At 44.1% G+C, this 72,089-nt stretch overlaps 3 protein-coding genes across 5 annotated transcripts; 2 read left to right on the top strand and 1 right to left on the bottom strand.

Annotated features, from left to right (window-relative positions):
- Positions 1-2,160: 2,160 nt before the first annotated feature.
- On the top strand, positions 2,161-20,838 carry LOC142153157 (aldo-keto reductase family 1 member C1-like). 2 transcript variants are annotated; one of them, XM_075210481.1, is made up of 10 exons: positions 2,161-2,353; positions 2,591-2,792; positions 10,295-10,462; positions 11,401-11,517; positions 12,828-12,905; positions 13,122-13,244; positions 16,599-16,711; positions 17,770-17,935; positions 18,676-18,758; positions 19,807-20,838. In XM_075210481.1, the coding sequence occupies exons 2-10, from the start codon at positions 2,712-2,714 to the stop codon at positions 19,847-19,849; spliced, it is 972 nt and encodes a 323-aa protein (XP_075066582.1). In that variant the 5' UTR covers positions 2,161-2,353; positions 2,591-2,711; the 3' UTR covers positions 19,850-20,838. The 2 variants fall into 2 exon arrangements, with proteins under 2 accessions (XP_075066582.1, XP_075066583.1); XM_075210482.1 differs by lacking the exons at positions 2,161-2,353; positions 10,295-10,462 and having other exon boundaries at positions 2,531-2,792.
- Positions 20,839-36,292: 15,454 nt separating this feature from the next.
- On the top strand, positions 36,293-45,621 carry LOC142153150 (aldo-keto reductase family 1 member C1-like). 2 transcript variants are annotated; one of them, XM_075210470.1, is made up of 9 exons: positions 36,293-36,400; positions 37,776-37,943; positions 39,339-39,455; positions 40,983-41,060; positions 41,908-42,030; positions 42,211-42,320; positions 44,240-44,405; positions 44,824-44,906; positions 44,996-45,621. In XM_075210470.1, exons 1-9 carry the CDS (start codon positions 36,308-36,310, stop codon positions 45,036-45,038), a joined length of 981 nt encoding a protein of 326 aa, XP_075066571.1. In that variant the 5' UTR covers positions 36,293-36,307; the 3' UTR covers positions 45,039-45,621. The 2 variants fall into 2 exon arrangements, with proteins under 2 accessions (XP_075066571.1, XP_075066572.1); XM_075210471.1 differs by lacking the exon at positions 36,293-36,400 and adding an exon at positions 36,407-36,566.
- Positions 45,622-46,323: 702 nt separating this feature from the next.
- On the bottom strand, positions 46,324-58,487 carry LOC142153148 (aldo-keto reductase family 1 member C1-like). Its single transcript, XM_075210468.1, has 9 exons — positions 58,271-58,487; positions 55,867-56,034; positions 55,414-55,530; positions 54,753-54,830; positions 53,249-53,371; positions 52,471-52,580; positions 50,774-50,939; positions 47,435-47,517; positions 46,324-46,611 (listed from the first exon to the last, which is right to left on the bottom strand). Exons 1-9 carry the CDS (start codon positions 58,376-58,378, stop codon positions 46,569-46,571), a joined length of 996 nt encoding a protein of 331 aa, XP_075066569.1. The 5' UTR covers positions 58,379-58,487; the 3' UTR covers positions 46,324-46,568.
- Positions 58,488-72,089: the final 13,602 nt, after the last annotated feature.

Genomic DNA, 72,089 nt, shown 5'->3' on the forward strand with positions numbered 1-72,089 from the left:
AGGATCCTTTTGAGTGTTCAGGTAAACTCGTTGACTTTCTATGTAACAAATTGTTGTTGCCTGAGATTCTAATTGCATGTGAAACACACATGATGGCCAGACCATAGATCCTCCTAATATTCCATATAATCTGGTGTTATTCCCTTGATCTTTAAGAAACACATAAAAAGCTGTTTACTCAGATTTCAGTGACTTCCATTACATGATCCATTACCGGACGTGACATCGCTGATCATGTGACCCGACAAATAGTCAAAATATTGCTATTAGATCATTATCAAAACCCAACAGTAACACAAGAAGGCACCAGGGGGTAAATGTATCAAGCTTGCAATTTCCGGCATGTTTGAAAAGTAGAGATGTTGCTTATAGCATCCAATCAGATTCTAGTTATCCTTTATTTAGTGCATTCTACAAAATGACAGCTAGAATCTGATTGGTTGCTATAGGCAACATCTCTACTTTTCAAACCCGCTGGAAACTCCCAGTTTGATACATTCACCCTCAGGACTTGAAAAGTCGTCCTTTTGTTGACAGGCATAAAAACACAATTATTTTCATTAAATATATCTTTTAGGCACCAATGTTATTGATATCAGTATCTGAGGACCCTTCCTGTCCTCCTAACAGTCAGTCCATGTGATTGATATGGAATAGACCTATCCTGATTTGTATAACACAACAGAAATGGTCACAAAGACTGACGATATTACCTGCTGGTTTTGTTACTGCTGCAGTTTCCTCTTTAAGTTTTGGGATAAAATTTCCACTAATTATGTATTACAGACTTTTATGCATTATAAGCGTTATTTCCTTTGCACAGTTTCCGCGGCATTATAGGTACGTAGTACAGATAAATGTGGGGGTGGCACTCAGCGCAAACCCCCCAAGCGGCAATACCAAGATGTCATCATATGGCAAAGTATTGAGATCTCATGAGCACTTTATTATCCTATAGGTTCTTTCTTAGCTGGGAAAGTGCAACCAGAGTGCCTGTCTGGCCCCACTAATAAGTACTGTGATTAACCACAAGGAAATAAAGGCCATTATCTTACACATATATTTTCTTAGTTATGGCAAATTTGATGGATATGTTCATTCATTCAAGTGTGTCATAGGCAAAACAAGGGGGGGGGAGATTGCTAGTGCATGGAAACCCCCCTCCAAGCCTGGGGCACTGTTTAATTGAGGTGGCTGGACCCTGTTCCCGCTTCACACAGCTCTTCTTGAAAAGGGAGCGCTGCGTGTACCTAACAGTAGTGCAGGCTGCATTGCCCATGTATATTATGGGGATAGGAAGAGTTGGAGAGCAGCCAAGCACTGTCTAATATTATAGCCACGCCACCATGCATGCTGGTCACGCCCACTGGCGGCGCGGTGTGGAAACCCCCCCCCCCCCGCTGCAAATCCTGCGTTTGCCCCTGTGTGTACAATGTAACAACTTAGGTATTAGAGCATGCACATTTGTAAGTTTACTATCCAGAACAGTAATGACATTATCATACAGTGCTGCCTACTAATACATTTACCCCCCTCCATAATGTTTATCTCTAAAAAACAGTTAATTTACTCCTACTACTCTTTTCTATTCCCCCATGAACCACCCATTAGAAGCCACAAGATTTGGCCACATCTCCTATATCTGTAGTAACTTGATGACATCATAATGATATTTGCAGATATGATACAATGTGGCAGGACCAGGATGCATCTGAAATGCGTACTTGCTTTAACATGTAACATTTGCACATGTGTACGTACTTTTTGGACCTCCCTTCCGTGATCTCCGCAGTGGGGGAGGGTTCAAGGGACAAGTACATGGGGCATGATAACATCATAGGAATTTTCACAGTCCTGCCCTCCACCGTGCAATGCTGCATCCTTACCCCACTCACATTGCCAGGAGATCGGGTGGGGTCGGTGCGGGTGGTTTTATTCCCCGAAATTTGTGAGCCTCTCAGACATTCTGTCAGAATAAGCAACTATACTGCATGTATCATACCTCCCAACATGTCTGCCCCCGGCAACGGGGCAGGTGGTGTGACCACGGCACAATGGGGGCATGACCGCATGGCGTGGCCACTCCCCAGTGGGCTGCTTAGGCTGCACATTAGATATGTCCCTTCCCCGAAAATTCCCACCCACAGGACAAACATGTCCCTGGGCAGGGAACAGCAGGACAGAGCCCTAAGAGCGTGACTGTCCCGCAGAAACGGGAAAGTTGAGAGGTCTACATGTATGATCATTAAACATGCATGTAAACACGTGACAGCTAACTTGTACTCATGCACCATAACTGCTTGGTAAACACCTTGTACATTGTATCCCATAGGCTTTGTACTCAGGAATCTGTGTAAGTATACTGTATACTGTATATCCTGTGTACTGTGTATATCCTGTGTACTGTTATTGTGGTCTAACCCTCATCCCACAGAACATCTGTTCCTGATTCTGGAGTTGAAATGTTGTTAAATATATAGACTCTGGGGCTCCACAGAGGAAGAGGGGGGGGGGGGGGGGGGATGACAGTATTGTGTTGTTGTCTGCATGAGCTCAGCCCTCCCAGCACTATCTCCATTGTGTCCTACAGGCTGCGTAATATTGATCTCCTTGTCGTCACTGCTGAAGGGTTAAATCCAAAGTGTGAACAAGTTGCTGAGGCACCGGACACGAGGCCACTTAGCTGCTGGCAGTAACTCAGAAACACACTCATGGCCGTGGAACACTACGCGGTTCTCAACGATGGACACAGAATCCCAGTCATCGGATTCGGGACCTTTGCCCCTGAAAAGGTGAGTGTGACAGTCCCTGGCTCCTCGTTATTCATGTACTGACACCCGGGTACAAGACCCTGCAAGAGTCTACAGCCTAAACAGAGTTGGATTAAGGGGGAGATTTATAAAAGTGCGGTTTTGCAATACCGCAAGTCTTTTGTCAGGTTTATGTGCGGTTTGTAATCCTTGATATTTACTAAAGGCAAAATTTGCGCATCAAGCTGCATGATGGTGCCAGTGCCAGCTCTGAGACCGCCATTTAACACATGTAGGGAATACAAATGTACAATGTATCAAGCTGCTGTTTGCAAAGTTACACGTCAAGCTTTCAGGAAAAAGGCAGGTTCTTCTTAGACATAAGAATTACTTATGGGGGCAATATGAGGGCACCATTTATAGCACGCGTCCTCGGAATTGAAAACGAGGCAAAACGTCATCATGACGTTGTCGGATCTCAGATGACCTGTGATCTGTGAGGTGTTCAAAATTGACTGCAAATGACTTGAAATTAGTGTTACTGAGGTTAATAATAATGTAGGAACAAAAAAAAGAGCAAAATGAAATGATATTAGCATATTTTAGCAATTTTTCTAAAAAATACAAAACCAAAACACGAAGCTAATCCAGATCCATAACCAAAACCAGTTCACGGGGGTCAGTGAACTTCTCTCATTATCCGCTACTTTATACTTACCAACTTTTGGTTGGCGTGTCTCGGGAGATCCTGGGGGGCAGATGGGCGTGTGGGGGCGGGTCTTGCAGAATCGCATCATTTGGCCCCTATGACGCGATATTCACGTCACTAAGCGCCGCCCCCACCATGTTAACTACCGAAGCAGGCAGTATGCGGGGGGTTGCCCTGCGCTCTCCCGGCAGTCCGGGAGAGTAGGCAACTATGCGCTACATACACCTGCTCCTGACCATCCGCAAATAAAACTATTTTCAGCTGTACATGTGACAACGGCCCTATCTGAATCCGTAAGCGTTTGCTCAAACTCGCCCTTACTGTACATTACCTACGTTAGAGCACCCCTCCCCCCTGTCACACTTCATCAGGCGTTAGGAGTCGTAAGTACCAAAAAGTCGCACGTCTGAAAAGTCCAAGTTGCTTATGTTCACTTTCTGAGCAGTTAGTTGGGGGAGGACAGGTACAAGAAAACAAATTATTGTTTTATGACGAAGTTTCCAAGTTTTCCAAAGCCAAATGTTGTGCCTAGAACTTGGTACCTATAAATGATGTCACAAAATACTGATTATAATCTTACTTAGAGCTTAAGTAACTTTCTTCTGTCTGTTTTCTGATTCGTTCATCTGGTGTTGAACAGAGCAGGGATGTTTGTGTGCCGTTCGTAAGATAAACAATGCACAAAGACAATGCATATTCACAGTTACCAACTGCCCTGATTTCCAGAGACAGTCCCACGTTTTTGTCCCTGGAACTGTCCCAATTATATAGTAACTGAACCTTTCCACAATACAATTACAAGTACATTGGATGAGATGCAATTAAACATTTATTGAAGAAGTGTATCCCAAGTCCCTAAAAGTTATATTCTAAAAGTTCAGTGAGTTTGTTTTTCCTTGCGGTCTGCCTGCAAGGGGCACCGAGAGGGGGGGGGAGGGGGGTTGCGGGACTAAGTGGGGGCCCTGGCCTGCCTGTGTGTAGTGGGTGGAGAGACCAACCTGGTGTGGCCCACCCCCTTTAGTGACTATGGAAAGGGCCCCAAGAAGTTGCTGTTCTGGGGCCCAACAATTCTCTTGGCGGTCCTGTCCGCCTGGACTGTTCCACATACTTACCTACTTTTTAAATCTGTAATCCGGGACATCCCGCAGTACAGGTCATGTGACAGAGGGTAGGAGAATGCGTGACGACGTTGTTGCGTCACTATAGCTCCGCCCACACTAAAATTACAGCAATTCAAGGTGTTGAATAGCAGGGGGTGGTGCTTAATGACGCAATTAAGCCCCGCCCCCCGCTATTCAATGTCGTGAATTTCGGCATTTTATAGGATGCAGGAGGTTTGCCTACTCTTCCGGGAGTCCGGGAGGACTCCCCGAAATTTGGGAGCCTCCCGGAAATTCTGGGAGAGTAGACAAGTCTGTTGTTCCATGAGTAACAACATTAAAGGTGTCTTTGAAAATGATATTGGAATGTTGTAATGTTGACAACAATACACATGGATGAGCCTTACACCATTCTGCCGAACTTCTAGATTAATTGGGAGATGAGAAGGGGCACGCCCATGCCATGTTAGGGTGTGCCAGGTCCCCTGGGCATGTTTTTATTATATTGCTCAAAGAGCATCTAGAAACCACTTTCCAGCACACATGCAATTTGAGGATGCGATATGTGTCCTATTAAAATTATAGGGACTAAACCCGATCCCTGCCACATATTGTGGGTGCCCTTCCATATAGCAGACAATAGGGACACCCCTATAAATGCCCTTTGCACCCCTGAATCTCATTTGAAAAATCTTGTCTTGCAAAACTACATCTCATTTATCTGTGCGGTCCAAAGTAGATGCTCTTATACCTCGTCTGTACTCAGCAAAGATTGCCCTATTAGAACAACTGACCATCAGCCAGTGATACTTTTACACCACTGCAGATATGACCTTCTTAAACTGCATATCCTTGTACATCCCTGTATAAAACTGCTGCATTTGTGTAAAAGTTGGTGGCAGATTTCACAAAATAGCATTTACCCTGTGGGATTGCACTTTTCCACAACTGTAAGTGACTCTTAATGAGTGTGCATTGTAAAGCGGTTTGTAGTTTAAGGTGGGTGTCAGAGTTAAAGGTGAATAAAGGCTGTTATCACAGGGTAAATGTTTGCTTGAAGAAGTTTGTTTGCAGAAAGCATTTCAAGGCTGTGAGACTCTGATGGCCTTGTGGTTAGAGGGAAAGGATTCCAAACAATGGGTGCAGCACGAGAGAGAAGAGCTGATGAACGAGGAAGAGAGAATGAAATCACCTGTAGATTATTAAAATTATGATTTGGGATTTGCATTTAAAAGGCAGCCTCTGATCATGCTACCAACCACTGTTCATCATCATCAGTTATTTATACAGCGCCACTAATTCTGTAGCGCTGTGTAGAGAACTCATTCACATCAGTCCCTGTCCCATTGGAGCTTACAGTCTAAATTCCCTAACACACACACACACACACACACACGCAGACTAGGGTCAATTTTGATAGCAGCCAATTAATCTACTAGTATGTTTTTGGAGTGTGGGAGGAAACCGGAGCAGCCAGAGGAAATCCACGCAAACACAGGGAGAACATACAACTTCTCCCAGATAAGGCCACGGTCGGGATTCGAACTCATGACCCCAGTGCTGTGAGGCAGAAGTGCTAACCAGTGCTAGCCTGATTGGAGACTACCCTCTCCAATCAGGCTTCCGCCCCCTCCATTCCACTGAAACTGCCCTGGCTCAAGTTACGAACGATCTCCTCTCGGCTAAAGCCATGGGCCACTACTCCCTCCTGATTCTCCTCGACCCCTCAGCGGCCTTTGACACCGTTGACCACCCCCTCCTGCTTCACACCCTTCAATCCATTGGCCTCTCCGGTACCGTCCTCTCCTGGTTCACCTCTTACCTTGCCGACCGTTCCTTCTCTGTTTCCACCTCTGATTCTCTCTCCCCTTCTTCCTCCCTTCCAGTCGGGGTCCCTCAGGGCTCTGTCCTTGGACCCTTACTATTCTCACTATACACCTCTTCTCTGGGTGCACTCATCAGCTCCTTCGGCCTCAAATACCACCTTTATGCTGATGACACTCAACTCTACCTTTCCTCTCCTGATCTCTCTCCCTCCCTTCTTTCCAGGGTATCCACATGCCTCTCTGCCATCTCCTCCTGGATGTCCTCTAGATTTCTTAAACTCAATCTTGCTAAAACTGAACTCATTGTGTTTCCTCCCTCTCGTACCTCCTTCCCCTCTGACCTCTCCATCGCTGTTGACAACTCATCTATCTCCCCTATTCCCCAACTCCGCTGCCTAGGTGTCATCCTCGACTCCTCTCTCTCCTTTGCCCCTCACATTCTCGCCAAATCCTGCCGTTTCCAGCTTCGCAACATTGCCCGCATTCGGCCCTTCCTCTCCCAGGATGCCACCAAATCTCTCGTTCACTCTCTGATTATCTCCCGCTTGGACTACTGCAACCTTCTCCTTATCGGCCTCCCCCTCTCTCATCTCGCTCCCCTTAGATCTGTACTTAACGCCGCTGCTAGGCTTATTTTCCTCTCTCGCCGTTCCACATCTGTATCCCCACTCTACCAAGCCCTTCACTGGCTCCCATTCTCCTACAGAATCCTTTTCAAGCTCCTCACTCTGACTTACAAGGCCCTCGCCAACTCCACTGCTCCCTACATCTCTAACCTTATCTCTATTCACACTCCCTCCTGCTCACTGCGATCGTCCAACGATCGTCGCCTCTCTTCCCCTCTGTTTACCCCCTCTCACGCACGTATCCAAGACTTCTCACGCGTCGCTCCCCTCCTTTGGAACAAGCTCCCCCGCTCCATCAGAACTTCCCCTAATCTGTCCTCTTTCAAACGAACATTAAAAACCCACCTTTTCCTTAAAGCCTTCCAGTCTCATGCCTAAACTCCCACCAGTCGGCTACCTCTCTTTCTCATCCCTTCTTCCCTTCTCCCCCTTCCTCGACACTGTCTCCGTTTCTCCTGTCTCATCCATGTGCCTGTCTGTCTTCCCCTCCCTTTAGATTGTTCGCTCCTTTGAGCAGGGCTCTCCTACCTTCTGTTTCCATCACTTTTTACTGCGCTCTCCAGCTACTCTGCTCACCTCCTCTCAGTCCCTCTGCCCTTTGTCTCCTCTCGCTTCTCTCCGCTCCCCTCAGTGACTCTCAACCTGTCATCCGTACCCACCCTCTTGGGCCATAGTTACCTGCCTATACTCACTTTTCCCCTCCCTCCCTCTCTTTCATGCTGTGCCTGAGCCCCCAGAGTTATAATGCTTACTGTTACTTGTACTGTGCCGTTTCACCTTGTACTGTGCCATTGTTTGTCCTTGTACGGCGCTACGGATACTTTGTGGCGCCCTATAAATAAAAATTAATAATAATAATAATAACCACTAGGCCACTGTGCTGCCCAACTGTTCTGCAGTGACTACAGGTGGAAGCAGGGCCGTCTCTTCCATTGGACACGATGGGCAGGTGCCCGGGGGCCCTGCAGGCAAGGGGGGCCCGTCCGAAGCCTAAAAAAAAAAAATACTTACCTTGCGGTCACATCAGCAGTGATCCGGCTCCCTCCCTGGTCCCCTCTTCCGTGCTGTGCTCGCAGTGAATGCTGGGCGTTATGTCACGCTCAGCATTCACTGCAACCACAGCACAGAAGAGGGCAGAAGAGACTCAGCGGCACGGAAAAAAGAAGAGGATCAGACTTAAGGTAAGTTAAGGGGGCCCCTATATATATATATATATATATATATTTAGGGGCACGGTACACTGCATTGCCCGGGGGCCCATAAAGTAGTTAAGGTGGCCCTGGGTGGAAGTGCAGGTAATGACAAGTGAGGCTTTTAGGATGAACGCACTTAAAGGGCAACAGGGTGTCACTCACCGGACTGTTAGTGCCTCTAGTTTGGGACATGGGTCTCTCTCGCTCCTGCCGGCGCCTCTCCTGAGCCGCGGCCGTCCGCCATCTTGACTAAGATTGCGCATGTGCGGAAACCCTGAACTGTTAATACCTCGCCTCTAGTACTTAAGGCACCTGTTGCCCTATTACCTTTGCCTGTTCTTGGTTCTCATTCCTTGAGACTCTGAGGTGTTTCCTGTTTCTGCTCGTGTTATCCGTTTGCTCTGGACAAGTCTCCTCTCTACATCGGTAGTAGAACTTACCCGCTGCAGACTACTCTCACTACCTCCGTTACCTGCCTGCTCCTGGAGAAGTCTCCTCTCCACATCGGTAGTAGAACTTACCCGCTGCAGACTACTCTCACTACCTCCGTTACCTGCCTGCTCCTGGACAAGTCTCCTCTCCACATCAGTAGTAGAACTTACCCGCTGCAGACTACTCTCGCTACCTCCGTTACCTGCCTGCTTCTGGACAAGTCTCCTCTCCACATCGGTAGTAGAACTTGCCAATTGCAGACCACTCACGCTATTCCGTTACACACCTGCGCTGGACAAGTCTTCTCTACATATCCGTGGTGAAACTTACCAGCAGTAGACCATTCATGTTTCCTTGTGATATAGCTACTACTCTGTATGATACCTATTAGCTGAACTAAAGTCTACAAGTGCCTCTGTATTGTAGCTGCAAGTCACCGACTCTTCTACTATATTGTTGATTGGTGTTTGCCTAACATTATCCAGTTATCAAGTACTGGCCTGCTACATGCTACCTGCGTGCTAAGGCACTTGGACTTTTTCCTCATTTTATTCTGTTTATTAAACTGCTGTACCATCATAGTTTCACGGTGCCAAGACTAAGCATTTATACTACTGACATTCCTTTCCTCTATTCTATTGTATGGTTCCACTGATTCACCACACTACCCAGAGGTCTGCACCTCTGGTAAGTTTAGCTACACCTGGTGAATTCTGGGTAAAACTCCTAGTGCCCATGACACAGGGTTTGTAGCAAGCTGAACACTTACCTTAAGGGGTTAACATAGGGTGGGGACCGACCAATGGTTGCTTACGTGGGAGGGACCTTGATTGAATATAGCAGGCTGTACTTCCTGCTCTGCCTCACTTTGCAGCACGAGATCCCACCCACCCACTCCTCAATTTAGTATTTTGTGTTAACGTGGGGGTAGGAAGGCACTGCGTTCAGCGACTGATTAGTGTGCGCACAGGTAGTTGGTCATAGGTCACTGTCCCCTTAGAGGCACCAGTAACTCCTTTTGGTCCTTCGGTGAGGAGGATCCCTGTCCGGCTCGGTTAAGGGAGGGCAGCGAGAGTTTGAAAGGGGCAGTCACTCTGACGCCAACTCAGCGCCAGTTGTGATGGGATTTGTTCCCCGTGGTTTGCGGACTTCCGGCGGTTTGCGCCAGTCCCCAAAGTGATCTAGTGTGATCAGCTTGAGAGCTGTTCCGCAGTGCCCTTTCTCCGCCACCATAGGTTTAGTTTAATATAAAATCCTAATAATAAAAGTTCTGCCATTTTTTAATAACTTATTTTATGTCTCCGTGTGTTTATTTGCATGCAAATGTTCATATTTTAAGGTTGATGTGAAGTTATGGGAACATATACGGTGAGCCCTTTATTGGTGTCACAAGAAATTTGAATTGCATTTTGTATGATAGGACTTCAGTGTAGACTCTGGAAGAAGTGGAATATTTGGAGGAGTTGTATAAGTTAGTTAGAGATCGAGCCTTGTTGGGATATAACAGTCTGCACTAGTGGGGTATTTTATTGTCTCTTGTATGAGGAAGAAGATGACAAGATGTTTTGAGGTGAAGATGTCAGACAGTTACAGAAATATAATGAGTGAATAAAAATAAACCCTAAACAGCAAATACCGTGTTATTCTTATATTCCCAGTTTCCTAAGAGCATGGCAGAAGAGAGCACCAGGGTTGCCATCGAAGCTGGGTACCGCCACATCGACAGCGCGTATTTGTACGGTAATGAGGTAGAAGTGGGCCGGGCCATCAAGGAGAAGATTGCAGATAGAACCATAAGGAGAGAAGACTTATTCTATACCGGGAAGGTGAACATACCGTATTAATCATTGTACAATCTGCCCCATGACTAGTTCCTAACACGTTCTTTTACCAAGCTAGCCGTATGATACCAGGCTCATGTCATAGACTTGCTGATCGGTAATTAGATACATGCTCACCGCAAGCTTGCCGAAGTTCCCATTGTGGATTCTGAACTGAATGCAATGCAAACATCGTAAATATCTGATTTTATATGGCTGATCTGGTGAACCTCGTAATGCAGAAATAATTGGAAATATAACTGCATTAATAGAGAGGGCAAAAAAAGAGGGACTAGAGTAACATATAATTATAATAATAAATAAATAATATATACTGTGCCGCTCAATACACACATCCATGTCCTGAACAACCGGTAGAAGAATCAGTATTTGGAAAGCAGATCTAGGTGATGTGGTCTTTTGGGTGGATCCTTGTCGGTGGTGTGTGGTGACTGTCTCAAAGCAATGCATGGGCACATGTTTGTAACTGCAATATTTAATATGTTACATTGCTATTAAATACACATTGATTTACCGAGAGTTCTCCCTACCAGGGGTTTGTGGCTGTGCGCTATAGCTCATTGGTTCATACTGTAGTCACATACGATACATTCACACAAAGAGAGAACACATCCGTTATACGTCTTCCATAAAGGACCATCATGACAGTTCCATCAATACACAATACCAACATTCCAAGCCTAAAATACAAGCCCCACCCATTATCTGCCCAGGACACACCCCTTTTAAAGAGACCTCATCCACTTTAGCCGTAGAAAGCAAGGACAGGTGACCATCCCAAAATTTATGAGAATGCCGGCTATGCAATTATATATCTGCATACCTCTCAATGCTGGGGGTAAACAAGAAAAATTGGGGCAAAACTGAGCTCTGTACTGATCTAACCAACCGTACCTCTAATCCAATCTAATTGTGTCTTTCAGCTCTGGAGCACATTCCACTCCCCGGACTTGGTCCGTCCAGCTCTGGAAAAATCCCTGAAAGACCTTCAGATGTCTTATCTGGACCTTTTCCTTATTCACACTTCTGTAGAGTTTAAGGTAATCCTATTACTGAAAATGTTCTATTTTGATACCAAATATTGATGTATAAGGGGCATCCTAAAGCTTTGAAAGCGCTAGGTACTCGTCCCTGTGCACATGGCATTAAAGGGGTGCTTTTAGTGAAGGGGAAGGAGTACGGAGTTGATCCAGTGCTCCAGGTGGCATTTTAAGACAGATGGGCAGCACGGTGGCACAGTGGTTAGCACTTCTGCCTCACAGCGCTGGGGTCATGAGTTCAATTCCCGACCATGACTTTATCTATGTGGAGTTTGTATGTTCTCCCCGTGTTTGCGTGGGTTTTCTTCCGGGTGCTCCAGTTTCCTCCCACACTCCAAAAACATACTAGTAGGTTAATTGACTGCTATCAAAATTGACCTTAGTCTCTCTTTCTCTTTCTCTGTCTGTGTGTGTGTGTTAGGGAATTTAGATTCTAAGCTCCAATGGGGCAGGGACTGATGTGAATGAGTTCTCTGTACAGCGCTGCAGAATCAGTGGCGCTATATAAATAAATGGTGATGATGATGGCTGAGATTCATATGATGGTTGCATAGCATAGAAGAAAATACAATTTACTTGTACCCTGTAATATATTTTTTTATCACAACATTTAGAATTCCAAGCAGGCCATAATAAGCCTCACCCCTGTTCCGTCCATACTCCATATTCAAATATCTAAAATTTGGTAAAACTCCACCCACTTTCGTGTTAAGCCCCTGTCCCTTTTGTGATCCGTGAATCAGGATGTCCGTCCAAAATCAGAACCATTGGGAGGTGGGCACATGGTGCCACCATTACCCTGCAGCAATGTGTTTGACTATGCCAAGTGCTCTGGCTGAAACCATTTGCTAAGGGTATTTATATGGATAAAATCAGGGATTAGGGTGACTGGTGTGAGATAATTGATGCTCTCTCCCCCTTTTATTCTGCACTCTCAGTGCCCTCAGTTTATCAGTTATTGACTCTGAAACGACAGGACAATCCCAAAAAAAATGCCCATTCCGGCAGCGTATTGTGCCCCAGTGCTGCCCGGTAAGGGGAGGGCTGGCAAATAATAGGCCAGGGAGGGGCGGGGGGCGTGGAAGACTCGACTCAGCAGCCTATTAGGAGCATTTTAAAGGAAATAATACAGATGGCCCAGTGACCCAGCCCAAGGTAGCCCAGTATGGGACCAACCCCGGGGCAGATGCCCCTCTGCCCCCCAGCCCAGCCTGCCCCAGCTCGTAGGGCACTGCTGAACACTGCAGGGAGACGGTTCAGGGCTCTCGGTGCCTCAGACCTACTATGACCTTTACATTTGTATTCTGCAGCCTGGAGAGGATCTGATACCAGTGGACGAGGACGGAAAGTATCTCTATAACAACACAGACCTCCGAGACACCTGGGAAGTGAGTAATTATACTAAACATTTGTCTGGATTTGTAACATTTAGATAATAACAGAGGTGCCCGGTTCCCGCTAGGCCGTAGGCAGGAGACCAATGACTCTCTAGTTGTCCCACAACAGACCGAGCGCCACAGGTTGGCCAGTCAGGGTTCAGGCTACGATATATAATATATATACATAACCTACATACAGATATTTTCATATATATATATTTTCAGGCTATGGAGCAGTGTAAAGATGCCGGTCTGGTGAAATCCATTGGAGTTTCTAACTTTAACCGTCGGCAGCTGGAGCTGATCCTAAATAAGCCGGGTTTGAAATACAAGCCGGTCTGCAATCAGGTAACGTACCCTGAGTCCCCCCACCCCCTCTGGCAGTACGGTTTGGGTGACTGAGACCTTGTGATATAAGCACCGGATCAATGCCAAATCTGAACCCACCTCTGCTAGGTAAACACGTAACCTTATAATGCTCTTATAATGACTGCAGTTTCTCTGCTGATTCATTTCTGCGTTCCCATTGGCTCTTTTGTTTTTGTCATTATTTTACATTGCATTTGCTCTTTATTCTTTAAACCTTTATTTGTGGGGTGTTTATACCTGATAAACTAAACTTATTAGACCAAAAGGATACATTTTGTAAATGCAATCTATATAAAATGCTTTGTTGGTTAGATACACTCTAATGCCGAATGTATCTAATTGTACATTGGTGTGAGGAATCTGAAATTTGTTCTCTCATAGGGGGTCCATGTGTAGACTTCTGCATACGTCAAGCTGTTAGATACAGTCTACTAGAGAGTGTATCTAACAAACAAAACTAAACAATAGTTAGGCATAGACTTCTATATTCAAAATTCGATCTTTATGGTCTATTCGTCATTATCATCATCACCATCTGGTTTATTAAGTAACGCTTAGGGCAAAAAGACCTTCGCTGGTCGATATTGTACAGTTTGCTTTGCTTTGCACGATAAACACCACAGTTCAGGCTGTTCAGACCTGCGTTGTGTATTCTTTGGCCAAAAGATTGTAGCAGTAAGTTAATGACTAATGTTGCTGGTTGTAAAATGCTATAATTTAGATCTTGTAGCAACTCGTTTTTCTGTCTTTATCTCTGCCAAAAGAGTGCTTAGGCTCTTAATAACAAGCCACCATGAACACATTGCCTTTTATTTAGTGTGGTGATTGTACAGTTATGGTCAAAAATTTTGAGAATGACACAAGTATTGGTTTTCATAAAGTTTGCTGCTTCGGTGTTTTTAGACCTTTTTGCCAGATGTTGCTCTGGTATACTGAAGTAAAATTTCAAGCATTTCATAAGTGTTATTAAAGTAATTTTATCGCTTTCCAATACGCATTGTCTAAGCGATTTCTTGTGTTTCCAAAGCACAAACAATTTATTTAACAGATGCAAAAGTTTTAGCAGTTCAATACATAATTATAATACAGTACAGCCGATACCAAAGATACATACATACCGCCGCACCCGCCTGCACTAGCTGCGCTCCGCTGGTACCAGCTACAGTACTTCACTCCAGAAGACTGTGGTCAGGGATGACTGGGCTAGTACCAGCAAAGCTGTATTATATACACTCAGTGTTACAGAGAAAACAATGCAGATGATGTGGCTTGCTTCTATTGGTCCAGGCTTCAGGAAGATCCAGTTTACTGCAGGTCATAGGCCAGTTCAAACCAAAATATCCAAAGATGGGGGTCAACTCTCCAGCCAAGAATCCAGTTTCAACTAGTCTATTTGCATTATGCAGTCAGTATCACTTTAAACATTTATTCCCTAACATAGCTAACTAGAGTATGCAATGTGCGATCTCTTCAGCGAATGAACCGGACAACTGCTGACGAATAGGGGATTAAAATGATTCTAAACATGACATATTTCTTGTAACCTGAACCTTAAATATCAATAGAGTGTACATATAACCTTAATATATATATAACTATAACCTAAATACCATCTGCTCATAAATCACTGTGGAATGGAACCATTATAAATATGAAATATATATATCAATGAATGTGAGAGTGCCAGTGTGTGTGTGCGTATTTTATCGTGCGATTGCGCCGTGCCACGTGTTACGTACATACTGAACGCAATCGCACAGTAAAACTATATTAACCAATATACTTTCGTTCATCCAATTAAACGACTTTGACAGTGTCAAAGGCTTTTATTGACAATTACATTAAGTTTATGGAAAGAGTCAATATTTGCAGTGTTGACCCTTCTTTTTGAAGACCTCTGCAATTGGCCCTGGCATGCTGTCAATCAACTTCTGGGCCACATACTGACTGATGGCCGCCAATTCTTGCCTAATCAATGCTTGGAGTTTGTCAGATTTTGTGGATTTTTGTTTGTCCACCCGACTCTTGAGGATTGACCACAAGTTCTCAATGGTATTAAGGTCTGGGGAGTTTCCTGCCCATGGACCCAAACTTTCAATGTTTCAATCCACAAGATACTTAGTTATCACATTTGCCTTATGGCAAGGTGCTCCATCATGCTGGAAAAGGCATTGTTCATCACCAAACTGTTCTTGGATGGTTGGGAGAAGTTGCTCTTGGAGGATGTTTTGGTACCATTCTTTATTCATGGCTGTGTTCTTAGGCAAAATTGTGAGTGAGCCCACTCCCTTGGCTGGGAAGCAACCCCACACATGAATGGTCTCAGGATGCTTTACTGTTGGCATGACACAGGACTGATGGTAGCACTCACCTTTCCTTCTCCAGCCAAGCAGTTTTCCAGATACCCCGAACAATCTGAAAGTGGATTCATCAGAGAAAAACTTTACCCCGGTCCTCAGCGGTCCAATCCCTGTATCTTTTGCAGAATGTCAGTCTGTCCCTGGTGCTTTTCCTGGAGAGAAGTGGCTTATTTGCTGGCTTTCTTGACACCAGGCCATCCTCCAAAAGTCTTCACCTCACTGTGCATGCAGATGCCCTCACACCTGTCTGCTGCCATTCCTGAACAAGATCTGCACTGATGACAGTGGGATCACTCACAATTTTGCCTAAGAACACAGCCATGAATGAAGAATGGTACTAAAATATCCTCCAAGAGCAACTTCTCCCAACCATCCAAGAACAGTTTGGTGATGAACAATGCCTTTTCCAGCATGATGGAGCACCTTGCCATAAGACAATAGTGATGACTAAGTGGCTCGGAGGTCAAAACATTGAAATTTTAGGTCCATGGCCAGGAAACTCCCCAAACCTTAATCCCATTGAGAGCTTGTGGTCAATCCTCAAGAGGCGGGTGGACAAACAAAAACTCACAAATTCTGATAAACTCCAAGCATTGATTAGGCAAGAATTGGCAGCCATCAGTCAGTATGTGGCCCAGAAGTTGATTGACAGCATGCCAGGGCGAATTGCAGAGGTCTTCAAAAAGAAGGGTCAACTCTGCAAATATTGACTCTTTCCATAAACTTAATGTAATTGTCAATAAAAGCCTTTGACACTTATGAAATGTTTGTAATTTTACTTCAGTATACCATAGCAACATCTGACAAAAAGGTATAAAAACACTGAAGCAGCAAACTTTGCGAAAACCAATATTTGTGTCATTCTCAAAACTTTTGGCCATGACTGTACTTACCAGTGTTCATAATCTACAGTTGCATTGTGTGAGGTATTTCCTGCAGGTAATCTAACCAAAATGACCTTTTCTCTATGCAGGTAGAATGTCATTTGTACCTGAACCAGAATAAGCTGCTGGCCTTCTGCAAGTCACATGACATCGTGCTGGTAGCGTACAGCGTGCTGGGGTCCAGCCGTGACGAGACATTTGGGTAGATTTAAACCCCCTGCATAGATTTAATCAAAGTTTAACCTGTTAAGTCAAATTACTTCAATTCAGTATAATACAAATATACAGCGGCTTGTTACTCTCCTCTTATGTTGCCAAAAGTCTCATGAATGAGAATAGGACAGTAAGCTTGCATCACGTACCCAAACAGGGGTGTAGAATCACCCAAAATGGGTGTAGTTTGTAGAGTTGTCTGGTGGATCAGGAGCATGTCCTAATATGTCCCGATTTCCAGTCGGTCAACTGCTATGCCCCAGGTCGAAGGGTGCAATTGAGTAAAACTTCTAAAAAGGAACAGTGGAGGTGTTACCCACGGCAACCAATCATATTCTAGCTATCATGTTCTAGAATGTACTGGATGAATGACAGCTAGCTTCTGATTGGTTGCTATGGGCAACACCTTCACTTTTCTTTTTTAGAAGTTTTACTAAATCTACCCCTAAGAATATTGGGAATTAAAACTTGTTAAAATATTTGTATGCACAATGTATAGTACCCAAATGTGCACTAAATACAGTTCCAGTTTATATTACTGGAAATCTATTACTCAGACTCTAGGGAATTTAGGATTAGAGGACATTGACCATAATTCCTGCCTTACAGAACTTGGCACCCAATAGTATAGCATCAGGTGAATGTGCCCTGGCATGCTGACTTGTGGATCACGGATGTTGTATGTGGATAATATAATTAACTGTGTATAAAATGATTTACTGTGGTAGATGTTGTTTAATCTTTGGCTGTGTATCTATGAGAGATGAGCAACGTCTTTAATACTGTTGCGCAGAATATTATCGTTCTGCATTTGGCCGTAAAAGTTTCGCGCATTTTGCCGGCAGAATTTGAGTTACCCCAATCCTTTGCAGAGACTATAAGTGGCGTAAAAAAATGCAAAGTTATAAACACAATGTGGAAGGGCGCAGTAAAAGCAGAATTTGAAAATAATGGCGCTAGAAATTCGTACCTCGATAACACGGCCTGTTCCACAAGTTGTGCTAAATTTATCTGTAAAGTCTGCTGGACTCTGCTATCTATTTGCAGTATGAGTAAGGGCGCCCCTGTACTCCTTGAGGATCCCGTTTTGAAGGCGGTTGGGGAGAAACTAGGTCGGACATCTGCTCAAGTAGCCCTGCGCCACTTACTGCAGAAGGGGATCGTCGTTCTCGCCAAGAGCTTCAACCCAACCAGGATCAAACAGAATCTACAGGTAACAAACAGAATGGAAAGGCATTTAATAGGGATGTTCCTTGACCCCTGTGGTTTGGTTTTGGTTTTGGATCTGTATCAACTAAAAAAAAAAAAAATGCTAAAAAATACTAAAATCACATAATTTGGCTCTTTTTTGGTTCCTTCATTATTATTAACCTCGATAACAATTTCATTTCCAGTCACTTCCAGTCAATTTTTGTCAAGTGACAAGAACACTGCTACCCCTCCTGTTTCTGTGTAACCAATGGCACTGAGCAATGTCACTGGAGACTGGAGAGTGACAAGAACACTGCTACCCCTGTTTCTGTGTAACCAATGGCACTGAGCAATGTCACTGGAGACTGGAGAGTGACAAGATCACTGCTACCCCTCCTGTTTCTGTGTGACTAATGGCACTGAGCAATGTTACTGGAGACTGGAGAGTGACAAGAACACTGCTACCCCTCCTGTTTCTGTGTGAGCAATGGCGCTGGATCTCCTGGGGAGGGAGGTACTTGTGGAATCCAAAACCCACGGGATTCGACGATGGCGTTTTGCCTCCATTCGGATCCGAGGAAGCGGGAAAGTACCGAGCTGGCTCGGCTCAGTACTCGGATTGGTGGTGTTCAGGGGGGCTCAGTATTTCGTAAACCGAGCCTGTGCCTCTCTGTCTTTACTGATGTTGTTCAGTCTTTAACACAGAATCTAGACAAACCCTTTTCTAATATGGTTTAATGTGTGGATCTCCCTTACTTCCAGGTTCTAGACTTTCAGCTCTCGGTGGAAGATATGGAAACTCTGGAGGGGCTGAACAGAAACATGCGCTATGACGCCATGCCCATGTGAGTAGGAGGACGCTGAATTCGTTGGCGTTTAATGATAGGTCAAACCGAATTCTGCAGGAAGCTTTATACATAAATATAGAAATTCTTTATTACTTTTGCTGGATTCTCCCTTTTTAATTTGATGTCGTCACTCAAACGTGACTGTATTATATAAGGGGTGCCAGGTGTGAGTAATGCCAGGTATTTAAAAACAATCGGCTGGGAAGTTAGAGATTAATAAAATACGACAGTCTGAGACATCTAGCAGCTGCGGTAGTACTTTCCCAGCTTAATGAGACCACCGCGGACACGTGTAACGAGTTGTCAACTATTTTAGAGAGAGCTTAGAATACACAGCCTAGTGACTATGTGCGTCCATGCTACTATAAATCACTATGTAACATCCTTTATCTCAAAAATGAGAGGTCCTCTTACCACTGCTAAAAATACTGCTCCTCTCCTTTAACTTTTGTGACCCATAGACAAACAATAAAAGGTAATTTTTCCAAACATTGTGCTTAACGTGGACTCATTGATGTCTTAAACTAATTAGGATAATTATAGTTTTTAGTTCCATGTCAAGAATAAGATATTGTAAAAAAAGAAAGAAAGAAAAGAATATAGAATCAAGGTTAACAATTGTCAAAGTCAATTACAGCTAAATTGTTCCATTTGTACTTAAACTATAGTTAATGTCTAATTCCTACTGTAGAGTTTCAAGATATTTTATAATTTTCTCCAGTCGTCTATAAATGGCATAAAAGTGTCCTGACATCAGCGGATCATTCAGTAAGGAGACCCCTCTACGCCTTAAGGATCCCAGTTTGCATGCAAAGCTGAGACGTTAGGCCGGACCCCCAATTACTAACATTACTAATATATACAGGAACAGTGACACCTGCAGGACACATTACACATTACAGCTGAATTCTGGTTCAGAATGTTCCTATTTACAGAAAATTAAAACCAAATTCAGGTAGAAGAATAGATCTGGTTTTAAAATAATGTAATTTCATGGAAAAAAAATTGATGTAATATAAATTATCTATTGTTTTTGTTTCCACAGGTGGGCAGACCATCCGAAATACCCCTTTCATGATGAATACTAATATACAATGAATACTTTGTTGATTATACACTGTGGAATAACTCGATATAGAACCTAATGCATCTTAAATGGACACTGATTCATGATTTTTTTTTTATGTTTAGCTCCCAAGGTTATAATGCACAGTTGATGTTTCTCTGTTTTCTATTGATCTGGAATCGCTGTATATGCAGTACCGTTGCAGTTCAGTAGGGGGCAGCCAGGTCTCAGCTCAAGATATCTCTTATTCACTCATGCAGCCAGGCACACACTGCTTAAGCCTGGGATGCACAACAATTTTTGGCCCAAGGGCCACATTGAGAAAATATTGTCATAAGAAGGGGCCGCAGTAGCTTATAATAAGGTACAAAGAGAATGAGGTAAATTGTATTTGACCCTAAGGGCCTGAGTCATAAAGGAAAGTAAAATTTTAAAAAAAGGAGTAATTTTGCACCTGGGCAAAACCATGTTGCATTGGAGGGGGAGGTAAACGTTAAATGTGGGGACAGATTTATAGCTGGAGTAGGGAATGTCCTAGATCAATTTTAAATGTCAGTGTAAAAATAAAGCTATGAAGTATTTGTGTGCTAGATGAAAACACAGCCAGTATTTATCTTATGTGCAAAATAATAAAGTTTTTTGCACCCCTTGAATTGTAAGATGGTTGTGTCCAGGATCAAATTTACTCCTTTTTTTTTGCCTTCCTCTCTTTAGTGACTCAGGCCCTAAGAGTCTCATAGAGCGGCAACGTTGCCAATGTATCCTTCCTTGACTGAACCAAAATCACAATAGAAAGATCTGCGCTCATATATACACAGGACTGTGTAATAGTTGTAGTGCGTATTATTAAATAGATTGGTTTAAATAACCGTATGACAATATAACTGAGAAAGTTTATCAAACGGGACAAAAAAATACCCCAAAGGTGAAAAAAGTACCTTAACTGAAACAAAGCTCTGTGAATATGATGATATAACAGAAAACACAGATTAAACATCAAACATACAATGATCAGGTGAACATTTCCAATTATTCTCATCACTGTTTCAATTGGTCTTAATGCCTAATCCCAGTATGTTCAATATATTATACACAATGGTGTTCAATGAAATAGTTGTGTTTTCTTCCATATGATAGAAAAATGAAAAAACAAAACCCAGTACCTCTAATGATGTATCAATGGTTATGATGTTTTCTGGATGTGAGCCATTATAATCCCCAAGATAGAAGACCATGTCCTAAGCACTTAATGTTGGTTGGTTGTGTTCATCTTGTTGTTTAAAGGTGGATCAGGGGTGGATAGTCTTTTTTGGCCTCGATCTTTTCCAACAATTATTTAATGATGGTAAATTTTACCCTGGTTTCCTCCAACGTATTTTCAGTAATAGAATATAATGATGGTAGCAGGAGTTTCAAATATTTAGTAGGGTACCTTATAGAGTTTTACTTGCATAATTGTAGATAGATTCGACTAATTCTGGTGATCAGTACACGGTGCAGAGCCCATTCTGGTGATCAGTATACCATGCAGAGCCCATTCTGGTGATCAGTACACCGTGCAGAGCCCATTCTGGTGATCAGTATACCATGCAGAGCCCATTCTGGTGATCAGTATACCATGCAGAGCCCATTCTGGTGATCAGTATGCCATGCAGAGCCCATTCTGGAGATCAGTATACCATGCAGAGCCCATTCTGGTGATCAGTATACCATGCAATGCCCATTCTGGTGATCAGTACACCGTGCAGGGCCCATTCTGGTGATCAGTACACCGTGCAGAGCCCATTCTGGTGATCAGTATACCATGCAGAGCCCATTCTGGTGATCAGTATACCATGCAGAGCCCATTCTGGTGATCAGTACACCGTGCAGAGCCCATTCTGGTGATCAGTATACCATGCAGAGCCCATTCTGGTGATCAGTATACCATGCAGAGCCCATTCTGGTGATCAGTATACCATGCAGAGCCCATTCTGGGGATCAGTATACCGTGCAGAGCCCATTCTGGTGATCAGTACACCGTGCAGAGCCCATTCTGGTGATCAGTACACCGTGCAGAGCCCATTCTGGTGATCAGTACACCATGCAGAGCCCATTCTGGTGATCAGTATACCGTGCAGAGCCCATTCTGGTGATCAGTACACCGTGCAGAGCCCATTCTGGTGATCAGTATACCGTGCAGGGCCCATTCTGGTGATCAGTACACCATGCAGTGCCCATTCTGGTGATCAGTATACCGTGCAGAGCCCATTTTGGTGATCAGTATACCATGCAGAGCCCATTCTGGTGATCAGTATACCATGCAGAGCCCATTCTGGGGATCAGTACACGGTGCAGAGCCCATTCTGGTGATCAGTACACCGTGCAGAGCCCATTCTGGTGATCAGTATACCATGCAGAGCCCATTCTGGGGATCAGTACACCATGCAGAGCCCATTCTGGTGATCAGTATACCGTGCAGAGCCCATTCTGGTGATCAGTATACCATGCAGAGCCCATTCTGGTGATCAGTATACCGTGCAGAGCCCATTCTGGTGATCAGTATACCATGCAGAGCCCATTCTGGTGATCAGTACACTGTGCAGAGCCCATTCTGGTGATCAGTATACCGTGCAGAGCCCATTCTGGTGATCAGTATACCATGCAGAGCCCATTCTGGTGATCAGTATACCATGCAGAGCCCATTCTGGTGAACAGTATACTGTGCAGAGCCCATTCTGGTGATCAGTACACGGTGCAGAGCCCATTCTGGTGATCAGTATACCATGCAGAGCCCATTCTGGTGATCAGTACACTGTGCAGAGCCCATTCTGGTGATCAGTATACCATGCAGAGCCCATTCTGGTGATCAGTATACCATGCAGAACCCATTCTGGTGATCAGTACACCATGCAGAGCCCATTCTGGTGATCAGTACACCATGCAGAGCCCATTCTGGTGATCAGTATACCATGCAGAGCCCATTCTGGTGATCAGTATACCGTGCAGAGCCCATTCTGGTGATCAGTACACTGTGCAGAGCCCATTCTGGTGATCAGTATACCATGCAGAGCCCATTCTGGTGATCAGTACACCATGCAGAGCCCCTTCTGGTGATCAGTATACCATGCAGAGCCCATTCTGGTGATCAGTACACGGTGCAGAGCCCATTCTGGTGATCAGTATACCATGCAGTTCCCATTCTGGTGATCAGTACACCGTGCAGAGCCCATTCTGGTGATCAGTACACCGTGCAGAGCCCATTCTGGTGATCAGTATACCATGCAGAGCCCATTCTGGTGATCAGTATGCCACGCAGAGCCCATTCTGGGGATCAGTATACCATGCAGAGCCCATTCTGGTGATCAGTACACCGTGCAGAGCCCATTCTGGGGATCAGTACACGGTGCAGGGCCCATTCTGGTGATCAGTACACCGTGCAGAGCCCATTCTGGTGATCAGTATACCATGCAGAGCCCATTCTGGTGATCAGTATACCATGCAGAGCCCATTCTGGGGATCAGTACACCGTGCAGAGCCCATTCTGGTGATCAGTACACCGTGCAGAGCCCATTCTGGTGATAAGTATACCATGCAGAGCCCATTCTGGGGATCAGTACACTGTGCAGAGCCCATTCTGGGGATCAGTATACCATGCAGAGCCCATTCTGGGGATCAGTACACCGTGCAGAGCCCATTCTGGGGATCAGTACACGGTGCAGAGCCCATTCTGGTGATCAGTATACCATGCAGAGCCCATTCTGGGGATCAGTACACCGTGCAGAGCCCATTCTGGGGATCAGTATACCATGCAGAGCCCATTCTGGGGATCAGTACACCGTGCAGAGCCCATTCTGGGGATCAGTACACGGTGCAGAGCCCATTCTGGGGATCAGTACACCATGCAGAACCCATTCTGGTGATCAGTACACCATGCAGAGCCCATTCTGGTGATCAGTATACCATGCAGAGCCCATTCTGGTGATCAGTATACCATGCAGAGCCCATTCTGGTGATCAGTACACCGTGCAGAGCCCATTCTGGTGATCAGTATACCGTGCAGAGCCCATTCTGGTGATCAGTACACCATGCAGAGCCCATTCTGGTGATCAGTACACCATGCAGAGCCCATTCTGGTGATCAGTATACCGTGCAGAGCCCATTCTGGTGATCAGTATACCGTGCAGAGCCCATTCTGGTGATCAGTACACCGTGCAGAGCCCATTCTGGTGATCAGTATACCATGCAGAGCCCATTCTGGTGATCAGTATACCATGCAGAGCCCATTCTGGTGATCAGTATACCATGCAGAGCCCATTCTGGTGATCAGTATACCATGCAGAGCCCATTCTGGTGATCAGTACACCGTGCAGAGCCCATTCTGGTGATCAGTACACCGTGCAGAGCCCATTCTGGTGATCAGTATACCGTGCAGAGCCCATTCTGGTGATCAGTATACCGTGCAGAGCCCATTCTGGTGATCAGTACACCATGCAGAGCCCATTCTGGTGATCAGTATACCATGCAGAGCCCATTCTGATGATCAGTATACCATGCAGAGCCCATTCTGGTGATCAGTATACCATGCAGAGCCCTTTCTGGTGATCAGTATACCATGCAGAGCCCTTTCTGGTGCTCAGTACACCATGCAGAGCCCTTTCTGGTGATCAGTATACCATGCAGAGCCCATTCTGGTGATCAGTACACCGTGCAGAGCCCATTCTGGTGATCAGTACGCCATGCAGAGCCCTTTCTGGTGCTCAGTACACCATGCAGAGCCCATTCTGGTGATCAGTATACCATGCAGAGCCCTTTCTGGTGATCAGTACACCATGCAGAGCCCATTCTGGTGATCAGTATACCGTGCAGAGCCCATTCTGGTGATCAGTATACCGTGCAGAGCCCATTCTGGTGATCAGTACACCATGCAGAGCCCATTCTGGTGATCAGTATACCATGCAGAGCACTTTCTGGTGATCAGTACACCATGCAGAGCACATTCTGGTGATCAGTATACCATGCAGAGCCCATTCTGGTGATCAGTATACCGTGCAGGGCCCATTCTGGTGATCAGTATACCATGCAGAGCCCATTCTGGTGATCAGTATACCATGCAGAGCCCATTCTGGTGATCAGTACACCGTGCAGAGCCCATTCTGGTGATCAGTACACCATGCAGAGCCCATTCTGGTGATCAGTATACCATGCAGAGCCCATTCTGGTGATCAGTATACCGTGCAGGGCCCATTCTGGTGATCAGTATACCGTGCAGAGCCCATTCTGGTGATCAGTACACCATGCAGAGCCCATTCTGGTGATCAGTATACCATGCAGAGCCCATTCTGGTGATCAGTATACCGTGCAGGGCCCATTCTGGTGATCAGTATACCGTGCAGAGCCCATTCTGGTGATCAGTATACCGTGCAGAGCCCATTCTGGTGATCAGTATACCGTGCAGAGCCCATTCTGGTGATCAGTATACCGTGCAGAGCCCATTCTGGTGATCAGTATACCGTGCAGGGCCCATTCTGGTGATCAGTATACCGTGCAGAGCCCATTCTGGTGATCAGTATACCATGCAGAGCCCATTCTGGTGATCAGTACACCATGCAGAGCCCATTCTGGTGATCAGTATACCGTGCAGAGCCCATTCTGGTGATCAGTATACCGTGCAGAGCCCATTCTGGTGATCAGTACACCATGCAGAGCCCATTCTGGTGATCAGTATACCATGCAATGCCCTTTCTGGTGATCAGTACACCATGCGGAGCACATTCTGGTGATCAGTATACCGTGCAGGGCCCATTCTGGTGATCAGTATACCATGCAGAGCCCATTCTGGTGATCAGAATACCATGCAGAGCCCATTCTGGTGATCAGTACACCGTGCAGAGCCCATTCTGGTGATCAGTACACCATGCAGAGCCCATTCTGGTGATCAGTATACCATGCAGAGCCCATTCTGGTGATCAGTATACCGTGCAGGGCCCATTCTGGTGATCAGTATACCGTGCAGAGCCCATTCTGGTGATCAGTACACCATGCAGAGCCCATTCTGGTGATCAGTATACCATGCAGAGCCCATTCTGGTGATCAGTATACCGTGCAGGGCCCATTCTGGTGATCAGTATACCGTGCAGAGCCCATTCTGGTGATCAGTATACCGTGCAGAGCCCATTCTGGTGATCAGTATACCATGCAGAGCCCATTCTGGTGATCAGTATACCATGCAGAGCCCAATCTGGTGATCAGTATACCATGCAGAGCCCATTCTGGTGATCAGTATACCATGCAGAGCCCATTCTGGTGATCAGTACACCATGCAGAGCCCATTCTGGTGATCAGTATACTGTGCAGAGCCCATTCTGGTGAACAGTATACCATGCAGAGCCCATTCTGGTGATCAGTATACCGTGCAGGGCCCATTCTGGTGATCAGTACACCATGCAGAGCCCATTCTGGTGATCAGTATACCATGCAGAGCCCATTCTGGTGATCAGTATACCGTGCAGGGCCCATTCTGGTGATCAGTATACCGTGCAGAGCCCATTCTGGTGATCAGTATACCGTGCAGAGCCCATTCTGGTGATCAGTATACCATGCAGAGCCCATTCTGGTGATCAGTATACCATGCAGAGCCCAATCTGGTGATCAGTATACCATGCAGAGCCCATTCTGGTGATCAGTATACCATGCAGAGCCCATTCTGGTGATCAGTACACCATGCAGAGCCCATTCTGGTGATCAGTATACCATGCAGAGCCCATTCTGGTGAACAGTACACCGTGCAGAGCCCATTCTGGTGATCAGTATACCGTGCAGAGCCCATTCTGGTGATCAGTATACCGTGCAGAGCCCATTCTGGTGATCAGTACACCATGCAGAGCCCATTCTGGTGATCAGTATACCGTGCAGAGCCCATTCTGGTGATCAGTATACCGTGCAGAGCCCATTCTGGTGATCAGTACACCGTGCAGAGCCCATTCTGGTGATCAGTATACCGTGCAGAGCCCATTCTGGTGATCAGTATACCATGCAGAGCCCATTCTGGTGATCAGTACACCGTGCAGAACCCATTCTGGTGATCAGTACACCGTGCAGAGCCCATTCTGGTGATCAGTATACCGTGCAGAGCCCATTCTGGTGATCAGTATACCATGCAGAGCCCATTCTGGTGATCAGTATACCATGCAGAGCCCATTCTGGTGATCAGTACACCGTGCAGAGCCCATTCTGGTGATCAGTATACCGTGCAGAGCCCATTCTGGTGATCAGTATACCGTGCAGAGCCCATTCTGGTGATCAGTACACCGTGCAGAGCCCATTCTGGTGATCAGTATACCATGCAGAGCCCATTCTGATGATCAGTATACCATGCAGAGCCCATTCTGGTGATCAGTATACCATGCAGAGCCCTTTCTGGTGATCAGTATACCATGCAGAGCCCTTTCTGGTGCTCAGTACACCATGCAGAGCCCTTTCTGGTGATCAGTATACCATGCAGAGCCCATTCTGGTGATCAGTACACCGTGCAGAGCCCATTCTGGTGATCAGTACGCCGTGCAGAGCCCTTTCTGGTGATCAGTACGCCATGCAGAGCCCTTTCTGGTGCTCAGTACGCCATGCAGAGCCCATTCTGGTGATCAGTATACCATGCAGAGCCCTTTCTGGTGATCAGTACACCATGCAGAGCCCATTCTGGTGATCAGTATACCGTGCAGAGCCCATTCTGGTGATCAGTATACCGTGCAGAGCCCATTCTGGTGATCAGTACACCATGCAGAGCCCATTCTGGTGATCAGTATACCATGCAGAGCCCTTTCTGGTGATCAGTACACCATGCAGAGCACATTCTGGTGATCAGTATACCGTGCAGGGCCCATTCTGGTGATCAGTATACCATGCAGAGCCCATTCTGGTGATCAGTATACCATGCAGAGCCCATTCTGGTGATCAGTACTCCGTGCAGAGCCCATTCTGGTGATCAGTATACTGTGCAGAGCCCATTCTGGTGATCAGTACACCATGCAGAGCCCATTCTGGTGATCAGTATACCATGCAGAGCTCATTCTGGTGATCAGTATACCGTGCAGGGCCCATTCTGGTGATCAGTATACCGTGCAGAGCCCATTCTGGTGATCAGTATACCATGCAGAGCCCATTCTGGTGATCAGTATACCATGCAGAGCCCATTCTGGTGATCAGTATACCGTGCAGGGCCCATTCTGGTGATCAGTATACCATGCAGAGCCCATTCTGGTGATCAGTATACCATGCAGAGCCCATTCTGGTGATCAGTATACCGTGCAGGGCCCATTCTGGTGATCAGTACACCATGCAGAGCCCATTCTGGTGATCAGTATACCATGCAGAGCCCATTCTGGTGCTCAGTACACCATGCAGAGCCCATTCTGGTGATCAGTACACCGTGCAGAGCCCATTCTGGTGATCAGTACACCGTGCAGAGCCCTTTCTGGTGATCAGTATACCGTGCAGAGCCCATTCTGGTGATCAGTACACCGTGCAGAGCCCATTCTGGTGATCAGTACACCGTGCAGAGCCCATTCTGGTGATCATTATACCATGCAGAGCCCATTCTGGTGATCAGTACACCGTGCAGAGCCCATTCTGGTGATCAGTACACCGTGCAGGGCCCATTCTGGTGATCAGTATACTGTGCAGAGCCCATTCTGGTGATCAGTACACCGTGCAGAGCCCATTCTGGTGATCAGTACACTGTGCAGGGCCCATTCTGGTGATCAGTATACTGTGCAGGGCCCATTCTGGTGATCAGTACACTGTGCAGGGCCCATTCTGGTGATCAGTACACTGTGCAGGGCCCATTCTGGTGATCAGTACACCGTGCAGAGCCCATTCTGGTGATCAGTACACCGTGCAGAGCCCATTCTGGTGATCAGTATAGCATGCAGAGCCCATTCTGGTGATCAGTACACCATGCAGAGCCCATTCTGGTGATCAGTACACCATGCAGAGTCCATTCTGGTGATCAGTACACCATGCAGAGCCCATTCTGGTGATCAGTATACCGTGCAGAGCCCATTCTGGTGATCAGTATACCGTGCAGAGCCCATTCTGGTGATCAGTACACCGTGCAGAGCCCATTCTGGTGATCAGTACACCGTGCAGAGCCCATTCTGGTGATCAGTATACCGTGCAGAGCCCATTCTGGTGATCAGTATACCGTGCAGAGCCCATTCTGGTGATCAGTACACCGTGCAGAGCCCATTCTGGTGATCAGTATACCGTGCAGAGCCCATTCTGGTGATCAGTATACTATGCAGAGCCCATTCTGGTGATCAGTATACCGTGCAGAGCCCAATCTGGTGATCAGTACACCGTGCAGAGCCCATTCTGGTGATCAGTATACCATGCAGAGCCCTATGTGATGATCAGTACACCATGCAGAGTCCATTCTGGTGATCAGTACACCATGCAGAGCCCATTCTGGTGATCAGTACACCATGCAGAGCCCATTCTGGTGATCAGTACACCATGCAGAGCCCTTTCTGGTGATCAGTACACCATGCAGAGCCCTTTCTGGTGATCAGTATACTGTGCAGAGCCCATTCTGGTGATCAGTATACTGTGCAGAGCCCATTCTGGTGATCAGTATACCATGCAGAGCCCATTCTGGTGAACAGTACACCGTGCAGAGCTCATTCTGGTGATCAGTATACCATGCAGAGCCCATTCTGGTGATCAGTATACCATGCAGAGCCCATTCTGGTGATCAGTATACCATGCAGAGCCCATTCTGGTGATCAGTATACCATGCAGAGCCCATTCTGGTGATCAGTATACCATGCAGAGCCCTATGTGGTGATCAGTACACCATGCAGAGCCCATTCTGGTGATCAGTACACCATGCAGAGCCCATTCTGGTGATCAGTACACCATGCAGAGCCCATTCTGGTGATCAGTACACCATGCAGAGCCCTTTCTGGTGATCAGTACACCATGCAGAGCCCTTTCTGGTGATCAGTATACTGTGCAGAGCCCATTCTGGTGATCAGTATACCGTGCAGAGCCCATTCTGGTGATCAGTATACTGTGCAGAGCCCATTCTGGTGATCAGTATACCATGCAGAGCCCATTCCGGTGATCAGTATACCGTGCAGAGCCCATTCTGGTGATCAGTATTCCGTGCAGAGCCCATTCTGGTGATCAGTATACCACGCAGAGCCCATTCTGGTGATCAGTACACCATGCAGGGCCCATTCTGGTGATCAGTATACCACGCAGAGCCCATTCTGGTGGTCAGTATACCACGCAGAGCCCATTCTGGTAATCAGTATACTTTAACCCCATTGAACACCTTTGGGATAAACTGGAACAGAGATTGTGATCCAGGCCTTCTCGTCCAACATCAGTGCCTGACCTCATAAACGCTCTACAGAATGAATGGGCACACATTCCCACAGACACACTCCAACATCTTGTGGAAGCCTTCAGAGAAGAGTGGAAACTGTTATCACTGCACAAGGGGGACCAACTCCATAGTAAAGTATATGTATTTGAATACAATGTCATTACAGTCTGTAACAAATCGCGTCCGCCGGAAGAGCCGCCGCGACTCACATCCGTTGGTGCCAGGCGTGCCGGCCGTCTCCATGACGACCGGGACGTCACTTCCGCCTCCTACGTCCCGGTTGCCTGGGCAACAACCGGGACGCTTTAACTCCACTGCCGCAGCGCCCGGCCAGCGGTCTGACACCCGGGCGCATGCGAGCAGTAAGAGGTAATGTTTTGCTTCATTTTTTGTGTATGTAGACTCTGTGGTTGAGTCTTTCTGCTGCAGCTCTGTTTGGCGCTGTTTTGAAGATTATTCTGTTTTTTACTGTCTGGTTCTCTGTATATTATGCAGCAGTGAGGGGCCTTATTACACTCTCTCCTATTGGCTCTCCTTACTATTTAAGGCAGTGAGGACAGAGCCTCATTGCCAGTTATAGCTTCCTGTGTAGCTAGGCTCCTGTTCCTGTTTCCCTGCTCCTGTGCTGTATTCTAGTTTGGATTTCCCGTGTAGGACCCCTGGCTTGTTTCTGGACCTCGTTGTATTGCCTGTGACCCCTGACCTCGGCTCGTTATCTGGTATCGCTGTCTGCTGCCGGCCCTTGACCTTTGCTTGGATTTCACGCTGCTGTGTACTACCTCACTCTACCCCTGGGTTCTCCCCAGTCAGTGCACATTTCACGACCCTCCATTGTCTGCAGCCAAGTCTGTCCCCACCACTAGGGGCTCAAGCGAACACCAGACTTCGGAGCAGACTCCGTGTTTTGTCGTGCTGACTGGAGGGGTTCCTAACACAGTCCCTGTTGGTGTAATGGTCAAACGTCCGAATACTTTTGTCCATATAGCGTATGATAAGCTCTGGCCCATCACCCCACCCATCTATCCATAGGAGTATTTAATCAGAGCAGTCTGGTTCCTACCAATGCTCCTTGCAGTTTAGAGGCACAAAACGAAGCCCTATATTATAAAATTATAAATTATTAGTGTATGTACCCATCTGAAAGAGGTCACCTTGACGTGGCAGATGGGCATCCACAGTTTGATCAAATTGTGCACCAAGTTCCTTGTATTTATTCTAGTTGTTCTATTATAGAGTTTATATAACTGCAGCGTTTAACATATATCTGTCTTTAGTTTGTATAAATATGGTCCTAGTGCTTAAAGGGGGCACCAGCATCTTGGATTGTGTAAATATAAGTATGTGAATTTATAAAAACATATGTGAATAACTTTAAATGAAGGGAATGGATGGTTGATCAATAAAGGGAAAGAAAGAGGGGATAGGGAGAGAAAAAGTGTGAGAAATACATGGGATTAACATCGGAGGGAGGGTAGGAAGGGATAAAAAATTGTGCAGACTTATAACCATTACAGAAAAGGATGAAGACGACCAACTGCAAAATAACATCTGAATTGTTCCCTTCTCTTCTGTGTCTCCTGGAACGTCCGGAGTACAGGAAAGAAGATCACACTCCAGATTCTCCTTTCTGTACTGATCCATGGGGTCCAAACTTAGGTGAAATTGAATTGTCTATCTTGGAGCTGATAGGTGATTTATTTTCCATCCTAGCAACGAAACCAACTAAAGGGGAGATGTTACTAACCAGCTTTCTCTTTGTGCGCCGTTGTTTGTTTAATCCCGCTACACATCGGATGCAGTTTTAGGCCAAACATTTGGTTTTACCTCTAAACATCTGAAAGATTCCAGTGCTACCAAATATCGGGGCCCCGCTATCAAGGGAAGAAGAGGGGCCCAGAAAAAATGATTGGGGCCCTGCACCTAGGGATTACTGGCCCAATAATGAGAAACATTGGGCCCCTCCTGGTACCCCTGGCCGGTGGGTACTAGGGGAAGCATGTGACAATATAGTGCAAGCATGTGTGGCACTACAACTGCCAGCATGCACTCGCCACCCGTGACCATTACAGCATGCTGGCCCTTGTAGAACTACAAGCTCCAGCATTCAACAAGTGTGCACTACAAGTTTTGCTTCCGTAATAAATGGTAAAGTATTGCCCCGGTTATTATAGAAACAAATAATAGTGTCCCTATTATTATATAAGCAAATAATAGTGCCCCTGCTGAAGCTGGGATGGTTGGGAGGTAGGGCTTACAGTCTAGAGCTTTGTTTTATGTCCTCCAGCTGTTATTCCGGGTCATCTCAGTTCTTTCCTCGCTCACGTCTTTAACCCTTATGCCTCCACGCACGCCATGGCCTGTACACTTCTCTCTCTCTCTCCCTCCCCTCTCTCTCTCCTCTCTCTCTCCACTCTCTCTCCCACTCCTCTCTCTCTCTCCCCTCTCTCTCCCACTCCTCTGTCCCTCCCCTCTCTCTCTCCCCTTTCTCTCTCTCTCTCTCTCTCTCTCTCTCCCACTCCTCTCTCCCTCCCCTCTCTCTCTCTCCTCTCTCTCTCTCCTCTCTCTCTCTCTCTCCCTCCCCTTTCTCTCTCTCTCCCCTCTCTCTCTCTCTCTCTCCCCTCTCTCTCTCTCTCTCCCCTTTCTCTCTCTCTCCTCTCTCTCTCCCTCCCCTTTCTCTCTCTCTCCTCTCTCTCTCTCTCTCTCTCTCTCTCTCTCCCTCCCACTCCTCTCTCTCTCTCTCTCTCTCTCCTCCCCTTTCTCTCTCTCTCTCTCTCTCTCTCCCTCCCCTTTCTCTCTCCTCTCTATCTCTCTCTCTCCCTCCCCTTTCTCTCTCCTCTCTCTCCACTCTCTCTCCCACTCCTCTCTCTCTCCCACTCCTCTGTCCCTCCCCTCTCTCTCTCTCTCTCCCCCCTTTCTCTCTCTCTCTCTCTCTCTCCCACTCCTCTCTCCCTCCCCTCTCTCTCCTCTCTCTCTCCTCTTTCTCTCTCTCTCTCCCTCCCCTTTCTCTCTCTCTCCTCTCTCTCTCTCTCTCCTCTCTCTCTCTCTCTCTCTCTCTCTCTCTCTCTCCCTCCCCTTTCTCTCTCTCTCCTCTCTCTCTCTCTCTCTCTCCCACTCCTCTCTCTCTCCCCCCCTCTCTCTCCCACTCCTCTGTCCCTCCCCTCTCTCTCTCTCTCTCTCCCCTTTCTCTCTCTCTCTCCCACTCCTCTCTCCCTCCTCTCTCTCTCTCTCTCTCCCCTTTCTCTCTCTCTCTCTCTCTCTCTCTCTCTCTCTCTCTCTCTCTCTCTCTCTCTCTCTCTCTCTCTCCCTCCCCTTTCTCTCTCCTCTCTATCTCTCTCCACCTCTCTCTCCCTCCCCTTTTTCTCTCCTCTCTATCTCTCTCTCTCTCTCCCTCCCCTTTCTCTCTCCTCTCTCTCTCTCTCTCTCTCTCTTCCTCCCCTTTCTCTCTCCCTCTCTCTCTTTCTCCTCTTTACACGGGACATCGGTACCAGTGCCAGGATCGTAGATGTCAGCTCCACTCTCTATGCTGCATTTCTGCTATGAAACGTTTCACGAGTCAGTGTCACAATTGAGCCTTTATGTTTCCAGAATATCAATAAATAAACTGTTTTTTCTTCACGGTGGAGCCCAGAATCTTGTTACATATTGATGCCCGTTGCTCCCATCCTGTGCAGATCTAATGCCAGGTACAACCGTTGGTCTGTAGACGTCTTTACATTGTGGTCACCCTCAGGAAGGGCATTATTGATCTATTAGTTCTGCTGTTCGGTGGGTGAGATTATCTGTAAATACCTTATGTGTTGTCCTTTACAATGAGCAGCGTTCGTCATGTTGACTAAAGGTTAGACATAAAATAGATGAAGATATGTACACAATAGTTATTTTACCTCTACTCTGAGCTGAGCCAAGTTCACCTGAGGTAACCAAGTCCTTCAGGTTTTTCTACCTAAGTTTAAACCAAGAGGATCCAACTTTCTTTGAATGGGGTAATTGTCACAACTTTTTTTTCTTACTTAAACACCCTTGAATGTCACATTTTGAGCATTAATTTAGTAATTTAAAATGTTTATTTAAGTAGTGCTATCAACCAACGAGAATTTTGCATTAATATCTAAAATATAATTGACCTTTGCAACTCAAGGTGACCACACACACGTGACACTTCTACTCGTTTTAACTGACACAGATTTTTTTTCTTAAACAATCTTTTGTCATTGCAGGAATTTTGCACACAATGGGGAGTCGTTAAGGCAGTTATACTGAGCGCAGCGTGCGTTTGTTATAAAACCAACGCAAATCGGCTCTGCGTACTCCTGACTCAACGAGGAGCGGATCTAAAGATACGTGTGGTGGTGACTACGGGTGTAGGTTCACTCTGCTGTACTACACCAGACGTGGCAGGATGCATACAATACGTATGTAAGGTCCAGTGGGGGGGAGGGGATGTCCGAACGCATAAAACAGCAACAAGCGAAGAGGGCCCGTTCTCATGTGCCGGGCACTCATTTTGCTGTAAGGGAAAGGTGGAAAGACGGGCGGTGCTGCTTCACAAAGTGAGCACACAATGGGAACAGGCCTCGTCGGGCTATACTCACGGACGCAAGTCTACGATGGCGACTCCCTCTATTCCGGTTGCTGCAGGGGTTCCCACTCACCAGGGTCTTCCGAAGACCTTGTCTGAAAGCCAATGCCTGAAAAAAAAGGAGACCAAGCCAAACAGAACAATTCCCTTCCCCAACACTTCAGGTACTCACCCAATCCTGAGGAACCGCTACGGGACGCACCGTACCTTTCTCATCCGCGACCGGGGTTTTCTCACTCACCCGCTCTCGGTCGTCCTTGTCCACTGACACTTTGTCGCTATGCAATACTCCGCCCGCGGCCTGAGGACCGGCAGTTAAGCCCGACTTGCCCTGGGGCTCAGGACTTTAATTGCCCTTCTGGACAGATGGAGGGGCTTTGTAAGCCACTCTAGAAACTTTACCACTGAACTATCAAGGGACCAAGTGTCCCCTACGCTACTCCGAGACCTAGCGTCTTACTTTACCTGGGCCAAACGCACACTACCAACTATAAGGGCCTACTGCCCTGCTAACCATCAGGACCTTCTGTCCCTCTAACCGCAAGGACCCAATGTCCTTGTTGCACTACAGGGCAGCAGCCCTGTTACTCTGGCAGGAGCCTATCGCTCCCCTCACTCAGAAGCCTGTGCCTTTCTGCAATGAAGGACGTGGCGCCCTACTAGACTCAAGTGCCTGGCGCCCTACTAGACTCAAGTGCCTGGCGCCCTACTAGACTCAAGGGCGTGGCACCCTACTAGACTCAAGGGCCTGGCACCCTTCTAAACCTCCGGGGCCTGGCGCTCTCCTAAACCTCCAGGGCCTTGGGCCCCCCTCATCACTAACGGCGGGGCCTAGTGCCCCGCCCTGACTAACTATGGGGCCTGGTGCCTGTGACTAACCCTAAATTGGCTCGCGATGGGCCAAAAGTTCAAAAGGCCCTGTTTTGTTGAAATCTCTCCATCTTGAGAATTATATGAGAGAAAATCTACAGGAGAAGTATCTATGTGACACAAACAGACCAGGTATGATGATTATGTGGCGGATTACACCATTATTTGTGTAAGTTAATACTATGGTGTGAATACATGTTTTTAGTCACATCTTTCTGCATGACCCACTATAAAATCACATGGAGGGGTCTTTCTGACTTCACAAAATAATTTTTGAAAGTTAGACTAAAACACTTGAGGTGTGCCTGAATAAGGGGAATACCACTTGATACATTCTGATACATGTTTCTTCTTTGTTTTGAGGATATTAATACCAACAGGACTTTTATTCCTACAAGTACTGGTACTTATTTTCAACATATGGGAGAAGAATTTGAGTATCCAATGGAAATATATCTAGGTGGATTATTTGATTAATTCCTGGATAACTAATTGTATGGACTTATAGATAACTTTGGACTTTATTACATCATATATCTTTATGAGCAAAAGTTTAGCGCCGTATGTTATACAGTCCTTGTCTTATACTTGTTCTGCCCTGAAATCTTCACATTCCTGTCACAATGACACTGCAATGCTCTGATGTGGGCTGAGCTGGCTGTATGCCCGTCTCCTCGCTCACAGTTCTGGGATTGGTTGGTGGATTCCTCATACTCCGCTCGGTATACATACAACAAGTCCAGGCAGACGGGAGGGTGGGGCACCTAGTGTATATAAAATATATTTATAAAGTCAGGATATAACAGAGCATTGTGCACTGTCGGAGGGATACAAACAGCCATGGCTCTCGCTTCCTACGTAGTATTGAATGATGGACATAAAATGCCAGTCCTTGTATTTGGCACATTTGCCCCGGCGACGGTGAGTGAGGGCAGGAGGGTGGCTGCATTGTAATAACGACTGGTTCACTGGAGGAGAAATTCGGATGGTATCATCTAATATGCAGTTAGTCATCGCGTACTTTAACATGCAGAGTTTTGGAATACAGATTTCTTTTTAACTCTTGTTAACAATATATCGTACCTCTACCCAGTCCCTGTTTGGGAACCAAACTCCCCTGTCCTTCCTTCCCTCTAAATTTACCCCTACTTTGGTTCGGATAGATCTGTACGGATAAACTCTTCCCTTGGCTTTATAGTGCCTCCTAATAGTATAACAGTGCCACTATAGGCACTTAGTATTTTAGTGGTTTTCAACTACTTTTTGCAAACTGAGTCATTAAGAAGAGCAAAGCATAAAAAAAGGAGTAACTTTGCACCTGGGCAAAACCATGCTGCATTGGAGGGGAGGTAAATTTAAAATGTGATGACAGATTTATAACTGGGGTAGGGCATGTCCTAGATCAACTTTAAATTTCAGTGTAAAAATAAAGCTATCAAGTATTTGTGTGTTACATGAAAAAACAGCCAGTATTTAACTTATGTGCAAAATAATAAACTAATTTGCACCCCTTGCATTGTAACATGGTTTGTCCAGGAGCAAATTTACTCCTTTTTTTGTGCGTTGCTCTCCTTAATGACTAAGGCCCCAAATTATTATTAAGTTTGGGGGGGATGAGATCGTTTGGTAGAATATTGTACATATATTTTATACAGGTAAGACCAGCAAACATAATACAGTTTTTCATGGTTTTTACATTAATAAAGTTCTAGAAAGTTATCCTAGAAATGAATAGGCTAGATATCCCACGAATGGGAAAAGCAAATATGTTTTGTTTCTGTGTGATGTAATGCAGTTATAGTGCTCTTTTTACTTTACTTTTATACAGAAAACCCCCTACTGTTAGTATTGGTAGATTCAGTATAACCTGGATCTCACTTAGATCCAGGTTACACTGGTTCAGTCACTGCTGACAGGAATGAGAGATCTGAAACAGCTTGGAAAGTAGTGAAAGGAGGAGCTGTGAGGAGGACTTAAGGGTGATGCCGACGTGGTTTGGCAATTTAGGCATGAAATAACCAGTATACACATGTTTTAAGATCAGCCACTACGAGAGAGAACTCTAGTTTCTATTTCAACTTTTAGTTCAATTTTAATGCAGGAACATGACTTATGTCTTATTTCTTGCAGTATACCAAGGAACAAGCCTGCGCAAGTACAAAGATCGCCATTGAAGTTGGATATCGTCACATTGACGGCGCTTTTATATACGGCAATGAGGCGGCGATTGGCCAGGCAATTAGAGAAAAGATTGCTGAGGGAACTGTGAAAAGAGAGGATATTTTCTATACTGGAAAGGTAACGGAAACGACTGAGAATCTAAAAACCAGGTCATCTAAATCTCTGAATTCATCCATCTCCTCAGACATCTTCAATTCCACTTTTTAAAAGGATTAGTATGAAACAGAAAATGTAAAGGCTTACATAGAAACACGTGCATGCTCACACACACATGGAAATGCGTTACATGTGCATGCTCACACATACGGAAATATGTTACATATGCAGGCTCACACACAGGGAAACACGTTACATATGCATGCTCACACACACACGGAAATGAGTTACATATGCATGCTCACACACACACACACAGAAACGCGTTACATATGCATGCTCACACACAGGGAAACACGTTACATATGCATGCTCACACACACACGGAAATGAGTTACATATGCATGCTCACACACACACACAGAAACGCGTTACATATGCATGCTCACACACACACACAGAAACGCGTTACATATGCATGCTCACACACACAGAAACGCGTTACATAAGCATGCTCACACACACACACAGAAATGTGTTACATATGCATGCTCACACACACACGGAAACGCGTTACATATTCATGCTCACACACACGGAAATGAGTTACATATGCATGCTCACACACACACACGGAAACACGTTACATATGCATGCTCAGACACACACAGAAACGCGTTACATATGCATGCTCACACACACAGAAACGTGTTACATATGCATGCTCACACACACACGGAAATGAGTTACATATGCATGCTTACACACACACAGAAACGCGTTACATATGCATGCTCACACACACACACAGAAACGCGTTACATATGCATGCTCACACACACAGAAACGCGTTACATAAGCATGCTCCCACACACAGAAACGCGTTACATATGCATGCTCACACACACACAGAAACGCGTTACATAGGCATGCTCCCACACACAGAAACGCGTTACATATGCATGCTCACACACACACACAGAAACGCATTACATAAGCATGCTCCCACACACAGAAACGCGTTACATAAGCATGCTCCCACACACAGAAACGCGTTACATAAGCATGCTCACACACACAGAAACACGTTACATAAGCATGCTCACACACACGGAAACACGTTACATAAGCATGCCAAGACAGAATTCTATAATTTTCCATAATATTTTCCCTGTTAGTCAGTGGTTGACATTTGTTTACCAGTTACCAATGTATAGAAATATGACTGTTAGTGCAGACTAATTCATTCTCCTATGTTTACTGAACATTTATATACAAATCATTGTTCAAAGACCAGTATAGTCTCCTCTACTTCTATATTCTTATGAATATTGGTTAGTAGCTCCATCGTGTGTAGGTCATAGGTCCACATGATCAAATCCAGTTCACCAGTTTATTTTCAATTTGCTTTTGCAGCTTTGGAATACTAATCACGCCCCTGACAGGGTCCGTCCAGCTCTTGAAAAAACTCTGAAGGATTTGCAACTGAATTATATCGATCTGTTCCTAATTCACACCCCTGTGGACTTTAAGGTTTGTTCATACATGTTGGTTGTTGTGAGTAACAGAACACCTCAGCTTATAACTGGTTGCTATGGACAACATAACACATCAGCTTATAACTGGTTGCTATGGGCAACATAACACCTCAGTTTATAACTGGTTGCTGTGAGTAACAGAACACCTCAGCTTATAACTGGTTGCTATGGGTAATAGAACATATCATCTTATAACTGGTTGCTATGGGTAACAGAACACCTCACTTTATAACTTGTTGCTATGGGTAACAGAGCACCTCAGCTTATAACTGGTTGCTATGGGTAACAGAACACCTCAGCTTATAACTGTTTGCTATGGGTAACAGAACACCTCAGCTTATAACTGGTTGCTATGGGCAACATAACACCTCAGCTTATAACTGGTTGCTATGGGTAGCAGAACACCTCAGCTTATAAATAGTTGCTATGGGTAACAGAACACCTCAGTTTATAAATGGTTGCTATGGGTTACAGAACACCACAGCTTATAACTGGTTGCTATGGGTAACAGCATATACAGCCAATTAATCAGGGCTGGCGATAATAGTGTTGGTTCCCCAGTTGGCACCCCCTCCTCCTCCTCAGAATGGGCACCAACCCCTATTGAGATGGTGCCCCCACCCCACTTGCTTTTTACCTGGATAAGTGGAATCATTTCCCTCCTTTAGTGTTTTAGGTGCCCCCTAGCCATTGGCACACTAGGCGACTGCATTTGATATGTTTTAAATATTTTTTTTCTGGGAACATAATTACCATACAGAGGATTGTGTTTCCCTTCCGTTACAGTCTATATGTTTGTCCTTTTTTTTAGTACAGATTGGAAAATAAATGCAAATGTCTGTTTGATTGCTGTGAGTAACAGCAACTTCTATCCTGTGCACCATAAATGTTCCCATCTCTCTCTGCAAACAAAGGATGGTTTATTAAAGAAATAAATGCACATTGTATCCATCACTTCCATGCTGGACAGATGCAACCATTTATAACATGTCTTGTTTAATGGCCAAAAAGTGAAATTCAGTGATACCGATCCCTGTGTACACACTAATCACATTTTACAGGATTTACCATCAGATCTGTGCTCTTCATCTGTCATAACCAACGGCTGAAAAGATGGAGACTCTGCACCCTCCATAGAGATCTATGGTCACTGCCGGTCCTGAGTGCAGACACACTGCAGGATTGGAACGACATCGTTCCATTCTTGGACGTCAATTTAAGTTTGGTTTAAAAATCAAATGAAACGATACAATGAGCTTTGGAAAGACAATCGTTCATCGTTGCAGTGTACACACTAATGTGATATCGGGCTGAAGGGTCGTTTACACTGTGATTGGTCCAATAATCAGCTGAAAAACCAGTTGTGTGTACACAGCCTTAAGAAAGACTTTGCACAATCTGGGCACACAGTGCTATATTTAGCAGGACGATAAACACACTGTAAATATCATTGTTGCATTATAATGTAGATCTGAACTGTTTGAAGACATGTCTGAATATTGCATGTTCCTGTCACACGCAGCCTGGTGATGATCCCTTACCCAAGGATGACCAAGGAAAATTGATTTTTGGCAACATAGACCTGCGGGATACTTGGAAGGTACGATATGAGAACTGGTCGCTCTGTTTGTGGGATGTTTGCATTGCTCAGCAAATGAAGCCACTGATTCAGTTTTAAAGATTAGTAATACAATCAAGAAACAAACATTTTTATACTTCGTTCTTGGGAGGGACATGACGAATGTGGTCTCCATCCAACTATCTCCGTCCCCCTCCATTATTATCCCATAGGCTATGGGGCCCTTAAATCTCATTTAAATAATTGCGTCCTGCAAAAAAAAATGTTGTGTTTGCACGTGGATGCACAATAAGGCACAGTTGTGTGCTTTTCTATCTAGCAACACCCCGGATCACCCAACAAAACATGTTGCTTAAAATCGAGATAATTTGGCCAACGGTCATTTAAACTGCAAGAACCACAATTTTTTGCTCTTTCGTAAATAGCTCTTACTGGCTCATATGCAATGTGAGAGATGATTTTCTTCAAAAGTTATTATATGATAGAACAAAGATAAGATAAAGTGAAAATAAACCCTTTTGAAATACTTTTCATCAACAACATCACTTGTAAATATACAGAGACATTCAATGGGAATACAGCAACAATAATACAGAGATAGGGGAGGGGGCTGTAGGAGGGGAGAGAGGGAGAGGGAGGGGCAGTATAAGATGATGTGGGGGGGGGAGGGAGACAGGGGGGTAATAAGAGAGAAGTGAAGGGAAAGATTCCCGCTATTGGATATAGTTTAACTTTGAAGCCATTCTATAACTGTAACGGTTTAAATCTTGCAGTGCATCCGGCATCCTATAATATCCTGTGTGTTTATAAGCTGATTATAACTCAAGCAGGTTTATTATGCATCGCTGACTAAGTTGGCAATTTTTAGGCTTTGGAGGACTGTAAGGACGCCGGTCTTGTCAAGTCTCTCGGGGTCTCCAATTTCAACCGCAGACAAGTGGAGCTGATCCTCAACAAGCCGGGGTTGAAGTACAAACCAGTCTGTAACCAGGTAACTGTTACTTGTGATTAAATAAAACTATAGAACGTTGAGGCCTAAGCGTGCGCAATAAATATTATCACTTCTACTTCTATACTTTGTTTCAAAATAAGGTAAAAGTTTATGATGTTTCACCAGGAAAAAGTTTGGAATATTCCCGTGTCTAACGAGGTGATGTGTATCCCTCCATAGGTGGAGTGTCACATATACCTCAACCAAGCTAAAATGTTGGAGTTCTGCAAGTCCAGTGGCATCGTGATGGTGGGGTACAGCGTCCTGGGCTCCAGCAGAGCTGAGGACTGGTAAGAGTGGCCCTAGAGTCCCACATGCCCTCTAGAGAACACGATTATTTCCCGTCCTACTAACGCTAACTCGATAAATGTTTCATTGCCCGGATTAGCAAGTTATCATAAAGGGCAGAAATTTTACTTTGATCCGTTGCCCATTCTGTGTTACTTAGAGCTGCACTGTTAGTGGGCCCAGAGAGCTGCTTGTTCACCAGTTTAAAACGAAGCTGGGAAAGGGGGTGTGCCCCCCACGGACCCCTAGGTGTGTGAGTGACCCTGTCCCCCCTGTGAGGATGACCTAACACCAAGCTTCCTGGGGCCATGAGATGAACAACAGAGCCCCATGAAAAATAAATTGTTACATAATGAATGCAGCCCCCCTCCAACCAGATTTCAGGATTGGCTCTTTAATCTTAACCCAGTTTTTATTTTCTAGAGCAGTGTTTTCCAAACCCAGTCCTCAGGCACCCCTAGCAGTGCATGCTTTCCCTATCTCCAAGCCGGTATGATGGTATAATTATTTCACTTGCGACCTGGAAAATCTGCACCATTAGGGGTACTTGAGGACTGGGTTTGGGAAACACTGTTCTAGAGGTTGAAAAATCTGCTTTGACCCGATATCGCATTAGTGTGTATACTGCATCGATGAACGATTATTGTTCCAAAGCTCATCGTACCGTTTCAGTTGATTCTGAAACCAAATTAAAAATCTTGTTCAACAATGGATGTCGTTCCAATTCTGCAGTGTGTATGTACTCAGCACCAGCAGTGTCCATAGATCTCTATGGAGTGTACAGAGTCAGGATCTTTTCATGCTTGTGACAGATGAAGAGTACAGATCTGAGGGTAAATCGTGTAACACGTGTGTAGTGTGTACACAGGAATCAGAGTTTTGATTGGGACTTTTTTTTTCTAGTCGCTGATAAAATCGTTATAAATAACACATTGGGGATATGTTCTGTAGTGTGTACCCAGCCCTAGAGAAACACATTCTCTTTTACTCTGGTTGTGTTTTATTTGGCTATGACAGATATATCGGTAGATACACATAACTAGACCGCACCCAAAGTCAAACTAAAGCCTAAGAGGCTCAGCTCTTAAAACACAAACTATCAAACCAGCCGTTTGTAAATGTGAATCCACAAGGAGCGGACAGCTGAACTTCACATATAGTGATTGCACGTTATTAATGATAATGCATATAATATACAACGCTCATTTTGGGAACCGTTACGTCCTTTTTGGAATATTTTATTTTGTTAATGCGATTAATAAGGAGAACATCACTGGGCAGCCAACTGGACCAGGGCTATCAATCAGCTCTGTACATATAAGTATAATCACTTATTTGCTGAAGGTGTGTGTGCTCTCAAACTGATTGTAGCAGCCAAGGAATTTTTACAGACCCTGTATAACAACTCCCAACCTCAGCTACCGCAGCCACACCTACAGAAGCTATGCACTCTCAAAGTATTTTAAATAACTGGCCGACTTCCTAAAACATTTTATTTCTAGCTTCCCTCTGTGCTTTCTAACCTTGTCTATATATCTCAAGCCAATGTTTTTTCTTGCCTGAGATACAACACATAACTGGTCCACAGACACATTTGTATCCAATGCAGAACGCATAGCATTGTTGTGTCGAATCCCATGGCAACAACAGTGCCTCATGCCTTCTTCAGTCTCTTCATCTCCTACTGGCCTGCCTTTAAATATTGTTTGGGCTGGCCACACCCCTTCAATGCCGCAAGCCACGCCTTTTCTGTGCAGGGGGTGTGGTCAGCCGGGACACACTGCTTGCCCCCGGATTTCATTTTTAAAAAAAATCTTTCAAGTAAAACATCTGATTACCTTACCCTACAATTAAGCCTAATTTGCAGCCGAGTCTTCAGAATAAAGGCTGAATTGTTGCAGATTCTTGTTTCGTCTAACAGGACAAACCAGAATACTCCTCAATTGCTGGACGACCCCGTTCTAAATGAAATCGCCAAAAAGCACAGCCGCAGTCCGGCGCAGATAGCGATGAGGTACTTGCTGCAGAGACGGATTGTTATCATTGCAAAGAGCTTCAGCCCGGCCAGGATCAAGCAGAACTTTCAGGTGACAAAAATGGGCTACGGTCAAACGTACACTGATTTACATTTAAGGAGAATTAACCCATTGAAGTAGTGGTTTTCCCAAATCCAGTCCTCGGGGAGCCCTAAAAGTGCAGGATTTCCATATCTCCTTGTTGGAGCACAGGTGTAATCATTACTGACTGACACAATGTAGCAGATCCACAGGTGTTGTAATTATTTCACCTGTCACCTGGAAAACCTGCACTGTTAGGAGTCCTGGGGACTGGGCTTGAAAAAAACTGGGCTAAATTATTAATTTTTATCAAGTGTCTGATTTTCTTCTGTCGCCTCCCTTTCCAAAACATGTGTCAGCCATTTTCCAGATCTGCTTTGGTTTATCATAACCCTAGACGTATGCGGTTTAAATTTATAGTTGTCTAAATTTTGGCTATTTCTTCCAGGTTTTTGACTTTGAATTAAGTGGAGAAGACATGAAAAGTCTGGATGGAGTTAACAAGAATATACGTTACTTAAGTGTTGACGAGTAAGTCTCTCCCCCCCCCCCCCCTGTTAGTAAGTAATGTTATCATATATTGAAAGAAAACGTGACTTAACCAACCTCGTGTCCCTCAGGTGGAAGGAACACCCCAATTACCCATACTACGATGAGTATTGAGAGGACCGGATTCCCAGGCTAGTTCCGCAGCACCATAATCCCCTGGGAATGACCTGACAAGTCCAGCAGACACCAGCCCTCTACCATGATATGCAAAGATACAGTGTCCTCTACAGCACATCCTGCATCGATTCTGGATGGTGTAACAGGAAGACCTGTTGGCTTGTGTTTCAGTATATTAACTACAAAGTCAAATTAATTCTTACAGATGTATTTTTTTTACATGGGACATTTTGACTTTAGCTCACTGAAATTCAATCTTTGTCCACTGTGTTAACATTGAAATAAGAATGTTCTTATCACTCCTGATTCTTACACTTTAGGGACGATTCAATTAGCAGCAAGGTTCTGTAGTATCTTCCGCAAATTACGCTAATGACGAAATCACTCATTTTTGCTCGCACTCCTATGAGGTTAGAGCAAAGACGAGCCAAGGTCATTACTTGTGCACCAGGTGGAAACACAACGCGCAAGGATAGTAAGGAGCCTCGTTGCTGATTGAATTGCCATCGGGTGTATAATTTGTAATGACATTCCAGTACGATATGTTTTTGTAATGCAATAAAAGGTAGCTAAATATAAACATTTCACATAAATGTTTTTCTTATAAGACTATTAGATAAATCATATGGATGAGACCCTTTTCATTTCTGATTTAATGACATATAGGAGTAGATTTCCTGAACCATCTAAAAAGCAAAAGTAGAGGTGTTGTCCATAGCAACCAATCAGATTCTAGCGATCATGTTCTAGAATGCGCTGGATAAATCATAGCAAGAATGTGATTGGTTGCTATGGGCAACACCTCCAATTTTCCTTTTCAGAAAGCTTGATAAATCTAATCCTAGGACGCCAAGGTATAAAATAATGCGATGTTTATTTATTGCAAAGCACTTTAGAATCATGCCAGTAACGGATCCTGTGTAATTCCTATCTATAATAATCACACATGTCCTATACACAAGGTTAAGACATCTGCTGCAACACTTGTATCCAATCGACAATAGGGCTTCTCTTCCCAGAAATTCCAATGATATCACTGACCTTATTGTTCCAGATTTAAATATTTGGAATGTATCCACTTGTATTTAACAGGGATGCTGTATGTCTTTATTTTTTTTCTACATTTGTACTGCAAGGCCATTAATATCAAGGTACCTGCGTTTAGCATCACTCCCAGATAATTGTAGGGTCCAGGGCAAAGATTACATTAGTGGGTGACAATCTCCCAAAAGTAGCATGGGTTCACGATATCAGCTAAAACAAAATAACTCAGGAGCTGACATGGTTTAAAACGATTTAATGAAAATAATACTCAAATTTTAGAATATAAACACCCAATGCAAGATTTGTTACTTCTGCCCTTAATCCAGATTTTAATGGATCCATCTATATTTTTATAATATGTTTTCTTATTTAGAATAATGTAGTGGTATTTGCACAGCTCTTCGTCTTCCTATAGTAAGTCTATCAGCTTTAAGATCTTTTCAGTACTTCAATCCGGCTTGGTAGATTTGTGACTTCATCCCTTTAATATTCATCATTAAACGGGTACTTAGGATGGTCCTGCCACCTAAGGAATAGACAACACAAAATAATTAGTCACCCAATGCAGGGAGACGGAGGTAGCTCAGCAGATCCAGCCTTTTTTTATTTTCCTAGATGGATTTGTCGACCTGTCTGCTATTAGGCTGTAGACTAAAGGTGCACGTTCTAATCAGGATCGATCCTTCAATTTCACACAAGAGTTGATAAGTTTAATACATGCATAGAGAAATAACTGCAAAATAACTAAAAACCAATTACAATTGCCATAGCTACTAAAGGGACTCTCCATTACCAGACTTAAATACTATTTATACACATTGGGGAGAATTCAATTCCCTGCATTGTTCTAAAAAACAACACAGGGTGAGCATTACAACCGCGGATTCCTGCTGGCGGCAAAAGTCAGAGTTGAATTTACCATAGTAACAATAATAGCGCGCATCAATTACAGTGATAACGGTATTTGTGCGCACCTTGAATCCACCCCCCAAGCAGGAGAGCTCACATTATAGAGAAAGAACATGCAACAATCTTCTGATTATTTTTATTTTTTTTATTAGGGGGCTTGTACCAGGTCCCAAAAATGATACCCCTGTCACCTTCTACTCATTACTCATCTGTGTTGTAGTTGTACGTTAGGGATTATATTTTGCAAATCAATCGTGCCTTATTACCTGCCATGCAAATTAAATATTTAATGTCCAAGTTCTTAGCCAATATTCTGTTGCTTCTCCATCCGAGAACCCCCCCATACATGTGTACGGGTTATCAATACATCAATTGATCATTGACAGCCAGGTCCCTGCTCCCCAAAACCTGCACAGTTCGGATATCGCAGTGATACTTACTGGCCAGTGATTAAATAACGCAGATTTTTGTTTAGTCCGTCCAAAGTCTTCATTTCTTCAGCGCTTAACTGGAAGTCAAAGACCTGAAACATGTACAAGATTTAGTCTGCTATACGACTGAAACACGCATGATGAGGAACATAGATTCATTCAACACAATTTATATTCTGCTCAAGACGCATGTAAAAGATCAGCTGTAATTTTTAACAGTTTACACATAGGGGAGCACAGGCAAACCGAGGGGGGGGGGGGTCCCTACTGCCTGGAAACCCCCCTCCACGCCTGGGGCACTGTATAATTGAGGTGGCTGGACCCTGCTACCGCTTCACACAGCTCTGCTTGAAAAGGGAGAGCTGCATGCACCTAACAGTAGTACACGCAGCATTGCCCATGTATAGTATGGGGATAGGAAGAGTTCGAGAGCAGCCAAGCACTGTCTAATATTATAGCCACGCCCCCATGCATGCTGGTCACGCCCACTGGCAGCGTGGTGTGGAAATCCCCCTCTACAAATCCTGTGTTTGCCCCAGGGGAGGATCCTGTAACGGAGCAAAAATAAAATGTCAAGTGATTATTATAATTGGCTTTAATCTATATGGTGATCATTTGTATTGGGGGGGTCGCAGTGGCACGCATCGTAAGAGGTCAATGAGGCGACAGATGTTGGGATCCAAAGATCTGGTGGTAGATCAGAGACTTGCGCACAGGGACGCCAAGAGGAATTTTGGACCCTGGTGCAGCAACTTTTTGGGTCCCCTGCCATCACCGCTGAATAGGGTGTGTCTACACCAGGTAGGTGGCTCCTCCCACTACGCAGGCTAACCAGGGCTCCTAGGCAAGCCCGGGCCCCGGTACTTTGTACCTGCTCCCTCCCTCCTTTCTCGGTGCCCTTGCAAGCTAGATCCCGCTACCTTGTTGCTCCTGGCTTCCTTATTCACATTTCTTCTTCATCCTTTTAATTGGAGAAAGAGGGGGCTCCACCTACCCCCCATCCACCGAGAGGCCAGAATGCACCCCAAAATACTCAGGAGAAACAACACTTTTGTTACAAATGAAAGATTGGATAATCTCCTTCTGCTCGCCAATAGGTGAAATGAAGATTTAATATACTCACAGCTCTTAATTACATTTCTATCATATTATTATCTGGTCATATTATTCTTACTGAAATACTCCTCCATATGAGGTCCTTTATTATTTGTATCAATTCCTGAGGGTTATTCTGTAATAAATGTTCCTACCAGTCCCCAAAGGGGCTTTTCTATAATTTAATGATGGTGTAGCCCAGATAATGTAACTATCTATCCTGCCGTGACGGCCACTCTTCTAAAACTAGGTTACTACAGATTAAATGACTTATGGGTCTATTTAACGTTGCTAAGCTTTTCAGAGCTTGATAAATTTAACCAGACCACAGTCCCTATTGAAAATGGGGACTGTGGTATTATGCGGTACTTTGCCTAGTGCAGGAGATACCGTTGATATCTCTTACATTAGGCATTTGTTAAATTGCTGACATACTTAAATCTGCCTAAACCGTGTGGTTCAAGGTTTGATAAATAAGCCGCTTAGACACATAAGATATGTGCTCATACCTGGGCCCCCGACAACCAATGCTTTCATATCTTAATTTCCTTATTTGCCTTTACTTCATGTCTACATGATAACATGAATATTTTTTTCCCTCTAAATTAATTCATATTTCTGTTTAATAGCACAGATTACTCCTGAGTAATAACACATCTGTACTCCCTAATTTTTCTTATAGTCAGTTATCTTTTCCACTTCAGTCTAGAATTTCCTTCTCCACCAGTTCCTGACCAACATCGCTGCCGGATACTGATTAGACCTCTGGGGGTAAATGTATTAATGTCCGGATTCTTCAACTCCGGCGTGTTCAGCGTCTTCGGCGATTAAATTTAAAGCGGCGCTGCATTGTAGAATGTTCTCATACTCCCTCTAGAATGTTTCCGCACTCCCTCTAGAATGTTTTCGCACTCCCTCTAGGATGTTTTCGCACTCCCTCTAGAATGTTCTCACACTGTCTGTAGAATGTTTTTCGTACTCCCTCTAGAATGTTTTCGCACTCCCTCTAGAATGTTTTCGCACTCCCTCTAGAATGTTCTCACACTGTCTCTAGAATGTTTCCGCACTCCCTCTAGAATGTTTCCGCACTCCCTCTAGAATGTTTTCGCACTCCCTCTAGAATGTTCTCACACTCCCTCTAGAATGTTCTCACACTGTCTCTAGAATGTTTCCGCACTCCCTCTAGAATGTTTCCGCACTCCCTCCAGAATGTTTCCGCACTCCCTCTAGAATGTTCTCGCGCTGTCTCTAGAATGTTTCCGCACTCCCTCTAGAATGTTTTCGTACTCCCTCTAGAATGTTCTCACACTCTCTCTGGAATGTTCTCACACTCTCTCTGGAATGTTCTCACACTCCCTCTAGAATGTTTTCGTACTCTCTCTGGAATGTTTTTACACTCTCTCTCACTCACTCTCTGTGCTCCTTGATTTGCTCAAGTGCGGCTAGATTTCCACCAAAGAGTGCTCAGGTTGTCAGATCAAAATGGTCGCATTTGCGCAATTACAGTGAAGGTGTTTCTTGCAAAGCGCACCAGATTTATTTTTTAGGATATTTCTGCAGAACATAAATATGGAAACAAGGGGTGGAAAGGGCACTTTTTATGGCACACTACTCCCGCCAGCAGAGGGCAGGTGGGCACCTTCATGGGTGTTGGGCAGACCATCCAGATGAAACAAAAAGGAGTTTTACAAAGCATATGGAATACGCGGCAGAATCTTGCACGGCGCATGGACCATACCTGGTGATAGCTTTTGGTCTACACCCACCAGGTGTCTGAAACAAGCCCTCTGAGCGATTTATCTATTTAATGATAATATAGGCACCATTGGCTGCAGCGCAGCTCACAAAGCTGATTAAAACCCAAAAACGTTTCTGATTGCCTCTAATTTTAAGACTGTCCTCTGGAAAAACTGTCTCATAATCTCTCTGCCTTCTAAGTTAATTAGAGCAGCGTCCACCCAGTAAACGTTTGTAATTTCAGCGCTGCATGATTGCTACAGCTGTATACAGCAGATCTTCCACCACTTATATGTGCTGAATTGGAACAAAATAATCCCTGCGCCCGATCAGCCCACGAATCGGGATTGCCCTGACGAAATTGGGAGTCGGAAGGTATGATATAGTTGGCTGTAGTTGTGTTAAATAATATTTGCATATTGTAGAGCACAAATAGCTACACACACACTAATTTTAAGTCTTGGAGGCTTTTATAAAGTTATCTCAGGACCCCAGAGGCGCCCACAGACTCCTCACCTGTAAATTCTGCTTAATCCTGGCTGGGTTAAAGCTCTTTGCAAGGACCACAATGCCCTTCTGCAACAGGTACCGCATTGCCACCTGGGCGGAGGTCCGGCTGTGCTTCTCCGCTATTGCGTTTAACACTGGATCTTCCAGTACCACAGGAGAGCTTTGGTCTATCCTGTAAAACAAAAAATAGTTTATGTTGTAGCATTCTGAAATTCTTTTGACAGTTTTAGGGTACAGTCTTCTGGACTTAAGTACGCTTTGTAAATGAAGCAATCTGTGTTTTGGCGATATTTTCGTGGTGTCCACTTATCTGATAGCGGTAAGATGAACTCTGCAATGGGGAAAGGCCGTGTTATGTGCCTCTGGTACAATGAAGAGTTAACAAATGTACTTAGAGAGCTCTGATTTCACTATCACTTGACAAACACTGTAACTCCTCCAAGAAATAATCTGCAGAAATATGGGTCAGATTAATATCTCTCTTTCCCTTTATTAATATTTAACAGAAGAGTAGCACAACGTGCCCATGTGTACAGTGTTTATGCAGCAATTGTAGGTGGAGATAGCATTTTCTTTTACAAAATAGCTAAATATATCAACCTTGCAAACTGTGTCATCCACACCCTCAAATTACTTTTATCTTATATCTTATCCTCTATATCTTATCCTCATATCTTTTTTACTACTAATAAGCAGATTAATTTATTCCCCTGCTTAGAAATCTGCAGAACATTTATATCTCCCACGTGACCCTCATAAGATAGACATGAATGGCTTCTGTGGATTTTGCAGAACATTACATACAGATAAACTAGTAAAAGCTCTTAAACTGGATATATTTTAAGCCATTTCTTTCTGTACATCCGCAGTTCTTATGAGAACTCCGCTCCTATGAATATTTTCTTACAGGGACGGCGGTCTTTCCTTCCTCTTCCATGGCCTCTAAAACGTGGGCATTTCTATGGCAAACTCAGCACTCTAAAAGAGAACGGAGAGGTCAAATGTCCACAGAACCCTCAGTATCTCCATGATGTCACTAGCTCCCGACGAACGGCTTGCTTGCATTCACATGAACATTGGTTCAGCCCAAAATGCAGTTGTCTCCAGTGTACGTGGATAACGGATGCACGATAACAGTGTATAAAGATCGAGGTACACCAACTTAACAAGTGATAACAGTGCAAGTCAGGGTTAGTTTGTACACCCTGCGCAGAGGAGGGGCAGTAGGGTAACAGGTGGTAAACGTGTTTGGAAGGCTCTCCCCATTACATGATGGACGCTCTTCAGTTATAATTTTCTTACCGGAGAATGAAGAAAAAGATCAGAAGTAGTTGGTCCACCCCTGAAATTTGGGTAATACCCAAAAATTTGGGGAGTCTCATCAGGTTTACAGGTATCATCATCATCATCATCAATCATCATCATCATCATCATCAGTTATTTATATAGCGCCACTAATTCTGCAGTGCTGTACAGAGAACTCATTCACATCAGTCCCTGCCCCATTGGAGCTTACAATCTAAATTCCGTACACACACAGACTGAGAGAGACTAAGGCCAGTTTAATAGCAGCCAATGAATCTGCTTTGGAGTGTGGGAGGAAACCGGAGCACCCGGGGGAAACCCACGCAAACACAGGGAGAACATACAAACTCCTCACAGATAAGGTATAGGATACAATATAGCTCCAGACGGCCTCTTACCATTTCTCATCCCTGCTGGACCCCAGCACGCTGTACCCCACCAGCACAATGTCATGTGACTTGAGGAACGCCAACAATTTACTCTGGTTCAGGTAAATGTGACACTCTACCTGCGGAGGAAGGGAAATTGCCAGTTTATTCTCAAATCCCCTTAGAATAGATTTTTATTTATTGCTTTAGTGTCTCTTCAGTGGTGTTTATTTTTATATTTGCTGCACAGTCACATGGGGCATTGAATCCCTTTATTAATGCCCCATACCTTAAAGTGCCCATTTCACATCATGATTCTGCCATCGAATTCGGTCATTAGGGCATATTGTAGCATGAATTGTTCGAAACTGATCGGCAGCAGAACAGGATCTTTTCAGATGTTGCGCATAAGCAGGAGAAAATACGTCAGGACGATGACCACATCTGGGGGTAATAGTGGAGATGCTATAGCAACCAATCAGATTCTAGCTGTCATTTTGTAGAATGCACCAAATAAATGATAACTAGAATCTAGTTGGCTGTTATAGGCAACATCTCTACTTTTTCAAACCCGCAGCTTGATAAATTTACCCCCTGGAATACAATTTTGGCAAACGGACATGGACAAGGACTTTGGAATAATAGTTGACAGAAAGCTAAACAGTAGCTCTCAGTGCCAGGCAGCAGCTGCAAAAGCAAATAAACTTTTGGTCCATACAGAGGACAATGGGTGACAGGAAGAAAGCAGGTTCAACCATGAGCATAGAAACAAAACTAACCTGAATTAAGGATCAATATTAATAGTTACCTGATTACAGACCGGTTTATGTTTCAGGTTGGGGTTGTTAAGTATGAGTTCTATCTGACGTTTATTGAAATTGGAAACTCCGATGGATTTAACCAGCCCAGCGTCTTTACATTCTTCCAGAGCCTAGAAAAGTATTTCATTATAAGTAGTGGTTATAATTCATCTTCCTATTGTGTGTGCAATCAGCTCTGCCTGTGTGATCCTATACAGTTATTTATTCCATCATCGCCCACAGATCACTGGGGTACACTGCAGGTGTTAAACTTGCTGCCAGCCTTTGATTGATTGCTGTTGAGTAAACTCCAACCTGGGTACAACGTGCAACAGTCAGATGAGATGTGTGATGGCGCATTTTACCACTTTAGTCCCCGCCTTGCTTATCAGCGGCCTGGGCTGTGTCATCTCAGTGGAATCGATGCGGCACCCCAGGGAGCCACGGCGTGCAGTTTGGGAACCACTGATCTAAGGGAATAGGAGGAACTAAGTTCCATAAGAACCTATAGTAGCGTACTGGATGGATATGGAGAGATGGTAATACTGACAACTAATTAGTCAGAGAGAAGTTCCGTGACTATATAAGCACACAAAGTGCAGGCCATGTGCTTATATACAGGTCATGGAATACCGGTTGGCTTCTAATGTAATTATTGTATAACTGGGGGTATATTATGTCGTATAATACCATACCTCCCATCTGTCCCAAATTAGGTGGGTCAGTAACTATTCGAGGGGTCTATCCCTCCATCCCGACCACCGACAGACTTTGTCTTGACCGTCAGGATGCTTGACCCGTTCACCGCTGCTCTGCCGGATGATTAAGGAAAATCATGCGGACTAGGAGCACTCGAACTGGACCAGAAGAATGAATGAGCGGTGGCTGGATATTGTCATAGTCATTGTGTTCTGACATCAGTAAATGCTGAACGCATTAAAATAAAATGAAGGAAAAGACACATTGTTCAGTTGTATTATAAGGAATATGTACTATCAAAGCAGAGATTTGGTAAAGGAAATTACATTACAAATCATTAAAGAGCAAGAAAATCCACATTTAGACGTTAATATATACCAAAGTCTGTGTATTACTTGTCAAAATTGTTTACCTGAACAAGGTACAGAAGTATATTAGATTCTCTGTCCCATCCCTTTGCATAAATGTGACATCTCTAGATAGCTTTGTACTGGTGTCATGGCTTCTAGAGCCCCCTCACATCTCATCACTCGGACAAGGGAAATGATCTACCTGGTTATCTGGCAGCCGTAGTCAGAGGAGGGAACTTTGATCCCGAGATTTTAGTAATGTATTACACTTATATTATAAAGTCAAGGATTAGCATTAAAGTGATGACTCTTGTAATGACAGGTATTGAATTATTCAATGTCTGTCACTCTGGTTGGCAAGAGTCATTACCGGAATCTCCGGGTCCGTAGTTCTCACCCATGTCTACAACATTCCACAACCTAGGAACAGTCGCTGAGTCAGGAAACAAAACTCATACTCTACCTTCCAAGTATCACGAATGTCTGTGTTGTGAAAAATTAATTTTCCATTTTCATCCACGGGTAAGGGATTATCGCCAGGCTATTGTGTAACAAGAAAATAATATTATAGTAAAACAAGATTTTACTCCATTCAATACACCAATAGTTTTGACAATGAATATTGGTTTCAGTTCCAACTTTCTGTCTCCAGAGAAAAAAATTTAAAAAAATATTTTAGATAATGCAGTGTTTGCTATTGGATATATATTAGAACTGCATAAATGACGTGTCAGGATTGGCATTCCTGAGTCTGTACCAATCTGTTTTTCTAACTGCAGTGTTGCCTTTTACCACTAGATGGCACTCACACTATCACATCTGTCCTATAGTCCTCTGCTTCTGCCCTTTAAATATAGGAAACTTAGATTGTCAGTTCTTCTGTGATATGCAGTTGTGTATTCACCTTTATTACAATTTAACAGTTTAATAATATATTAAACATTATTAATAAAGGTAGGGTATTATTCTTTATAATACACTTACTTTTTTAATATTTATTTATATAGCACCCATCATATTACGCACCCATGCCCCATTGGTTGGAATCGAGATCATGACTCCAGTGCTGCAGTGCTAGCTACTGTGCCACCGCAACTGCCCTTAATCCTGTTTCTGGGACTGACCTTCATTTCTACAGGGTTGTGTATAATGAACAGATCGATATAATCCAGCTGTAGATCCTTCAAAGATTTTTCCAGAGCGGGGCGGACTCTCTCCGGGGTGTGGGAGTTGGACCAGAGCTGAAATAACATAGCAGGAAAAATGCTCACGTTCATATCAGACATAAAAGACAAGAACATTGAGTGGTTTATAAGTTTTTCTCCGCAGATCTGTGTCTCGTGTTTCAGATGAAATTTGATATGTTAGAGCCTAGTTTTAATGTGCATGGACCTCAATGTTACATGTGCATAGCTCTCATACATGTCAAGGCATGTCCTCTTATTTGTACAGGGGTACCAAGAAGACATGGAGACTGCTAAATAAATGATAGCTAGAATATGATTGGTTGCTATAGGCAACATCTCCACTCTTTCAAATCCGCCGTTTAGTAAATATACCCCATAGTCTCTAATTACCTTCCCAGTGTAGAACACGTCTTCTCTCTTCACCGTCCCATCTGCAATCTTCTCCCTGATGCCCCGTCCAACTTCAACCTCGTTGCCGTATATAAATGCACAGTCGATGTGACGGTATCCAACTTCTAAGGCCACTTTTACACCCTCTTCTGCCAATGACTTGGGAAACTAAGAACAATTAAAGGATTGGTTATTTTTAGCTCCTTAGGGTCATTTTACCTTACAGAAGTCCTTACATTACCTTATTACTTTTGGGTTTGTGGAAGGACTAATACCTTAATCCCACTGAAATGAACACCTGCCATGTAGACAACTGTCCGCCCTTCACCAGTTACTGTATCATAAAGCCCATCAGCTAATTTAGTGCTACTGACACTTGTATCTGCAATTGATGAATATTAGGACTGCACATCAAACATAAAGATTGCTGTAACTCACAAGCTATGAGTAATCAAGCCAAAAATGAAAACTGGGATGTCCATGTGGCGACTCGACATTGTAACGCCAGAGCCAGCTCAAGACAGAACAAGCAGGTAGCAATTCAGAAGTGTTTAGCTGAAAAAATTAAATTCCACTGACTCGTTTCAGGCAGTTTCAGCTCTTGATCATAGATCTGGCTGTGGGCGGCTGTTCCCTGAAATAAGTGTTTCTGTCACTCATGTTGTATATATACACTTTAACATTTTCAACTAAGAAGTTCCATGAGTCCTGGTACACAGTGGGGACTGGACTAGTCTGTATGTTCTTCATATCTACAGCGAGTGGAGCCCCATATTATTTTGCTAGAAAAAAATCACATACAAACATGGGGCTCTGACAGGGAAAACAGGGCCCCTCAAATTGCATGTCCCACAGCAGCTCCAGCCCCTGCTACTATGATAGTTCTGCATTTGTATAGAATAGCTGAGATGCCACGTAGTGATGACAGTGACAAGGAGAGGACACCTAAGGAGCGGGTGAGTAGTGGACACCTGAGGAGTGGGAAAGTAGAGGACAACTGAGGAGTGGGTGTGTAGTGGACACCTGAGAAGTGGGTGAGTAGTGGACACCTGAGGAGTGGGAAAGTAGAGGACAACTGAGGAGTGGGTGAGTACTGGACAACTGAGGAGTGGGTGAGTACTGGACAACTGAGGAGTGGGTGAGTAGAGGACACCTGAGGAGTGGGTGAGTAGAGGACATCTGAGCAGTGGGTGAGTAGTGGACAACTGAGGAGTAGGTGAGTAGAGGACACCTGAGGAGTGGGTGAGTAGAGGACACCTGAGGAGTGGGTGAGTAGAGGACATCTGAGCAGTGGGTGAGTAGAGGACACCTGAGGAGTGGGTGAGTACAGGACATCTGAGGAGTGAGTGAGTAGTGGACAACTGAGGAGTGGAAGAGTAGAGGACACCTGAGAAGTGAGTGAGTAGTGGATACCTGAGGAGTGAGTGAGTAAAGGACACCTGAGGAGTGAGTGAGTAGTGGACAACTGAGGAGTGAGTGAGTAGTGGACACCAGAGGAGTGGGTGAGTAGAGGACACCTGAGGAGTGAGTGAGTAGAGGACATTGGAGGAGCGGATGAGTTGAGGACACTTGTGAGCAGATATGCAGGCATAGGTATGCATAAGGCAAGACAGTACTAGTGGGTTACAAGCAAGGCAGAGGTCAGATTTACCCTGGGTACACATTGCAATGACAAAGTAAGGTCATGCAGACTCCCAATGGGACAAAGAATACTGGAAAAAATGTTTTCAGGAGAACAATAAACTAAATTATTATTTTCACTCAGTCACTTCCTCAACTAGCAGGCGACACAGAACCCCAATGAGGAGTTAGACGCAAACTCTGTTTTCAGTGCATAATACATTTTTTAACTTCTGCGCATGCCCACAATGCACTGGTCACGTTTGTATCTATATGTAGAGTTGCTTATTACACTTATGTCTGCTTATTGCCCTTTATGATTGAAGAGGTGGAACAGGGGAAGGAGGGGGGTGTAAGGGCGTGTTGGACCTAAGACGACTTATATAGCCTGAGGCTAGGACACACTTATTTGCGTCCAACTCAACATACCCAAGTTATATACGTTTTTTTTGGAATGCAATTTCTATCTGCGTTTTAGACGGAAACTGAGACTGACTCCTTATTAATCATATAACACTGATACATAACAATCTTTCAATGCGAAAAGTGACACAGATAACAAGTGCAGCTTCAGCCTTCACCACACTGCGACAATTAGTTCTCCAATAAAAATACAAATCCAGTAACACATTTTTGTGTATCTGGATTTGTAGATAAATTGTAGCATTTATATGTGAATTATGTACATTTTCTATTATACTAAATACAACATGATCTGAAAGCCCTTTTTAATGAAATGTTTAGAATATTTTACCAGCCCACCCTCACCTTCTCAGTGACCCACCTTCTCTGGGGCGTAGGTGCCAAACCCAATCACTGGCATCTTGTGCCCATCGTTCAGCACCACGTAGGAATCTTTCTTCAGCGCCATCGTACTTCTCTGATCTGTCATGAACTTGCTGAACAACCTTCACGTTTAAGTTATTCTTTATTTAAAGGAAATAGGCAGACCCTCCCCTTTAGTTATGTTTTATCTTACGAGTTTTACATTCTTAGCAGCCAAGCATAGCCAGTGAGGGTGGGGGAGTGGACACCGTCCTCTCTAATCTCTAGTTCAGTGCAACAGTCGCACCCACAGGCAACTTCAAAACATCCCATTTTGCAAAGTCATTGTGAGCAGTATATTAATCCTCAATACATTACAACAGCGTATTGTGAACTCTGATTTTTTTTTACTCCCTACACATTATATCAGTAGTACTCCCTACACGTTATATCAGTAGTAGAGATGAGAGCACTCGGATTTATGAAATCCGAGCCCACCCGAACGTTGCCGATCCGAGTCGGATCAGAGACAGATCCGGGTATTGGCGCCAAATTCAAATCTGAAACTGAGGCTCTGACTCATAATCCCGTTGTCGGATTTCACGATACTCGGATCCTATAAATACCCCGCTAGTCGCCGCCATCTTCACTCGGGCATTGATCAGGGTAGAGGGAGGGTGTGTTAGGTGGTCCTCTGTCCTGCTATATCTCGTGCTGTTCAGTTCTGTTCAGTTCAGTTCTGTGCTGTGCTGTGCTGTGCTGTGCTGTGCTCAGTCCAGTGTCCTGTGCTCTGTCCTTCTGAGGTCAGTGGTGCTGCTGGGTCCTGTGCTGTGTCCTGTTTAGTCCAGTGGTGCTGTGTCCTGTGCTCTGTGCTTCTAAGGGCATAGTTATTTCCCCAATATTCCCAAGTGTTTGAAAAAATAAAAAAAAGTTATTTAAAAAAATACAAAAAACTAATATTTTTTTTTTTAATTACAACAAAATTTGCACAACCAATCCTGCAGTATAAGCCCATTGGTACTGCAATATTACCAAGTTCACACATTCAGCAGTAAAAGTCCAGTGGTACTGCAATATTACAAAGTTCACACATTCTGCAGTATCAGTCCAGTGGTGCTGTGTCCTGTGCTCTGTCCTGCTGAGTTCAGTAGTGCTGCTGGGTCCTGTGCTGTGTCCTGTTCAGTCCAGTGGTGCTGTGTCCTGTGCTCTGTGCTTCTAAGGGCATAGTTATTTCCCCATTATTCCCAAGTTTTTAAAAAAAATAAATAAATAAATAAATAATTATAACCAAATTTGCAAAACCAATCCAGCAGTATAAGTCCATTGGTACTGCAATATTACCAAGTTCACACATTCTGCAGTATCTTGTGCTACATATAATGGAGACCAAAAATTTGGAGGATAAAGTAGTGAAAGATCAAGACCCACTTCCTCCTAATGCTGAAGCTGCTGCCACTAGTCATGACATAGACGATGAAATGCCATCAACGTCGTCTTCCAAGCCCGATGCCCAATCTCGTAGTACCGGGCATGTAAAATCCAAAAAGCCCAAGTTAAGAAAAAGTAGCAAAAAGAGAAACTTAAAATCATCTGAGGAGAAACGTAAAGTTGCCAATATGCCATTTACGACACGGAGTGGCAAGGAACGGCTTAGGCCCTGGCCCGTGTTCATGACTAGTGGTTCAGCTTCACCCACGGATCTTAGCCCTCCTCCTCCTCCCCCCCCCTACAAAAAATTGAAGAGAGTTATGCTGTCAGCAACAAAACAGCAAACAACTCTGCCTTCTAAAGAGAAATTATCACAAATCCCCAAGGCGAGTCCAAGGGTGTTGGTGGTTGTCAAGCCTGACCTTCCCATCACTGTATGGGAAGAGGTGGCTCGGGAGGAGCCTATTGATGATGTAGCTGGCGCTGTGGAGGAACTTGATGATAAGGATGGTGATGTGGTTATTGTAAATGAGGCACCAGGGGGGGAAACAGCTGATGTCCATGGGATGAAAAAGCCCATCGTCATGCCTGGTCAGAAGACCAAAAAATGCACCTCTTCGGTCTGGAGTTATTTTTATCCAAATCCAGACAACCAATGTATGGCCATATGTAGCTTATGTAAAGCTCAAATAAGCAGGGGTAAGGATCTTGCCCACCTAGGAACATCCTCCCTTATACGTCACCTGAATAACCTTCATAGTTCAGTGGTTAGTTCAGGAACTGGGGCTAGGACCCTCATCGGTACAGGGACACCTAAATCCTGTGGTCCAGTTGGATACACACCAGCAACACCCTCCTCGTCAACTTCCTCCACAATCTCCATCAGATTCAGTCCTGCAGCCCAAGTCAGCAGCCAGACTGAGTCCTACTCAATACGGGATTCATCCGAGGAATCCTGCAGCGGTACGCCTACTACTGCCACTGCTGCTGTTGCTGCTGTTGGTCGGTCATCTTCCCAGAGGGGAAGTCGTAAGACCGCTAAGTCTTTCACCAAACAATTGACCGTCCAACAGTTGTTTGCCATGACCACAAAATACGATAGTAGTCACCCTATTGCAAAGCGTATAACTGCGGCTGTAACTGCAATGTTGGTGTTAGACGTGCGCCCGGTGTCCGCCATCAGTGGAGTGGGATTTAGAGGGTTGATGGAGGTATTGTGTCCCCGGTACCAAATCCCGTCGAGATTCCACTTCACTAGGCAGGCGATACCAAAAAAGTACGATCAAGTGTCCTCAGTGCTCTGAAAAATGCGGTTGTACCCACTGTCCACTTAACCACGGACATGTGGACAAGTGGTTCTGGGCAAACGAAGGACTATATGACTGTGACAGCCCACTGGGTAGATGCATCGCCTTCCGCAGCAAAAGCAACAGCTGCATCAGTAGCAGCATCTACAAAATGGCTGCTCGTGCAAAGGCAGGCAACATTGTGTATTACAGGCTTTAATAAGAGGCACAACGCTGACAACATATTAGAGAAACTGAGGGAAATTATCTCCCAGTGGCTTACCCCACTTAGACTCTCATGGGGATTTGTGGTGTCAGACAATGCCAGTAACATTGTGCGGGCATTAAATATGGGCAATTTCCAGCACGTCCCATGTTTTGCACACACCATTAATTTGGTGGTGCAGCATTACCTCAAGAGTGACAGGGGTGTGCAGGAGATGCTTGCTGTGGCGCGCAAAATTGCTGGACACTTTCGGCATTCAGCCAGTGCCTACCGCAGACTAGAGGCACATCAAAAAAGCATGAACCTGTGCTACCATCACCAAACAAGAGGTTGTGACGCGCTGGAACTCCACCCTCTATATGCTGCAGAGGATGGAGGAGCAGCAAAAGGCCATTCAGGCCTACACAGCCACCTACGACATAGGCAAAGGAGTGGGGATGCGCCTCAGTCAAGCGCAGTGGAGACTGATTTCCGTGTTGTGCAAGGTTCTGCAGCCATTTGAACTTGCCACACGAGAAGTCAGTTCCGACACTGCCAGCTTGAGTCAGGTCATTCCCCTGATCAGGCTGTTGCAGAAGCAGCTGGAGAAAGTGAGGGAGGAGCTGGAAAGCCATTGCGATTACACCAAGCATGTAGCTCTTGTGGATGTAGCCCTTCGTACGCTTTGCCAGGATCCGAGGGTGGTCACTCTTTTAAAGTCAGAGGAATACATTCTGGCCACCGTGCTCGATCCTCGGTTTAAAGCGTATGTTGTGTCTCTGTTTCCGGCGGACACAAGTCTACAGCGGTGCAAAGACCTGCTGGTCAGGAGATTGTCCTCTGAAGAGGACCGTGACATGCCAACAGCTCCACCCTCATTTTCTTCCACATCTATGTCTGTGAGGAAAAAGCTCAGTTTTCCTAAAAGAGGCGCTGGCGGGGATGCTGATAACATCTGGTCCGGACTGAAGGACCTGCCAACCATTGCAGACATGTCTACTCTCGCTGCATTGGATGCTGTCACAATAGAAAAAATTGTGGATGATTACTTTGCTGACACCATCCAAGTAGACATGTCAGACAGTCCATATTGTTACTGGCAGGAAAAAAAGGCAGTTTGGAAGCCCCTGTACAAACTGGCTCTATTTTACCTGAGTTGTCCCCCCTCCATTGTGTACTCGGAAAGAGTTTTTAGTGCAGCGGGGAACCTGGTCAGTGAGCGGCGAAGGAGGTTGCTTCCTCATAACGTTGAAAAAATTATGTTTATAGAAATGAATAATCAATTCCTCAATGAAGTACAGCACTGCCCTCCAGATAGTACAGAGGGACCTGTGGTTGTGGAGTCCAGCGGGGACGAATTGATAATGTGTGATGAGGAGGAAGTACACACTGTAGGGGGAGAGGAATCAGAGGTTGAGGATGAGGACGACATCTTGCCTCAGTAGAGCCTGTTTAGTCTGTACAGGGAGAGATGAATAGCTTTTTTGGTGTGGGGGCCCAAACAAACCAATTATTTCAGCCAAAGTTGTTTGGTAGGCCCTGTCGCTGAAATGATTGGTTTGTTAAAGTGTGCATGTCCTATTTCAACAACATAAGGGTGGGTGTGAGGGCCCAAGGACAATTCCATCTTGGAACTTTTTTTTTTGCATTATATGACCAATCAACAGTTGTTTGCCATGTTCAAAAAGTAAAACCAAATTTAAACAAATTCAAGAAATTAAACCAAAAGTAAAATGCCCTGTCATAATTTAAAACAAGAGGTATTGACGTGCTCTAAAACTACTGTATTGTTGTTTATATTTTATAAACACTACACTTGAAAGCTTGAGTGTTTCAATGAAAAAGTAACTCTCCATTGAACGAATATTTGCAACAGGGACAATTTTAGGGTTAAGAAAGTCAACTAATAACACTTCGACGCTGTCTGTCTTTATAAACACTACACTTGGAAGTTGGAGGAGGTATTGTGGCCCCGGCACCAAATTTACTACCGGGGCCACTCCACTGTGCAGTCCATATTTAGGTGTATCAGATATTAAACAACGGTGACAGTTGATGCCCAATTTTTTAATTATATTGTTGGTTGAATTGTGTTCCGGGCACACCACACTACGCAGTCCATACCCTTTTTTGGTGGAATTCTGACCCGTGGAGGGTTTTTTAATTATATTGTGGCCTCGGTACCAAATTGTTTCCCGGGGCCACCACACTACGCAGTCAAGAAAGATAGATGCGTATCATAGATAAAGTACATTCAGTGTTGTGGGGCAAATTGAAAAATATTCAAAATGCACTGACATTATCAAAAACAAGAGGTTTTCACACGCTGAAACTCCAACATGTACATGATGGAGAGGATGGAGGAGCAGCCGTCTGTGCAGTGTAATGCAGACCTGTTGAAGGGTTTCTATATATTTTTTATTGTGGTGCCCAGTGCCCACTACTCTACGCAGTCCAGATACTACTTTTGGGTGTAATTCAGACCTGTTGAAGGTTTTCTATATATTTTATTGTGGTGCCCAGTGCCCACTACTCTACGCAGTCCAGATACTACTTTTGGGTGTAATTCAGACCTGTTGAAGGTTTTCTATATATTTTATTGTGGTGCCCAGTGCCTACTACTCTACGCAGTCCAGTTACTATTTTTGGGTGTAATGCAGACCTGTTGAAGGTTTTCTATATATTTTATTGTGGTGCCCAGTGCCCACTACTCTACGCAGTCCAGATACTACTTTTGGGTGTAATTCAGACCTGTTGAAGGTTTTCTATATATTTTATTGTGGTGCCCAGTGCCCACTACTCTACGCAGTCCAGTTACTATTTTTGGGTGTAATTCAGACCTGTTGAAGGTTTTCTATATATTATATTGTGGTGGCCAGTGGCCAGTCCTCTACGCAGTCCAGATACTATTTTTGGGTGTAATGCAGACCTGTTGAAGGTTTTCTATATATTATATTGTGGTGGCCAGTGGCCAGTCCTCTACGCAGTCCAGATACTATTTTTGGGTGTAATTCAGACCTGTTAAAGGTTTTCTATATATTATATTGTGGTGGCCAGTGGCCAGTCCTCTACGCAGTCCAGATACTATTTTTGGGTGTAATGCAGACCTGTTGAAGGTTTTCTATATATTTTTTATTGTGGTGCCCAGTGCCCACTACTCTACGCAGTCCAAATACTGTTTTTGGGTGTAATTCAGACCTGTTGAAGGTTTACTATATATTATATTGTGGTGGCCAGTGGCCAGTCCTCTACGCAGTCCAGATACTATTTTTGGGTGTAATGCAGACCTGTTGAAGGTTTTCTATATATTCTATTGTGGTGCCCAGTGCCCACTACTCTACGCAGTCCAGATACTATTTTTGGGTGTAATTCAGACCTGTTGAAGGTTTTCTATATATTATATTGTGGTGGCCAGTGGCCAGTCCTCTACGCAGTCCAGATACTATTTTTGGGTGTAATGCAGACCTTTTGAAGGTTTTCTATATATTATATTGTGGTGGCCAGTGGCCAGTCCTCTACGCAGTCCAGATACTATGTCCAGATACTATTTTTGGGTGTAATGCAGACCTGTTGAAGGTTTTCTATATATTTTATTGTGGTGCCCAGTGCCCACTACTCTACGCAGTCCATATACTATTTTTGGGTGTAATTCAGACCTGTTGAAGTTTTTCTATATATTATATTGTGGTGGCCAGTGGCCAGTCCTCTACGCAGTCCAGATACTATTTTTGGGTGTAATTCAGACCTGTTGAAGGTTTTCTATATATTTTTTATTGTGGTGCCCAGTGCCCACTACTCTACGCAGTCCAGATACTATTTTTGGGTGTAATGCAGACCTGTTGAAGGTTTTCTATATATTATATTGTGGTGGCCAGTGGCCAGTCCTCTACGCAGTCCAGATACTATTTTTGGGTGTAATTCAGACTAGTCGATGGGTTTTTAATTATATTGTGGGGAACACTCCTCTACGCAGTCCAGAAAGATACCTCGTTGCAACGTTTTGTACTAAAAAAAAAAAAAATATTGTGAGGTGTTAGGTGTTCAGAATAGCCTTTAAATTAGTGGAAATTATTGTTATTGAATGTTATTGAGGTTAATAATAGCGTAGGAGTGAAAATAAGCCCAAAAACTTGATTTTTACACTTTTTAGTTTTTTTTCAAAAAAAAATCTGAATCCAAAACCTTAAATCTGAACCAAAACCTTTCGGTAGGTGTTTTGCAAAACAAATCCGAACCCAAAACACGAGACCTCAAAAGTCGCCGATGCACATCCCTAATCAGTAGTACTCTCTACACATTATATCAGTAGTATTCCCTACACATTATATCAGTAGTACTCCCTACACATTATATCAGTAGTACACCCTACACATTATATCAGTAGTACTCCATACACATTATATCAGTAGTACTCCCTACACATTATATCAGTAGTACACCCTACACATTATATCAGTAGTACTCCATACACATTATATCAGTAGTACTCCCTACACATTATATCAGTAGTACTCCCTACACAATATATCAGTAGTACTCCCTAAATAGTATATCAGTAGTACTCCCTACACAATATATCAGTAGCACTCATTACACATTATATCAGTAGTAGTCTCTAATCATTATATCAGTATTACCCACTACACATTATATCATTAGTACCCCCTACGCATTATATCAGTAGTAGTCCCTACACATTATATCAGTAGTACTCCCTACACATTATATCAGTAGTAATCTTTACACATTATATTACTAGTACTCCCTACACATTATATCAGTAGTACCCCCTACACTTTATATCAGTAGTAGTCCCTACACATTATATTGGTAGTACACCATACACATTATTTCAGTAGTACTCCCTACACATTATATCAGTCGTACTCCCTGCACATTATATAAGTATTACTCCCTATACATTATATCAGCAGTACCCCCTACACATTATTTCAGTAGTACCTCCTACACATTATTTCAGTAGTACTCCCTACACATTTCATCAGTAGTACTCCCTATACATTATATCAGTCGTACTCCCTACACATTATATCAGTAGTACTCTCTACATATTATATCAGTTGTACTCCCTACACATTATATCAGTTGTACGCCCTACACATTATATCAATAGTAATCTTTACACATTATATCAGTAGTACTCCCTATACGTTATATCAGTAGTACTCCCTACACATTATATCAGTAGTACTCCCTACACATTATATCAGTAGTACTCCCTATACATTATATCAGCAGTACCCCCTACACATTATTTCAGTAGTACCTCCTACACATTATTTCAGTAGTACTCCCTACACATTTCATCAGTAGTACTCCCTATACATTATATCAGTCGTACTCCCTACACATTATATCAGTAGTACTCTCTACATATTATATCAGTTGTACTCCCTACACATTATATCAGTTGTACGCCCTACACATTATATCAATAGTAATCTTTACACATTATATCAGTAGTACTCCCTATACGTTATATCAGTAGTACTCCCTACACATTATATCAGTAGTACTCCCTACACATTATATCAGTAGTACTCCCTATACATTATATCAGTCGTACTCCCTCAACATTATATCAGTAGTACTCTCTACATATTATATCAGCTGTACTCCCTACACATTATATCAGTTGTACGTCCTACACATTATATCAATAGTAATCTTTACACATTATATCAGTAGTACTCCCTATACGTTATATCAGTAGTACTCCCTACACATTATATCAGTAGTACTCCCTATACATTATATCAGTAGTACTCCCTACTAGAGATGCTCAGGCTCGGTTTCCCCAGAACCGAACACACCTGAACTTAGCAAATCCTAGTACCCAGCTGTGCTGGCTCGGTACTTTTGCGCTTTTTCGCAATTGAAAACGAGGCAAAGCGTCATCGTTACGTCCTCGGATCTCGCGAGTTTTGGATTCTATAAGAACAGCGATCTAGCGCCATTTCACGGAGGGACACAGAAGGGGTAGCACAGTCTGTAGAGCAGCAACATTGGGCCACAACATAGGTAGAATAGAAAGAGGAGAAGGAAGCAAGTCTGCAGTAACATACAAGGAGAGCTCCATTGCTTTTTAATCTCAAGTCCCATAATGTACAGTGCTATATAGGTAACACACAAAGAGGAGAGCTCCATTGCTCCATTGCTAATTGTCATTGCTGAAATACAAATACTAGGGCTGGCAGGCTTGTTCTAAATCTGCAGTTACATTTTACTGTTCCATAGCTCACACAGAACAGGAGGGGTTGCAGGGATCAGTGCTGAAACAGAAATTCTAATAATATCGCTGTCAGTGTTCTTAAAAGTCTCCAGTGACATTCTACTATGCCATAGCTCATACAGAAACAGGAGGGGTGGCATTGTTGTTGTCATTCTCCAGTCTCAGTAATGATGATACTAATCCCTCTACCTCATGTGCTAAAGTCTATGTTCAAGTGCATAGTGGTTTTAAGTCAGGGAAACAAAAATATAAACAAGCTCGTATCTATTTAAAGAAAAAAACACCTCTCTAATAAAGGTGAAAGTTTACTGTAGAAAAACATAAAATTGCCAACATGCCATTTTACCCAAAATATTACCAAGCATACCAGCATCAGCTAGCTCCCTTCTCTCAGCTAGATCTCAGCACCTGCAATCTACACTGTCATCATATTCACCCTCATCAGTGTGTACATCATCCTCAAACAATACTAATTCATCCCCGCTGAATTTCCCCATCACAGAAGTCTGTGTACTTTGATGTAATTGCCGGTAATAGACTTCCTCATGGAATTTGTAGTTCATTTTATGGACGAGTTGTCACGATTTTTTGGCAATTCTTTTAGACCAGACAAATGCGAAAATTTTGTGCAGACTCATCTGCACCACCACGGTGTGTCTTGGGAAAGCTAAGTTTTTTCCTAGCAGCAATTTCAAGAGAAACTAAAGTAGGGGATGTCATTGTGTCATGTACTACTTGAGCTTCAGCTTGCTGACCAGGAGCTCATTGCATCTCTTGAGATCTGGGTCAGTTGGAAAGAAAGAAAAAACATAGCTCTTAAACCTATGATCAAGCACAATTGCCAAAATGTAATGATCTGATTTCAAGATGTTGATAACTTTTGGATGCTGGTGAACCGAATAAAGTACTTAATCTACAAGATCAACATAATTAGCAGAATTGCTTTGTTTCATTTGCTCCTTCAGTTTCTCTTGCTGCTTTTCAAACAGTCTAATTAAGGGAATCACTTGACTCAAGCTAACAGTATCTGCACTCTCTTCACAGGTGACTACTTCGAGTGGTTTCAGCACCCTGCTCACCACGGAAAGTATTCTCCACTGCGCTGGACTAAAGTACATTCCCCCTAAATTCTATTCTTCTTGCAGCTGCTGCATTCTCCTGTTGTTGCAGAATCCCGAAAATGACCCTAAATATTTTGGGACAGACAGTATCTCCTGCATGTCATTGTCATTTTTTAAAAAGTTCTCTACCACCAAGTTGATTGTGTTTGCAAAACAGGGAATGTGATGAAATTCCCCCCGGCTGTAATGCTCTAACAATATTGGTGGCGTTATCTGAAGTCACATATCACATATCCTCAGGAGAGTCCAGGCAGGATAAGCCATGTTGCAATGACATCCCTTAGTTTTTCAAACAGATTGTCAGCGGTATTACCGCTGACCTGCGCCTTATCCTGTCTCTGATAACCACCTCTCACTCCCGCCTACAAGACTTCTCCCGTACTGCTCCCCACTTATGGAATTCCCTACCACGCTCAATTAGACTTTCCCACAGCCTTCAAATCTTTAGATGCTCTTTGAAAACCCATCTCCTTTTTCGAGGTGACCTTATCCCCGATAACACTACTCACACTAATGCACCTCACAGCTGTCCCAATCTCCACTCTGAGCCACACTCGCTCCTCTTGTTTCAGCTGTGCCCTCTTCCCTTTAGAATGTAAGCTCTCTAATGAGCAGGGTCCTCCATACCCTTTGTTTACATGTCTCCATTCATTTTGTCTGCCTTGTCTGTTCTTGTTTTACGTATGTCTTGTTTTATGTATGTCCTTGTCTTCCCTACTGTACAGCGCTGTCGAGCACTGTGTTGTCTTACAAATATACGATAATAATAATAATATGCCTTTTTAGTGAAGCAGATGATACAGAGAGTATCCTGCCTCTAAAAATGCAACATACTTGGGAACATGCTGCTGCTGTCCCGGCTGGTGAAGGCGAATCACCAACCCAGTGGACTGTCACAATCATATAATCTTTAGTTTGCTCAGTTTCGCTTGTCCAAATATCTGTGGTTAAGTGTACAGTGGGTAGAATGGCATTTTGTAGGCCAATAATTGCATTTTTACAACCTTCTGGTACAGGTGAGGAATAGCTTTTCTAGTAAAATGGTGTTGTGATGGGATTTGGTAATGAGGACAGAAGACCTCAAGTAACTGTCTAAAACCAGCTGCATTAATAGTGGATATCGGATGCAGAGCTAATACTAGCATAGTCGCCATGGCGTCTGTGATCCGCTTTGCCAATGGGTGACAGCTTTCATACTTGTTTAAGGATTGTTTAACAGTCAATTGTTGTAAACTACTAGTAGTCTTCTTCTTGGTCTGCTTCTGGGTTGAAGATCCACCCCCAGCAGCAGGAGCAGCAGCAGTGGGCCTAACCCTCAAGGATTCTTCTGAGGAGTCCTGGATAGGGGAGGAGTCATCTCGCCTTAGAAACTTGGATGCTGGACTAACTCCGGTCATTTGTGAGGATATTGTAGATTGCAGGAGCTGGGATCTAGCTGAGAGAAGGGAGGTAGCTGATGCTGGACTGCTTGTTGTTATTTTTTAGCATAAGTTTCTGATATTCACAAAAGCTTTCCATGAACTCACTTCAAATGGCGTAACATGGATGAGGTTCCTAGATGGTTAAGGTTCCTACCTCTACTGTCTGTGGCTTTACAATGCTACAAATGACTAGACAACTGTTGTAAGAATTTGGGTAAAAATAATTCCACACATAAGAGGTGGATTTTGTGTTCTTATGCCCAGGCATGACAATGGCCTTCTTATCACTGGCAAGAACTGATGCAGTCTTTGTTTCAAAGTGTTTGAAAATAATATTGTGACCTGTGAGGTGGTCAAAATTGATTGCAAATGACTTGAAATTAGTGTTATTAAGGTTAATAATGTAGGGGGAATAAAAAAGCAAAAATATGTGATTTTGGCAAAAAAAACAAACAAACAGGGATTTTAGAAAAAAATCAGGATCCAAAACCAAAACCCTCAAGGGTGGTTTTGCCGAAACCAAATCCAAAACCAAAACATGAAGTTATTTCAGATCCAAAACCAGAACACGGGGGTCAGTGAACATTGCTAGTGGTTCCCTTATCCTACAATTATGCCCATTTTGCAGCTGTGTCTTCGGAATAAGAGCTGTCTGTTCTAAATAATATATTGTTTCAAGGATGAATTGTTGCAGATTCTTGTTTCGTCAGACAGGACAAACCAGGATACTCCTCAACTGCTCCAAAACCCTGTTCTAAATGCAGTCGCCAAAAACCACTGCCGCATCCCGACGCAGATAGCGATGCGCTACTTGCTGCAGAGAGGGATTGTCATCATTGCAAAGAGCTTCAGGTTATCAATATATTGAACAGTTTGGAGTGGAAGGAAGGCTATTGGTTGGTGACCTGTGATGCCACTAGTCTGTACACTGTTATTGATCATCAGCAGGGACTAACCAGTTCGAGATACTATCTAGAACCGACGGGTACCCTACCACAAACTCAGGTTAATTTCATTATGGACAGTATGACATTTATATTATACCACTATTATTTGTGGTATGATGGTGTGTACTACTTGCAAACTCAAGGTACAGCAATGGGCACCAGTTTTGCCCCAAGCTATGGTAATTTATTTATGAGCAAGTGGGAGGAGGAATACATCTGGTCCACAATTTTGGGGCAAACCTGGTGCTCTGGAGGCGTTATATTGATGACGTTCTCATTATTTGGAAAGGTACATGCACATCATTGAATGAATTCTTGCAGTACATTAACCATAGTCAGAATAATTTAAAGTTTACTAATTTTTATAGTCAGGATAGGGTCGAGTACTTGGACTTGGAGATATATATAGAACAGAATACTATAAAGACAAAGACTTTTAATAAACCCGTGGAAGTCAATGGGTACATTTTGGCTAAAAGCCATCATCATTATAATTGGTTGAATAATATACCACAAGGCCAATTCCACAGAATTCGTAGAAACTGTATAGATCTTGAAGTTTATAATGAACATGGGGAACAGTTGAGAGATACATTTTTGGAGAAAAAATATGATTCCGATTTAGTAACTAGAGCATTTGAGAACAACAGAAATGTGGATCGGTTCAGTTTACTTCAGTATAAACCAAAATTAATTACAGGTCAGGAGATCAAATGGGGTCAGGAGCCTTTATTTATAACACATTATTCCCAATCAGCCTCTCAGTTAAATAAGATTCTCAATGGCCATTGGCACATATTGTTGAAAGATAACCATCTGCAAACCATTTTACCCCCCAGACCAAAACTTGTTTATAGCAAGGCACCAAATTTGTCTTTGAAGGTTACTCATAGCTATGTACCTATGAAGCCAACACCTCAAAAGTGGCTTTCTGAAGCTTCACATAAGGGGGGATTTTATTATTGGGACACGTGTATTAATTGTAAAACTTTAAGCTTTCAATCAAATAAACCAGTATGTTTTTTTCAGTCCAACCAAACACTGGAACTTTTTACAGTCAAACAACATCTCACTTGCCCCTAAGACTCTGGCCCCTAAGGGGATGAATATTGACTTTGAAACCAATACTCTTTTATGAATGAGAGCTAGAGATTACTTTTTTTATCCTGGGGAATAT

The sequence above is a fragment of the Mixophyes fleayi genome, chromosome 4 (assembly GCF_038048845.1).
Source record: "Mixophyes fleayi isolate aMixFle1 chromosome 4, aMixFle1.hap1, whole genome shotgun sequence".
Classification (NCBI taxonomy): Eukaryota; Metazoa; Chordata; class Amphibia; order Anura; family Limnodynastidae; genus Mixophyes; species Mixophyes fleayi.

What these genes read in the sequence shown, in the direction of transcription:
- LOC142153157 (XM_075210481.1), top strand. Translation starts at nt 2,712, where the DNA reads ATGGCCGTGGAACACTACGCGGTTCTCAACGATGGACACAGAATCCCA. An exon ending in ACACTTCTGTAGAGTTTAAG is followed by an intron (nt 11,518 to 12,827) that starts GTAATCCTATTA and finishes TGTATTCTGCAG; the next exon opens with CCTGGAGAGGATCTGATACC. An exon ending in ACCTCCGAGACACCTGGGAA is followed by an intron (nt 12,906 to 13,121) that starts GTGAGTAATTAT and finishes ATATATTTTCAG; the next exon opens with GCTATGGAGCAGTGTAAAGA.
- LOC142153150 (XM_075210470.1), top strand. Translation starts at nt 36,308, where the DNA reads ATGCCCGTCTCCTCGCTCACAGTTCTGGGATTGGTTGGTGGATTCCTC. An exon ending in AAGTCCAGGCAGACGGGAGG is followed by an intron (nt 36,401 to 37,775) that starts GTGGGGCACCTA and finishes TATTTCTTGCAG; the next exon opens with TATACCAAGGAACAAGCCTG. An exon ending in GGATCAAGCAGAACTTTCAG is followed by an intron (nt 44,406 to 44,823) that starts GTGACAAAAATG and finishes TATTTCTTCCAG; the next exon opens with GTTTTTGACTTTGAATTAAG.
- LOC142153148 (XM_075210468.1), bottom strand. Translation starts at nt 58,378, where the DNA reads ATGACAGATCAGAGAAGTACGATGGCGCTGAAGAAAGATTCCTACGTG. An exon ending in ACATTCGTGATACTTGGAAG is followed by an intron (nt 53,372 to 54,752) that starts GTAGAGTATGAG and finishes ATACTTTTCTAG; the next exon opens with GCTCTGGAAGAATGTAAAGA. An exon ending in GGATTAAGCAGAATTTACAG is followed by an intron (nt 47,518 to 50,773) that starts GTGAGGAGTCTG and finishes TACATGTTTCAG; the next exon opens with GTCTTTGACTTCCAGTTAAG.